Genomic DNA, 72,089 nt, shown 5'->3' with positions numbered 1-72,089 from the left:
CGATATATCGCCTGGGCCAGTATGCCCGAGGCGACCGTGCATCGTTTCGTGTTTTCCGTATCTACATGCTGCGACATATCGCCCCCTATAGCTGCGATATATCGGCACTCGCTGAATATTTAAACACGAAATTACACATTTTTAGCTAAGTTTGAATGGAGTAAACAGCCTTGACTAAGCCCTCAACGTATTCAAAGCTGCTGACTGACCCTATAACATTCAAACTTTACTCCTTATTAAATTTAATCCTCAAAAATACTTAATCCTTAATTACCATTCATAACATGTGCTTAAAATCCTATTGGTTGATATCTAAACCTTATAGTATAATAAATATAATCCTTAATATCAGTCACTTTAATCAAACCTTAGGTTATACTTAATATTCTTAAACTATAGATTAAACTTAGAAAATCTATAAGTACTACTATGAGTGTCCAAATAATTCCCGGTCTGAACCAAAAATCCATAGTAACAAAGATAATGCTATAAATACTATCGTACTATTATCTATCTTAGCTAAGTAAAGTTCTCGGACTCTACAGTAAGTATAGTTGTTGGCCTGTTATGCTTGTTATTTACAATCTACCCCCATGGTTGTGTATGAAGAGAACGTTTACGATTTTGACCCTGTTGATATCAGGACCTAAACAACCTGATAATGATATTGACGTCTATCTAGCTCCTCTTATATATGACTTGAAAACTTTGTGGGATGAAGGGGTTAAGGTTTATGATGCGTATAGGCAGGAAGAATTTAATCTTAGAGCGGTCTTATTGTGGACAATTAATGACTCCCCTGCTTATGGAAATTTATCTGGGTTTAGTGTGAAAGGATATAAAGCTTGCCCCGTTTGTCAAGAAAAAACATGTTCTGAATACTTGAAACACTCTCGGAAAATATGTTATATGGGACATAGGAAGTTCTTGCCTAATACGCATAAACTTCGGACTTGGAAGAAGGCATTCAATGGTAAACAAGAGTTTGAAGAGGCTCCTGAGCCATTGAATGGGATCCAAGTACTTGAGAAGATGTCTAAAATTGTGTTCAAGTTAGGGAAGCCCAAAGTTCGTACACCTACAAAGATGAAACGTAGTCGCAAGGTCAAGGTTGTGGAGGAGCCAAAAGGGTGTTATAAAAAGAAATATGTTTTCTTCGAACATGAATATTGGCCTTTCTTACTTATACGTCATAATTTAGATGTTATGCACATAGAGAAAAATGTATGTGATAGTTTGATTGGCACTTTGTTGAATATTCCTGGGAAAACTAGGGATAGAATTAAGGCTAGACAAGACTTGGTTGCAATGGGTATAAGGGATGAATTGACTCCAAAACCAGATAAGAGACGAACATATTTACCTCCTGTAGCTTACACTCTTACTAAAGAGGAAAGAATGGAAATTTGCAGATGTTTGTTTAATATAAAAGTTCCAGACGGATATTCCTCAAATATAAGGTCATTGGTAGACATGAAAAGTTGTATTCTGACTGGCATGAAATCTCACGATTGTCATATTCTAATGCAACATTTGCTACCAGTGGCCATTCGATCTGTGTTGCCTAGGAGAGTTCGAGATGTAATCACAAGGTTATGCTTGTTTTTCAAGTCACTATGTTGTAAGGTGATTGATCCGCTAAAGTTACCTAAGTTAAGAGATGAAATTGTATAGGTACTGTGTGAGTTGGAGAAATATTTCCCGCTGGCATTTTTTGATATAATGATCCATTTGACAGTTCACTTGGTTAGAGAACTAAGATATTGTGGTCCAGTTTATTTAAGATGGATGTATCCATTTGAGCGATATATGAAGATTCTTAAGGGGTATGTTAGGAATAGAAGTCGGCCGGAAGGATGCATCGTCGAATGTTATATTGCAGAAGAGGCAGTTGAATTTTGTTCTGCATATATGACTGGTGTACAGAAAATTGGGTTAAATGATGTTGAAAATGTTGAGATTCAGAGTCGTCGTGGTAGCGTTGTATGCACAGTAAGTCGAGATCTTCTAGATGAAGCGCATCGTCTTATGTTGCAGAATATAAATGAAATTCAACCTTATATCGAGTGAGTTATATTCATATAATACATTAAGTTTAAGTTGTGTAATTTCGTATATTCAATTGTTTAACAGCATATTTATAATTGAAGGGAACATTTTAATTGGATAAAGACCAAACTTCCATCCAAGTCAAGGAACTCAAAATGGTTACAAGACGAACATTATCGAACTTTTAGTAGTTGGATAGAACAAAAGGTAAATTGTGTTGATTATTGAAAGTTGTCATTAATTAGTACTTAATTACAAGATGACATTTTTGGTTGTTTTTGGTATGTTGATTTGATAGGTTGTGTCAGAATTACAAAACACATCAAATAAGGTTTCAGACATTGTTAAGTGGATTTCTCGAGGACCTTCAGTTAATGTCATCAAGTTTTCATCATACATGATTAACGGTACTCTATTTAACACTAGGGAGCGCGATAACAACAGAAACACACAAAACAGTGGTGTTAGCCTTGTTGCTAAAACTGTGCAAGTCTCTAGTGCAAAAGATAAAAATCCAGTTGAATGTGATATGACTTTTTATGGAGTAGTTAATGAAATTTGGGAGTTAGATTATATCACAACTCGAGTACCTGTTTTCTTTTGTGATTGGATGAAAAGTGACAGCGGCATAATATATGAAGATTTTGGTTTCACATTAGTTAATCTAAATCAAATTGGGCACAAATCTGATCGATTTATATTAGCTTCACAAGCGAAACAAGTATTTTATGTGAATGATCCTTCAGACAACCAATGGTCAATTGTTCTTCCAACGCAAACAAGAGAATGGAACATTAAAGATGGTGATTTACATGATATACCTCTCAAAGAAGAACTTGTCACATTCACCGCAATAGAAGATAATGACGAAGTTGATGATGATTGTATTTGTTTTCGTGAAAATGGTGAAGGATTGTGGGTTGATGATAATGGGTCTTGAGGTACCATTTAATAGGTTTCATATGTTTATGATATTTGAAATTCTTAGTTGCTATCACAATTTGTTTCATCTTTTGATTATGAGTGTCCAAAATTGTTATAATAATGATATTTATGTTTCACAGATGGAGACTGATCCTTTTGGTGGTAGTTCTGATGAGGGAGAGCAACGCCCTCATTCTCAGTCAGTGGAGCAAGAAAATAAATCTGTGAGAGGACGTACATGGATGTCTAGAAACACCAAAAAAAGGAGTGAAGGACATCTTACTCCTGTTGAATACAATGAGTATGGTCAACTAGTGGGTGGATCTAGAAGTAATGTTTCATCACAGCTTGGATCAGTTGTTCGAGCAACTGTGTCCATCAACATTAACAATTGGAAAGATGTTAGTGTGGTGGATAAAAATAAAATATGGGACACAATGAAGGTATATTTTTATTAAGTATATTTCATTTAATGTTTTTAAAATATATATTATTTTGATAATATGCTTCTTATTACTTTCAAACTTGCAGAAAACTTATGATTTGGACCCCAAACAAAAGCAACAGATGTTGAAGGATGCGTGAAAGTACTTCCGAAATTGGAAGACTAATCTTACAAGGGTACACGTTTACGACGCTTTGAAAAAAATACCCAAATGAGTTCCCGCCAGCTTTGCCATTTGGATTTGAGAATGTCATAACTCTGGATGAATGGTTAACGTTTGTGAACTCAAGATTAACTCCTGAGTGGCAAAGAAAGAGAGAGGAGATGCAAAATTATCGAGCACTGAATAAATACAATCACAACCTCTCTAGAGGAGGCTATGTGCGTATTGAAGAGATGTTAATGGAACAAAGTGGGAAAATTCTGACTGAACTTGATAGGGCAGACTTATGGAGCATGGGTCGTTGGAATGCAAAAGGAGAGCTCATTTAAGAGGCCTCTGAGATTCAAAAAAATATTGTAAGTGCTCATATTTAATAATATTGATATGTCAAATTATTAGCTTATATATATAACTTTCTGTGAATATTGTTTCACAGGATCATTACCGGCAACTCCAAGCTGAGGGTAAATGGGCACCTGAGGGCCCTGATGATGTGCTGACCAGGGCGTTGGGCACTCCTGAGCCTCGAGGACGTGTTAGGGCTGGAGGACACGGTGTGTCCCGCTCAGTATACTGGAATACTCCAACACCTACCTCAATGAAAAATAAATCAAAAGCCTCTTCTTCAAATGACGACATTAGAAAGGAATTTGAAGAAAGATTTCAAAAACAAGAAGAAGAGCATCGTCAACAAGCACAACGCCTAGAAGAGCGCCTTCAGCAACAAGATGAGCTCTTGAGAAAATTATTGGCCCAATAGAGCGGGTCAGGATCTAACGTTGGAGTCCCACCAGCGCCATCATCATACTATGTGCCCGACCCACCAGTGCCACCAGCGCAAGCATCCTACTATACTCCAAACCCAGTAGTGCCTCAAGCAGAACACCACATTGTTGCACTACAACCGCTTTTGCAAGAGGTAATTAAACTTTCTTGAATATTCTGAAACCAAATAAATTTCTTTACTGCTTCAACATGATTATTTGTATATAATATGTTTCTTACGTAGGGCCGAGCATGCCAATTAGCAATTGGTTCGGTTTCAAACATTGTTGCATCAGGTACAGTCATTGAAAGAGAGGCAGGCAACAACTTCCAAGTTATGATTATGAGTGTTCTTAAGCCAACCTGTCCTCTCCCTTTTACATATCTTGATTTGGACATGTACATAGTTGCTCAGGCCATTGGGACGCCAATAGCGTGGCCTAAGGATTTTGTCATTATATCTGAAGATGTAACTCATGAGGTGATGTCATGTTTTTACATAATTATCTTTACAATTCTATATTTGTTTGTAATTTTTTTAATTGTTGATATAATTGTATACAGACTCCCTCTACAAGTAGGACCAAATCACAACGACCAAGAGCTCCATCAACACAACAACCTCGAGAAAGAAGACGACAACAAACTCCTCCAACACAATTGGCCCACACTCCATTGGAACGATTACAGAATATCGTATCTCATTGGGATGATGGCGAGTGTGTCAATCTAGGCATAGAGTCTGAAGTTTTTGATCAGGATATGTCTCACTGTTATATATTTAAGGATGACATACTTCATTTTGCTCGAAAGGAGAAGCAGTACTCGTCAGCTACATGAGGTATATATCTCACAAATAAGTTTGTTCATTTAATTTTCTAATTTGATTTATTCATTCATATAATAATTTTTCATATTTTTGTATTAGGTTCATTTACAGATATGTGGTACAACAAGGTCGCCAAAATAAGTTTTTATTTGTCAATCCTAATATCGTCGCCACTCAAGGGAGTTCATTCGAAGATCGTGTTCAGAATCTGTTCAGACGTTGCAATGACGTAAAATCAAAAGTACAAGTTATGCTTGTCCCTTGGAACCATGGGTAAGTTTAAAAAGTTGTCATTTTTCCGACCCATATCAATAATTTCTTTGTTTAACATTTAAGCTATAATTTTTTTGTTTTTCTTATACAGTGAACATTGGATGTTGCTTATTTTGGCATTATATGCATATCATGTTTATTGTTGTAATTCGGTGAATTCAGAGCTAAATAACCGTGAGGAGATTGTATCAGTGATCGTCAGCGCTTTCAATCTTTTTTTCTCTATGAATCTTCCTGATGTCGAGATCCCTGATACTCTACGCATTAAGCAACCTCAGGTAAGTAACTTTAACAGAATTTTTTGAACATTTATAATAATTAAGTAGAATAATATGAATGCATTTTTTAAAAAGTTTCAATTTAATAATAAATTACTCATATTTTTAAATAATTAGTATCCACACCAACAAGACAATGTGGCATGTGGATAATACTTAATGAGGATGTTGAAGGATTTGATTGAACATGCGAGTCCCGGACATTACTTGAGAACGGTATTATTAATTAAAATTTACAAATTATTTTTGAAACTATAAATGAAATCAAATAATTAATTAATATATTTTACTTTATATTTCTTGCAGCTAACAAGCACATCATATACAGAGGCACAAATTGATGAGTTGCGACAAGAATGGACGACATATATGTTGCCGATAATCCAAAGTTACCGACCTCGTTGATAGGTTTTTTTTTTTTAATTTCTTAACTCTTTCTTCATACACAATGCAATATTTGTTCATTTTGAATATTTCTAACAAATATATTTTTTCTTTCAATTTAATTGATTATTAAATTAATTTAAATTTAGATTAAATTAATTTCAATTTAAATTAATATTATTTCAATTTAATTGATTATTAAATTAATTTAAATTTAGATTAAAATAATTTCAATTTAAATTAAAATAATTTCAATTTAAATTAATATTATTTCAATTTAATTAATTATTAAATCAAATTAAAATAATATTAATTATAAATTTATTTAATTTATTTTTTTTAAATGTGGGAGACTTTCAATGTCTCCCATTGGGAGATGTGGGAAGTGACTCACCTCTCCCAATGGGAGACGTGGGATGTCTCCTAGGGACTTCCCACATCTCCCATTGGGAGAGGTGAGTCACTTCCCACGTCTCCCAATGGGAGAGGTGGAAAGTCAACGTTTGACTTTCCACCTCTCCCAGTGGGAGACGTGGGAAGTGAGGCACGTCTCCCAATAGGAGACGTGGGATATATACCTACAATGACCCTAGCAACAACGTCTCACTAAGTGGGAGATATTGTAGACTTCCAATGTCTCACCATTAAAGTCATAAAACCTCTATTTTGTTGTAGTGACACTGTAACCCATCAAGTAGGACAATTCAATTACTTCTTCCAAAACTCCATAGTAGTTCACTCCTTCCTCACTTGGCACCATTACACCGCAATTTTGTGTTTTAAGCTTCATATCACGACCATGAGTCACAAATTTCACACCATTCACTATCATCCCTGGATATGAGTACACGGTGCCACTTGATTTGTTTGCGAGAGCATACAATTCATTATTCACTTCAGTAGGTGTTGACTCATGCAAACCGTTCACCTATCAACATTAACATTGAAAGTTAGTTTTGGATTGATTAAGTGGGGTTTCGGAAAAGAATTGACTAATATACATACTCTTTCTTTGAACAACTGAGGAAAATAAGTTTCTTGTTGAACTTCAAGATTCGAGCCCCCCCCCCCCCGTCCTCTTAATTCATCCATATGCTCACTACAAATGGACAACAATATTATGATTTTGGCCTTTACTCGGTATATAAACTAAACATCATTATTGAAAAAAGATCAGAAAACACACCTAAGGTACTCCTTAATTTCGGCACAATTGTTCAAGATATACCACTTAGCCTTTTGCTTTAGCTGCAGATTGAGGAGCATACTTGATTTCTTACCAAATGGACGACCAAGAGCCTTATAAATAGAATATTCTCGATTTGGTTGGGATTCAACGTGATCGCCATTCCTCTCAGGTCGATTGAATCGAGTCTCAACCCCCCAAAAGGTACATTGAGCAAAAGGTTAAGGCCTCGTTCACCACGTAAGCTTCTGCGATTGAACCTTCCGGACGTGCACGATTTCTTACATACTGTTTATAAACTTCCATCGAACGTTCAATGGGATACATCCACCTAAAGTGCATGGGACCGCCAAGAATTTCCTCTTTCGGAAGATGCAAAACCAAATGCACCATAATGTCGAAAAACGCTGGAGGAAATATCATTTCCAACTTGCATAAAATGGTGATAATGTTTGTCTCCATCTTCTCAAGGTCTTTCACATTCAAAGTCCGTGCACAAAGTTTTTTGAAAAAGCCGCACAACTCAATAATTGGCTTCCGAACTTCAGGAACCAAAAATGACCTAATTGCGGCGGGCAACAACTGCTAAAACAACATGTGGCAATCGTGTGATTTCAGCCCAGTTATCTTGCCATCATTGACATTGACATTCTTCGAAAGGTTTGCAGCAAAACCGTCCGGGAATTCAACTGACTTCACAAATTCACAGAAAACTAAACGCTCCGGGACACAGAGGGTGTAACTGGAGTGCGGTTTCTTCCATTTGTTTCCCTCTTTGCGGAGGTGGAGTTTTTCCCTAATTTTCATGTCTGCTAGATCAAGTCTTGCCTTGTCAGTGTCTTTAGATTTTCCCTCTAAGTTCAACAAAGTTCCCAAGACACTGTCGCAAACATTCTTCTCAATGTGCATTACGTCCAAGTTATGCCTCAACAATAACTCCTTCCAATAATCAAGCTAAAAAAATATGCTCTTTTTCGACCAATTAAGTTCAATCGGAGCCCTTTTGTGTTTCACACAACCAAATTCTTTGTGTTTCCCAGGATGTCTAATCTACAAATTCTCTAATTGCTTCAACACATCATCACCGGAGTAATCTTTCGGTGGTAGCCTGAGTTCCTTGTTACCGTCGAATAGTGCTCGTTTGCTCCTCCATTCATGATCCATACCAAGAAACCTCCTATGGCCAATGTATGCAATTTTACTTCTAATCCCTACAGAGGGAGTTTCTGCATTGCATGTGGGACACGCCTTGTACCCTTTTGTGCTCCACCCAGACATCATAGCATAAGCTGGGTAGTCGTTAATGGTCCACAAGATTGTTGCACGCATATTGAACAAGGTACTATTGTATGCATCTCGTGTCTTGACACCATTCACCCATAACTCCTTCAACTCGTCAAGCAAAGGTCTAATATAGACATCGATATCTTTTCCAGGTGAAGAAGGACTTGGAATTAGAATAGACAACATTAATGACTGTGGTTTCATGCACTTCCACGGCGGCAAGTTGTATGGGACAAGTATCACAGGCCACATGCTGTAAGAGTTGCTCATGTTCCCAAAAGGATTGAAACCATCTGTAGCCAACCCAAGCCTAACATTTCGAGGTTCGGCTGCGAAAGATGGCTACAACTCATCAAGGTGCTTCCACACCTTACAGTCAGCGGGGTGCCTCATCACACCATCTTCCCTTGGCCTTTTAGAATAGTGCCATCTCATATCCTCTGTAGTATATCTGGAACTGTACAGCCTTTTCAATCTCGACGTCAACAGAAAGTACTACATGACCTTATGGGCCACTTTCTTCCCATTCCCACGATTATCTTGCCAGCGACACTCACCACAAACCGGATAGAATTCCAAATTCGTATTCTCCTTCCAAAACAGTGCACAGTCATGCTTGCAAGCATCGATGGACTCATATCCCAATCCAATACTCCGCAACTTTGCCTTCGCCTCATAGTTAGACTTAGGTAAAAAATTTCCGTCAAGCAAAGCGTCGACTAACAATTCCAGCAAACCATCAAAGTAATGATTGCTGTACTTGTTAATAACTTTAAGATGCATCAGCTTCACCAAGAAGTTCAATGCGGAATACTTTCGGCAACCCAGGTACAGTTCACTTGACATCTCCTTAAATAAATTGTCATACTTGTTGTGATGTTGAGGATCATCTTGGGGAGGATCATTATAGTTTCCAGCGGGAACGTCATCTTCAGCGCAAACATCCTCCAGGATATCCGCTATCTCATCTCTATCATGATCTCGTACCACAGCTGGTGGTGACGGCAGCGCCTCTCCATGGTAATGCCACACTTTGTAGGACTGTACGATGCCATTGTTGAATAAATGCATCGAAATTGCATTTATAGGCTGAAACTTAACATTCCCACATTTCTTGCACGAACAACGAACCAAACCCCGATCGTTCAACTGATTTTTGGCGATATCGAAGAACTCCTTAACACCATTTCTATACTCCAGAGACCAACGATTCCTCGCACTCATCCAGCTTCTGTCGCTCACCATCTTTAAGTGAAATAATTAAGAAAATATTAATAATTGTCTTAAAATGAGGGAAATGATAGTCAAAGTATTTCATGACTGTTTGTCTCCCTAATTATCACTAACTGATAATAATATCCTATCTCTGGCAAAAATAATTATTTATATGGATATTAGCGGCTAAATTACTCAAACTTACAACTTACTAACACTTAAATGACACATGGCACAACATGATTGGTACATATTATTATTATTATTTTAGATAATTTTTCATAAAAAAAATCATTTTATATTTTTCATCTAAAAAAAAAATCCAATTTATTGTTTTTCAATTTAAAAGTAACAAAAAATAATTTTTTCTCATTTAAAAAAAAAAAATCAAATTTGTTGCTTTTAATCAATTATTTAAGATTAAGTAAAAAAAATATTTAATCTTAAATTATTGCTTGGATTTTAAACAAAATTACTAAATCTTTAATTGAAAAAAAGTAGATAAAATGATAAATAGTAAGATTTTAATAATAATAATCCTAAATTAAAAAATTTGAGGATATTAACAATAAAAAATTAAATTTAAAAAAAAATGTATTTTTCATACTTAATCTTAAATTGAAAAAAAGTTTGATTTTTTTATTAAAAAAATGCAAATTTTATTTTTTGTTAAATTGAAAATTATTTGAAGAATAATAACAATGTGGACAAATCATGTAGTGCCACGTGTCCTTTTGACCAGTCAACTTTAACATTTACTTATTTATTAATTTTATTTTAAAATTAATTTAATTATACATTAATTTCATTTTGTAATTTTTTATTAAATTCTTCAATTTGTATTCACTACAACAAAAAAGAGTATTAGAGGCGGAGGCTTCCGCCGGTAATAATAGGGCATTCCGCCGGTAATGCATATTAGGGGCGGGGGTCCGCCGGTAATACTCGGTCGGTGATTAGGGGTATTACCAGCAGACTAACACCCCGTCGGTATTCTATTAATACCGGCGGATTAATAGGGGCGGGACTTTGTCGGTGTAAAAAAATAGTCAACCGGATTCGGCTCATTTAATACCGGCGGGTCCCGCCCCTATTAATCCGCCGACAATAAATTAATAATATTAAAATATAATAATTCGTTTGATTTTATTTAATAATAAATATACATATAATACTTATTTAAAAAAAATAATAATTTAACATAAATTAAAATTAATTATTAATAACACAATTAATATTCATCAAACAAAATTACATATAAACTAATCATAAAATTAACATAATAAAAATATCAATTGTCTTAATTTAATTACATATAAACTAATAATAAAATAAATATAATAAAATATCAATTGTCTTAATTTAATTAAAAAACGTAAATTAATTATTATTGTTTGGATCAGGCCAACTAGGCGAGAAATATTCATTATCATTCATGTCAATATCTTGATCATCAATGCTAGGGCGCGGCAATGGTGGTGAAGCAAAGTGTGGTGCTGGTGGTAAATGACACTAAGCTTGTGGAGACTCTTGCTGCGAAAATGATCCAAATAATTAAAACTTTTATTAAATAAAATTATCAATTACTATATTCAAATAATTTAATGCTATTTAATATTAGATAATGTTATTTAATAAAAAAATTAAATTAAATTATTTAATTAGACTTTTATTATTTAATTAAAAGCTCAATTCCAATTCGAAGATATGTTCATTTGAACAATAGAGCCCATAAAAATAATTTTACAAACAATTTTTTTTATTTCTTTTTTTTTTCTTGAGGCAAAAATTTCAAGTTTTTTTTAAATCCAAAGTCTTTCAATACATTAAGGTACACTAAGATATTTATGAGTTATGCTAAAATTAGATTTTAAAGCAATTTAATAACAAACACAACAAAACGTTAAAATGGGCGAATCAGCTAATCAAATATCATACCAGTGGATGCACCACTTGGAACAGCAACTCTAGCCAAATAATCATTAGACAATGTCACATCGACCTGCCATAACGAAAATCCATTAATATAATCAAACATTTCAGATTACATAAAAAAAAAAACACATTTATAAAAATCTACACATAAATAGTAAAAAACGAATCAAAGAAAAAGCATGTATAAATTGTTTCTAGCAATCGGAGCAGTAAATTTCTTAAGAAGCGATTAAAAAAGAGCCGATTTTGCAATCACAATTGGATCTAGGAGTTACCAAAGTAAATTTAGAGAAACCAAATCCAAAAAATGACCTAAAACACGAAAAAGCCAAATAGAAGAGTGATAAATATTAAGATTTGAACCTCCACGGTTGGGTTGCCACGGCGAAGATCTGCCTTGCCTTGAATGGTAGCCATGAGAAGAGGTTGAGGTTGAAGATGAAGTTAGAGAGAGAGAGAGAGAGAGAGAGAGAGTGTGTCTGAGAGAGGGAGAGAAGAGAAATGAGAGTCGGACGAAAGGATGTGCAAAATTTTCAATATGTAAGATTATTAGAGGCGGGGACCCCCCGCTATTAATATAATCCCGCCGGTAATAAACTATTAATGGCGGGACCCGCCGCTATTAATATATCCCGCCGTAATAGTCTTATTACCGGCGGATATTTACCCGCCGCTATTACTATAATCCCGCCAGTAATAAACTATTAGCGGCGGGACCCGCCGCTATTAATATATCCCGCCGGTAATAGTCTTATTACCGGCGGATATTTACCCGCCGCTAATAGTATTAGAGGCGGATAGTCCGCCTCTACTAAGAGAAAATATCTGCCGCTAATAATTTTGAAACTGAACACCCTTTCGTTTCCCGGGCATTGTATTAGCGGCGGACTACCCGCCGCTAATAATTGATAAGTCCGCCGCTAATAAAAAAATTAATTTTTTTTATTAATTTCTACATTATTAGTAGCGGACCCAGTAGTCCACCGCTAATAACTCGTACATTACCGGCGGACTAAGTCCGCCTCTAATTGTTCCACCTCTAATTTCAGAAATTCTTGTAGTGATTGGATTATTTACTTAATCAATAACAATTTTATTATATTTATATTTTACTTAATTATATTTTATTAAATCATTTATATTTTTAACTTTTTCAATTATAAAACATCTAATATTAATGTTAAACTTAATTATTAATTATTATGATTGGTAATTTTATTTTATTTAAATTATAGTTAAAAATTATTTTTTTGATGAATTTTTAATTATACTTAAATTTTTATTTAATTCATTATTAAACTTTTATTAATTTTACTAACTCTAACAAAATTTGGGCAGTATTACGACAATATTTCAAACTATCCAAAAAATTGAAAAACCTACAAATTAAATACATATATACCCAGAATATTCCCAGATCATACAAAACATATATATATACATTAACAAATACACCAATTTACATATATACAAATATTTAACCACAAAAAAACATATACCAAAACTGATTTTTTTATTAATACAAAAAAAAATATTAAATACATATTTACAAAAATATCACATTTAATATAAAACAATTTAAAAATATAAACATACATTATTAATCTGGTGTTTTTAAGTTCATACTTGAACTAAAATACATATATCGCAAAATACAATATAATAAATATTAACAAGCAAAATTAAACAAATACATATAACACATTAAAATAAAATAAAAAATACATATTCAAATTTGTTTTTTTAATTTTACAAAAAAAAATAATAAATACAAAAAACATATATTATAAAAGTAACTTAAATATAGTTGTGTTTAAGAGAAACAAATACATATAAAGCATTAAAATAAAAATTAATATTAACAGCTATATTTTTTGTAATTAATGTTAATTTTCCTAAGACTAACAAAATTTGAGCAGCATAACAGCTATATTTTAAACTATCTCAAAATTTTATAAAACCTGCAAACTACACACAAAAATATACATAATATTACTAGATCAATATAGAGAATATTCCCAAAGCATGCACAACATAAACGCATATTTACTTAAAATTTCTAAAATATTTTAAAATTTGATTTTTAATTGCGAAAATTTAATCTCATAATCTTAAGATTAATCGAATACTAATTAAATTAATTTCTAATTATGAGATTATATTAGATCATCTAATGTAATGATTTTTACTATATTATCACGCACAACATAAAATTTGATTTTTTCTTGTACCTTTTTTTCTAAAATTTAAAACAGAAAACGAAAAAAAAAAAAAACAGAAAACAAAAATTAAATCATATACAAAAAGAAATAAAATAAAAAATAAGAAAATACAAAACAGAAAAAGAAACATAAATATAAATATAAACATATACATTTTAAAACATAAAATATATATAAATATATATATACCGGTTTAAATATATATATATCAGTTTAAATATATAATATATATATTAGATTATATAATGTATAATATAATATATATATCAGATTATATATAATATAATATATATATCAGTTTATATATACAATATATAATATAATATATATATATATCAGTTTATATATATAATATATAACATATATAAATATATATAGGTATATACCTATGCAGCGTGGTGGTCCGGTGGTGGCGGGGTGGTTCAATCGGCGGGGTAGTTCGGTGGTGGCGGGGTGGTCCCATCGGCGGTGTGTACAACTGAGAAAAGAAAAAAGAAATGAGAAGAAAATTTATGGGCAAAACAAACTAACAAACAAAAAACTAAAATAACTTACCCTTGAGAGAGATGGGGCCGTTAAAGAAGAGAGGGTATGGGGAAGAAATGAGAGAAATCTGAGAAAATGAAAAAAATGGAGAAGAAGACTCGGGCGGCGGCTGAGTTATAATGTTATGACTTTTGCTGGCGCGTTTCGTTGCGCTGGCAAAAGTATAAAATTGCGCCAGCAAAAGTCTATCAGAGAAACCCTAGTTCAAAACGACACCGTTTAAATAAGCATACCTTTACCGGCGTATTTTTTGACTTTTCCTGGTGCAACGAAACATGCCGGCAAAATTCTGGCCACCTACCTCCTTGAAAACGTGCACATCATTAATTTCACGCTCACTTTTGCCGGCATGTTAGGTGAATTGCGCCGGCAAAAGTCCCTTCATAATATATTATTAAACTTTTGCCAGCTCAACTTGGAATTGCGCCGGCAAAAACGTTGTTTTTTGTAGTGTTGGCTCTTGGCAATAATCATTATGCAACAATTACAAATAATATAAAAATCAAGCCAAAATATTATACATAAAAATATAATATTTTTCATATTATATAATTAAACATATTATTAAATGTAAAATCATGACAATGACATGCTTGCTTGCTTCTTATGCTCACTTTTTGGCTCTTGGCAATAATCATTATGCAACGTTCTCACCACACCTCTGAAATAAACTAAATACTTAAGCAATTGACTTGAGTTATAATGATACAACACAAGATCCAGATTTATGATACCTTACTTGAAGCATTTTATTCTTAGCACTTTTAGTAGCATAATAAGCAAACATCACAAGAAGTAAGACATAGTTTAAATAGAAAATGACAAATTATATTAATAAATAGTGCCTTAGTTAGCTCAAGTGATTAGAGAGAGAATACAACAGAGAGATGACAAGCTAATAAAATAACTCTATTATGATTAAACAACGTACAAAAATGAGTTAAATTTGGAAAGTCAAAGTACTCACTTAAGCAAGAACAAGGTGATTATAATTATGTCCTATCCAAGTTAAAATATATATTATGATTTAAAAATGTTATTCTAAAGTCATATAAATGGCCACACAAATATAGTAAGTGTAATATATTGTCAACCTCTAAAACTAGCTTAAAATGGCAGAGCAAGTCCGACCAGAGACTTTTTTTTTTCAAAAAATATTATGTATGATTTTGAGACCCACATGAGTATATGAGGTGGCTACATGACTCAAAGGTAAAAATCTTTTCCATAAAATATATTAGTAAAAAAAATCCTCGGGCTTCTTTATGTAGAAAATTTTCAAACAAAAAGCCAAAGAATCTAGAAAATATCATATAATAGACACTCAATTATTTTTCAGCACTTAAAACCACACTCACATAGAAAATAACACAAATCACCATAGCAAAGACGAGACTACGAAAGAAGTAGAAAATGAATGAGAAATCTGATTTCAAACAAGTAATATAAACATTTGCATTAAGAAACTTCAGAAAATATAATGAATCAATTTATCATGTTCGTATCAGTATTCTAAGCATAAGGACATTTCTCAACAAACTAATAAATATACGTAGGGTACTCTAGTTTATTTAACATGTTTGCTCAACAATCCATACCTTTGTCCAAGGAACCAAGAAGCAATAATACATGTTTGAATACAAGAGCCCAAACCAAAGTTACTAATTTATTCACCACATTACTACTAGTCAAGTCATCAAGGAGCAATTGTTAAATAATATTCAATATATGAAACACACAAGAAGTAAGCTAAGAAGTGTCAACAATCACCATTTAAACAAAAGCATACATACAAGTAAGTCAATATTCAACAAATACATTAAAAATTTCCATAGTCTCAATCACTATCTCATAAGTTAAAGCTTATTCAATATTCAACAAATACGTTAAAAACTAAATATTTAAAAAAAAATATTTTTCCATACTCAATAGTTTCAATGAACTAATTTGATCTCTCTAATACTTTATATCAAAGCAAAATCAATAAATTAAATTTTTTAGACTAGAACAAGACAAAGAAAATACAAAGTATCAAGGCAATACACTAAGTGCATTTTATCAAACATTTTGTGTGCAACTCAAAATGCAAATTGAAATACATAGCCATTTACCAAAATACATTTCTATAAATGACAAAATCAAAGGTAATGTGAATATAAAATGTTATTTTGCATGAAATAGGTATATTAACCTTGAATTTATAAGAACAAATTCGGACCCTAAAATTTGAGATTTTAGGGTTTTAAACTTTGAAATCTTTAAATCTATAAAGAGAAATCAAATAATAGATCAAACATACAATTAAACACATATAAAATATAGCTTTGCATACCAATATAGAAAATAAATGAGATGATATAACCTTGGGCAAAGATGGAGAGATTGAATCGGCTAGAGTACCTTGGACTTCGATCGACTGGAAGATGGAGGAGTTGCCGGCGTCGCACGGTGGCTGGAGGGGCTCTTCACTTCGACAACAGTCATGGTGGCTGGAAGATGGAGTAGTCGCGCGAGACAGAGAGAGAGAGTAAGAGAGTAGTCGCACGAAAGAAAGAGGGAAAGAAATTAAAGGCTTGTGCGTGTGGGGAAGAAAATAAAAACTATATTTTTTAAATGGAGCAATGCCGACAGCTATAAGTTGTCGCTATTGGCTCCAATAGCGACATTTTATAGCTGTTGGCGTTGCTCCAATATGTCGATTTATAAAAAAAATGTAAACATATATTAAAAAATTTATAACTAATAAATTTATATATTAAAATTATTTTACAATATATTTCCAATCAATAAAACAACTCATTTTTAACTAATACTAATTTTATAAATATGTTAAACAATAATATAGTTTAATTAAATTAAAGTATTGATACTCTTAATATCATAATTAATTTAAAGTTTGATATAAAAATTATTATAAATACAAAAGTTAATAATATGAAAAATTTAGAAAAAAAAAATCTAGTTTTAAAAGTTTTTAATAAATACATATTTACATAATTTAGTTAATTTTTATAATTTTATTATTCATTAATTATATTTTTAATTTTTTTTAATTGTGGCAATATTTTATAACTGTCGGCATTGATATTTAATTAACTGTCAACATTAGTCTTGAATTAATTGTCGGCGTTGGGGTCAATAGTGACAATTTTTAACTGTCGACATTGGTCTTGAATTAACTGTCGACGTTGGGGTTAATAGCGATAGTCAAAAGCAATGGTGAAAGTTATTAACTGTCGGTGTTGGTTTCTATGTCTACATTTTTTAACTGTCAGCGTAAAGTCTTGCTAAGCAATTACGACAGTCAACAAAGTTGAATGTCGTGGTTAGGTATCAGGAAAGCCCAATTTTGTAATAGTGTATAAAAATATGCGAGGATTTGGCCGATTTATTTATGAGTACTAATACTAGTTCCACCTGTTAATCACAATATTACTATTTAATTGCTCATCAAATTTATGAGATACACGTTTTGTCTAATTTCACAAATTTAGTTTTGCTCTTTAGATGATGGTTGAATGTGTCAAACGTCAATTTTTACTACTAAAATATATATTTATTAGTGTGTCAATTACTCTAAGACCATAGACTTTTTTAGTTGAATAGTCAAAAGAAAAATAAAATATTATTTTATTTAAAGTGGTGGGACCCACTTCATTTTTCTAAAAAAAAAATAAACTTTCATTTCTTCTTCCATTTCTCTCTCCCCGACTCCACCCCTGATTCTTTTTTTTTTTCTTTTCTTTTCTTTATTTCTATTTCTTTTTATTTCTCTCTTGGCAAGCTCACAGTGAGCTCTAGACCCAACCAACACCGAACCCCATTGCCGCCACGCGCCAGAGCTATGCTACTAGTGGCTGGCGATGACCTCACTCCTGAAGTTTAGTGGCAATTGGAGCAAGGATATATTCGTACGATCACTCCGAAGTTTCGCCGTCAAAACTTTGAGGTGACTTTCTGGTGAACTCCAACCACCTCTCGACGAGTGGTTGGTACCATTGGAATAAGCGTGGAGAGAGGAGTGAAACCCACTAAACCATTTCAGACAACTCACCATTTTTCTTCGGCAAGATTTTGGGTATCTTCGCCCCTTTGGAAGCATTTTTTGGCGACACCGGAGGTAATTTTGGCGAAGAAGCTGTACTTTCGTGATGTACTCATCGATAGGATCGTTTTGATATATTACATGGATATATTCATCGACATTTTCGGTACACAGCTCATTGCCGCCACCCACCGCTATTGTGCATTGCTTGGGTGAGGTTCCGGAACTTGAAATTTTAAATATGGTCATATTATATGTCATTGGACACGATTTTGAATAAGGAATGCAATGATGATAATCGTTTGCTCTTTTGGTGCACGTAGGAAAAATGTTATATTAAAATCGGACTAAATCCCTCTAGGATCATCGTTAAGCTTAGGAGCGTCACTTTGGGCTTGGATTGAAAATTTTAAAGAGGTAGGGACTCAACTTGACTATTAGACTTATTTTACTCGTATTGAATTACATTAAACAAATTCCAATTTTGATATTTATAAAATGTTGGAAAAATTGAAAACTTAATCTGCATGTTTTTTGTTTTGTTCTGAGGGCACTGAGTGCCAAATATATTATGCAGGTTATGGTTTTTGGATTTTATTCAAATGCAGCTGTTATGCTGCCCAATTTTCTAAAATATAAAGGGAATATGTCTCTTTCTTTTCATGTTAACCTGCATTTGGTTATACCGATGAGAGCCATAGTGATCATGATTTGTGCATGATGTTGTTTCACGACCTAGTCTCTGTGTCATCATAGGTAGATCAGGTGTCACTACAAGAAAAAATGCATTTAATAACACCGAAAATGTGTTATCAAAACCTACGATAACACTTTCTGATGTGTTAAGACCGATTATGTTATCGTAGGTCAGGTACTTTACATAACACTTTATCAATGTTATACAGATGTGTTATTGTACTGTCAACGATAACTCAATTTATATGTTATTTTAATATATAAATAAGTGTTGAATTATGTTATTTATAGTCGATTATATAACACTTTTTTTGTGTTATACTACACTTTTGTATAACACTTTTTTTGTGTTATACTACACTTTAGTATAACACATTATTTGTGTTATATAATGAAGTTTGCATAACATAATTCTTTGCATAAAAAGTGTTATTGTAATATATATTATAACTCAATTTTCGTATTATTGTTATATTTAGATATATTTAAATTCTCATTATATATTTTATTTATATAACACTAATTTATTCTATTATATTTTAATTTTTTTTATATAATTAAAATTAGCTTTCTAATATATACTAGCATCATCAAATGAACTTGATTTTCAAATAACAAAAAGTAAGAAAATTCTACATTTAATTAACAATCCATAATTTAGTCTAAAACATTCAACACTTTCATCAACAACAAAATATTCTTTAAGTATTCAAGGAGTCTAAAAGTTACTACTTTCAACTAAGAAATAAACAAAGTTACTACTTTCAAGGAGTCTTAAGTATCCTTTTATACTTCGCTTGTCATATCTGCAAAATAAACAAAGAAATATTTTATTGTTATTCTCTAGCATCACAAATTACTTCAAGAAAAATGCTATGGAAATTATATCGAAGAAAGGACACCACATACAAAATAATGGATTCACAACTACACCAAAGCAAACAAAGAAACCAAACACTAAATTATAAGACATTAGTTATTTTTTGAGTATGAAAATATACCTCTTGGAATAACTTTTTTAGAAGGCCATGCAACTGTGGAACCAACTGCTTCTTGTATTGTAAGCATCGCACATGATTAGGATGAAATAAGTAAGATTCTGGTACAATAGCAACATCAACCCATACTCGCATAAAGTCTGGTCCAAGAGGCTTTCCATGTACAGTTATCTTTGGATCACTAGAATCCTAACGACCTTCAGCAACAATTGCATCTGCCCAGTCAAGCAATTAGCAAGCATTCTTCCCTTCTGTAAAGTTATGTATTTTTTCTAGTGCAATACTCTACCAAATTTATTTTAAAGACAATATATTAGTTTCTGTAATTGTTCTTCTAAAATGAAAATTTAAAACAATAACAACATTTATAATTTACCTTAGGGGACTGAATATTGTTTGACTGCGGTACATTGCGAGACTGTCCTTCGCTTGGTGTCACTTTACCACCAACCTAAATATAAAATCAAGATAAGTTTCATTGGAAGAAAAGAAAACTAAGATTTATAAGTGCAAGATAGAAATACCACCAAGTGTTCTTTAAGTAGATTCATCATTTCAGTCATTTCGAGCTTCATATTATGTTGCTCTTCTTCTAACTTGGAGATCTTGCTATTACACATATTAACAACAGTTAGTTTTGACCTTGCTACGCCTCTTCCTTGTCCGATTAAACGACCAGATTTTGGGTTACCAAACAATTTTGTCAAGGCATCCTCATCAGCGTTGTCTGTAGTTCCAGATTTTGGGTCTTCAAGGAGAATCTCATTCAATGAACCCGGCATATAAATTAGTAGAACTAATGTATGCATTATGGAAAATAAGTAAAAATTCACAAAAATTAAATGACTAATACTCAAAAAAATATCAGATGTCGTTGGGTTTACAGGTTCACCATTCTTCTTGGTATGGGCTCTCCGAAAAGCATCGATTCTAGATATTTTACCATCCTCATTTTCTTTCTTCTACACAATACATCAATAGAGATTATAAAATAGAGACTACAATAATGGAGGAAAAAATACAAACAGTATAAAACTTAATTATTACCATATCATCAATTGTTTGAGCATATCCTCTTCGACTTAAGGTGTGTGGAACAACTTTCTTTCTTCTCTCTTGGCATTTGGCCCTTATATCCTATTTAATAAATAAGTAAAAAAGGCATAACTATATTTAATTTAACACCAACAGAGATAAAAGAGGCAGCAACATCACTTCTTACATCATATTTCTTACCAAATGTTCTTTACTAATTTTTTTGGCAACAAATGCTCTCCATTCTACATCACTTTTTATGCAATCCAGCTTTAAGGCTAGTCGTTCACTCTCATTTTTTGCATTGATAATATCCTTTACAAGTCTAGATTTCCCAGCTCTCCATAGTTCTGCCATCATTTCAAAGCACATCTTTTTTTGCCAATCATCATGTAAGTCATATTGTGCCTACAATAGAATATAGAATAACATATTATATGTTTAAATGTAGAGCTGGATATATATATATATATAAAATACACTCATAAAACTTGTAATTCTACCTGAATAGATGCCCAAAGAACATCTCTCATCATTGGTGAAACTTTTCTCCAATCTGAAATAGTGTAAGGAACAACCTCTCGCACAAGAGCGCCCACAAAAGAAGAAAATTGCACTGAGTTAGTACCAACTGGTTTCCCTTTTTCATTCTAATTTATTATCCTTAAGTCATTGTTCCTCTTGGTAAGATTTGCCAATAGAGTTTTCCCCCTTGTCTTCTTGGCTAAGTTCATTACATTCGCATCTACATCTTGAGGTATTTCTTCAATCTCAGTTTGATTTGCCTCATCAGTTATTTTTTGTAATCTAACAGATTTTCTAAGAGGTTGTTCAAGTTCTATCTCAGCCACTTCTGCACATTCTGCATCAGGCATTTCTTCACATTGTGCAACAGCCCCTTCAAATTCTACACCAACCCTTTCCTCATCAGCTATCTCTTCATGTTCCTCCCTTACTCCCTTTTCAAAAACACTATCAACTACCTTATCTTCTTCACAATTAAGAGATCGTTTAGTTTTTGAACTTCCAAGTGACATCTCCATGTCTTCCACATCATCATTTGGATCTAGCTCTGTATCATAGATCATACAACGAGTTGCTGCTCTAGTACTAAGAGCAGGTGGTGAATCAATTACAACTCTAACAGATGCAGAAAACCTACGAAGAGCACTCTTTTTCTTTAAAACAGGGATTCCAAGCAACATATCGTCACAATCAGCTTGAGTCTTCAATGATGCTTTTCACTTTTTGGCCACAAGATTGCATAAAGCACCTGGACGAAGGTGTTTTTTCGGAGATCTTCGTAATGTACTCATTTTTCAAGTTGAAATTGCTGCAATATAAAAAGAAAGATAACATAGTATATAAATCAGAAATGCGGATCACCAAAGAGTAATAAACATACACCAAAACCATAAAACCAGAATTATTTCATTCAAATTAAAATAAAATCATAAAGTTCACCGTAGAGAGTAATAAAACCACATTTGTTTCATTCAACAAAAGAGTAATAATAAACCAAAATTACATACAAAATGTGTAAGCAGATTTGTTTCATTCAAAGTACATAAGAGACAACAGGAAACTCAATTTTCTTCATTGGATTCAAGTCCAAAACACCCTCTATTTGAATCTTTTAAAGCTATATACCAATTACTCGACTCATTCACCCTTGCATAAAGAGCTTTTTTCACTTGTGAAGCTAATACAAATGGATCCCTAATGGATTGAGCTTGTCCTAAATTAAAATTTACAAGCGTATAGAACTCTGACTTCTTAACACCCATTCGAATATTCGCCTAATCGCACCAAAACAATGGCACCTTAAAAGTACGATAATCAAGCATAATTATATCCTTGATAACACCAAAATACTCTTCTTTATCATTCAATTGCCCACTGTCATGTGCTTCCAAGTATACACCGTTGTTTTGAGTTGTTTTTTCAGTTTTTTTTTATGGAATCGAATTCCATTAATCATGTACCCTTTGTAGGAAGTGACACCGTGACTTGGACCTTCAACCAATTAAGCTAACATGTCATCTACTTTGTTCATGTTAGAAATCTGAAAATAAAAATATACTTGTAAGAAATTTGTATACTAAAACAAAACTTAAACTTTTATCTTGGCAATAGAATACAACATTTTCATAAAACCATAACGAGAACCCTTCAGAATGTCGATTCCACAACAAAGTGTGATTGTTATTCAGATTTGAGTGTCTTTCTTTCAGCTCATCCATATGGACATTGAGAAATGGTTCTACAATATCTGAGTTAAACAACACATACCGATGCGCTACTGCCAAGTTCAATTGGTCAAGCTCAAAGCACTCTGCTGCTGATAGTGGATTTTCTTCTAGTAATGTACTATCTTGATTATCATTTTGCTTTTAAAAATGTTTCACAAAAGCGTACACATTCAACAGCAAGATAGCGATTTGCAATACATCCTTCTGGCCATGCATAGTTTGCTACAAATCCTTTCAATACTTTCATATATCTCTCAAAATGGTACATCCATCGAAATTGCACCGGACCATAAAGTCTAACTTCTCGTGCTAAATGAACAACCAAGTGAATCATTGGATCAAAGAAAGGAGGGAAATATTCTTCTAGTTGACAAAGAATTTCAAAGGCTTCTAGTTCCAATTTTATAATTTCCTCCTTATCATCCACACGTTGACACAATCCATGGAAAAACTTAGAGAGCCGAAGAATTGTCTCTCTACAACCTTCTTCCATTAAACCCCTTATAGCAATAGGCAATAGTTGTTGCATAATCACATGACAATCATGAGACTTAAGTCTTGTCAGCTTCTATTTCTCCACATCTACACAGTTTCTAATGTTAGAGCTATATCCATAAGGAAATTTCAAGTCAAATAGCCTCTCACAAAGAAACTTCTTATCAGATTTTGATAGAGTATAAGCTGCAGCAGGAAGACGAGTAACACCATTTTCTTCATACGGATGGAGATGAGGCATAATGCCCATCTCTGTCAAATCTAATCTCGAGTTGTAGTTGTTATCCCCAATAATTGGAGATCGATGACGTGGCAAGGAATGGTTGGGGTGATCTGGCTTAGGAGTGGCCCAGTACATCAATGAAGAGTTTTGACTGCTTGAGAGGTGTCATGACCGACCGGGTAAGTTGCATCCGATCAGGAGTGACTTTGCTGTCCAGCACTGGCATGTCCGAGCCAAGTGCACCCGAGGAGCCCGATGCGTGTCCGGTCGGACACCATACGTCCGAGAAGCAATCCAAGTGTCCGGTCGGACACTCTATGCTCGAGGAGAGGCATCCGAGGAGAAGGAGGAGGGTGCATGCCTTGTGTCCGCGAAGAGGCGTGGGTCGGCCCGAACGGACCATGACTGGCATGGTACCAAGTTGAGCGTGTCCAGTCGGACACCTTAGGCCCGAGGAGATGCATGGCCAGCCGCATGCATCCAAGTAGGCGTGTACTTGGGCTAGGGGTGTGTCCGATTAGACACCAGGCGTCCGAGGAGAGACAGAGGCCTGGTCCGTATGCATATGTCCAGCATGCATGTGTCCGACTAGCACTTGCATGTCCTACCACTTGCATATGTCCAACATGCATGTGTCCGACCAGCACTTGCATATCCTACCACTTGAATATGTCCAGCATGCATGTGTCCGACCAGCACTAGCATGTCCTACCAGCAAGTGCATGATTGTCCAAGTAAAGACATGGCATACTAGACCAGAGTGCCATGTTAGATGAGAGACATGGCATGCTAGACCAGAGTGTATGTCTGACCAGCATGTGCATGTCCTACCAGCAAGTGCATGTCCTACCAGCAAGTGCATATCCTACCAGCGAAGTGCGTGACTATCCAGTAGAGGTGTGCTCGACCAGCTTGAAAGAGATATGGGTCGACCAGATAGAGGAGGACTAAGTCAAGATTCTCATAAACGGCTTCAACAAGAACCAGTCTTGGCACATGCGGGAATCTCTCATTCTTCCCACAAATTTGGTGTTCTGTTACATTTTGAATATTTTTGTAATTTAAATATAATAAGAATAATAAAATATCCCGATTCTAGGGGATATCAGATGTATGATCCTAAGCCTATAAATATATGGCTTATGGGATTAGAAAGTTCATCTTCTTTGGAGACTTTTGGGAAATTTCGGGTCTGAGTTTTCTAGAGAGAGAAAGTGCTTGTATCTGAAAAAATTCTTATATTCTTGCAATCTGTACTGAAGAAACTCAGTTGGCTCAGTTCATCTGATCTTGAGTACAGATCTATAATCACAACTCTAAGTGGATTAAGCTATCACCAACATATTGGGGCTGAACCACTATATAAATTGTGTGTATTATTTATTTTCTGTTCAAAACCGTTTGTGTCATTTTATTTCTCTTGAAGGTTTTATCGTTTTTGACGTTCTCATGTCGTTGGCCAAAAACGCGGTCAACAGTAGTGATCTTTAGATTTTCCTTTGCAATCGAGCAATGTGTTAAGTATGCTTTCACAATCATTCTTTTCAACATGCATAACATCAAGGTTATGACAAACAACTAATATTTCCCAATAAGGCAGCCTAAAAAAAATAGAATGCTTCTTCCAGATTTGTTCTGTGTCTATACCACGACTCCTCTTTTTTCCCTTTCCAAAGTCATTAGTCTCTTTGCTTAACTGCTCAGCTACTTCAACACCTGTCAATATAATTGGACATTGTGGTGCTCTTTCCCTTGCCCTAGCTGTTGTATATTTCTTCTTTCTGTAACGATGTTCTTGTGGTAGAAATTGAATATGATTGCAAAATGACATCTTTTTGCTATGCTTCAACCAAACAACATTTGAGTGCTCACCACAAATAGGACAACCATACTTTCCTTTAGTCGCACATCCAGCTAAGTTTCCATAAGCTGGAAAATCATTTATGGTCCATAGCAATATGGCCCTTAAATTAAAAAACTTCTTTGTAGAAATATCATATGTGTAAACACCATTCCATAATTCAAGTAACCCATCAATTAAGGGCTCTAAGTAAACATCTATGTCATTCCCAGGTTGTTTAGGTCCAGGAATCAACATAGATAGAAAAGTAAATTCATCCTTCATGCACAACACAGGTGGCAGTTATATACAATGAGCATTATAGGCCAACAACTATACGTAGAACTCATATTTTTGTAAGGATTGATCCCATCAGCAGCAAGTCCTAATCGAAGGTTGTTAGGTTCAAGTTGAAAATCTGGCCATCTCTCATAAACTGCATCCCAAGCCTCTGAATCTACCGGGTGCCGCATTTTCCCGTCTGTTCTTTTATTGGTTGAATGCCATTTTAAGCTTAAAGTCGTCTCTTCTTTTCTAAACATCCTTTGAAACCTTGGTATAATAAGAAAATATCTCAATGCCTTTACAGGCTACCCTTGTAGAATCTCTTTTGTCTGTTCATTTTGCTTCCATCTTGGATATTGACAAGTGGGACATACTTGGGCATCAACATTCTCTTTTGTATACAAACAACAATCGTTGACACAAGCATGGATATGCTTATAGCTCAGATCAAACATCTTTAGAAACTTTTTAACTGCATACATTGATGTCAGTAGGAGATTATCTTCCGGCAACATTTCTTTGATCATCTCCAACATCTCACTAAAGCCAACATCTGAGATTCCATGCTTTGTTTTTAGATTATACAGCCCAACGATAGACGAAATTTTTGTATACTTTGAACAACCTTCATACAATGGAGATTTAGCATCCACTAATAAACTCTAAAAAGAAGCATCATTGTTATCGTCACCAAAATCATTGGCGTTACTTGAAAATACTCCTGCTGCCCGAAATAAATCATATTCAAAACTTGTGTTTGTCGTGCTGCGTTGGACTAGATCTTCCCCATGATGAAACCATATTTTGTAAGATTGGTCCATGCCCCACAAAACTAAGTGTTCGAGAACTTCGTTTCAAAGTTGATGTCTTAGATTGTGACATTTGTTGCATGGACAAAAAATCTTGGCTGGAAATCCAAGATTCTTCATGGCTGTCTCAACAAACTCTCTAGCTTTTTGCTCATATTCCACCATTGCTCTACAATTTTAGAGCATACGTCAATAATCAAGCACTAACACTTAAACTTATATCCAAAATAAACTATATGATTTTGGTTACTAACGTGTTAAGATGGATCCAACTTTTATCCATCTCCAATGAATTTGTATTTGATGTTGTTCTCTTACTAAAATCTTGTTTTTTGTCTGGGTTTAACAACTGTTAGACAAGACAATCACATTATTTGCGGTTGTAATATCAGGGTCATGACAAGGTCATTCACACACATGCTTTTAAAAGAAAACATGCCTTGGTTGAATTTCAGTATATTTGGGTTATTGAAGTTTAAAGCTTTAATTACTGGACTTGATTCACAGTGTTAACCTTGTATTTTTTCTTTCAATGGTGCTTTTGTAAGAAATATTTTCTGTCCCTACTTAAAGATTATTTGCTGCCTAATTGAGTTTTGGTGCATCTTTCTAGGTTTATTCGGGTGGAATTGTTGAAAGAGAAATTGTTAGAAAACAACAAGGAGATTTTTTTTTTTAATCTCTTCAAATTAGATCATGCATATCAGTATATCACTACAGTTCCTTCCACTTTGAGTGAACTATCTTAAACTTGTCCATGATTATCACCCAAAAGTTTTCATCCCTCATTGGGTGGTTGGTATAATTAATTTTAAAGCTTATGCAAATGACAAATATCAACAAAGCATGCAACAAAACTTTATGCTAGATAAAACTATAAACAAAGTGTCTTACATCAAATAAATGTTAGACTATATATTACTCTGTTTATTGTGAATTAGTTTTGAGTTGAAACTCCTCTATAAATCTTAATCGAGTACATTTAACTTAGTCCTATATATAAAAATAAAAATGTGTAATATATTCAAGAAAAATTATAGCAAATAAATAATTTTTCTTGAATATATTAGTAGCTGGCTTCCATGCCATTATATGAGATTAAAATTATAATTTTTTTGGAGTTATCCTCTCTATTTTATTAGTTCTTTAAACAAGAACCACGAAAATACACCTGTTTGTTATGTGCCTTGTCTTTAATTTTTTACCAATCAATTTACAACACTTCTCAATTGCAATTGTTTCTTAATGCAATTTTCATTTGGTATGTTTATTTGGTTTCAGTCTAACTTTGAAACCTGTCCAAATAAGAGAGTTACATTTGCTATGTTTTGATTATTGATAAGGCGGCCTCTCTTGATAAATACAACCTAGAATAAAAGGAAATATATATAAGAAGGGAAAATATGCTACAAACAAAAGGTGACCTTATTTTCTAATGGCTGTTTTCTCTTAGAGTATAATAATTATGACTGAAGTCATTATTGGGTACTTCATTTCAGCCAGTGATTTTCAACAAAAGTACAAGAGCTTTCTATCAGGAAAATTTCAAGAACTACCAGATGAACTATCATTCTGAGCACAATCCAACCTCTTCTATATGAAGTGAAAGCTCCAAGCAATGGGGCTGAAATTTTGTTCTTGTACATAACATCATATGGCACAGAACGCCCCATAAGAAAAAAGAAAAAAAAATTTCTGTTTGTATATCTTTAATTGCTGAAACTGCTTCATATTTTCAGTTCAATGATAGGACCTTCCAATTTTGTTAGCTTCAGATTACAAAATATAGTCTTAATTGATGACTGAAGTGAGCGTGGATTTCATATGAAGTTTTAATGTAGTTGTGTTTTATCTATGTAATCTGAGAATGAGACTTGTGCTTAAGCAGATCCTTTTGGACTTTGTGACATGATAAGGAAGTACCGTTGCCTTTCATGCTTAATTATTAATTATTACAGTGACATTCCAACTCCACATTTTAATTTGATAATCACATTACAATTGCAGACACCATTTTTTCTTTTGCACATGTTATGGTGGGGAGGACATGAGTGACATGCAATTATGTGGAATATTTGTGTATAAACTGTTAGAGTTATTATCTTAAGGTTATTTTAGTCTTTTAGTATTTTATGTTATTTTATTATCTTTTGTCTTTTATAAGACTTTGTTGATTATTTTATGGTAAGAGAATATTTGTTTTAATGGTCATAGGATCATAAGTTCAACGTCTAGCCACCCAAATTGGAAGGGATAACTCTTCAATAGAAAGATTGAAGCTAATTAGTTTCATCTAGCTGCATTTTGAATTTGGCCAGTGAAACCAATAGATAACTCGTTTAACTGCATTTTATTTTATTTTCTTTCAGAATCCCTACACTGTGAACGTTCTTATGGCTGGTTATGACAAGGAGACAGGCCCATCTTTGTACTACATCGATTACATTGCAACACTTCATAAACTTGAGAAGGGAACAAATATTTCTCATCATTATTTATGGTTTGCAGTAGGATAGATGGGAACAGAATATCAGGAAGCATACCTGGACTTATTGGGAACTGGACCAAACTTGAAAGACTGTAAGTACTGAATTTTTATTTTATTTATCTTGTTTTGGTTTCTATGTTAGTTTGCTAATTGCAAAGATATCGTTCCTTTTTGTCGAACAGGGCTGTGACTTGGTTTTGCAGGAGTTTAGAGAGGAAAACTCTTAAGAATTTTGATTGATTATCAAAAAAGAAATATATAGCAAGCTATAGGATTTATATATATAGACATGGAAACATATTGCCAATGTAATTAATTTTTTGAGCTTGCATTTACCATCCAAAAAGCTACTCCGATTGATTAATTGAGGTATTTGATCTTCAAGTATGTATAATTTGTAAATTTAATTCTCTGTATTTTGTTTTGATCCAGCTTCACCACACTTTAATTAACCAATGTATATTCTTTAATTAATTGAGAGTTTCTTTAAATCTTAAGATATTTTTGTTGCTTTTCTTCTACATATATCAAAATATTTTAGACTTTAGAGTGCCTATATTTTCAAAAGTAGGTGTGATTTTTTCATTAAAACTTCAACACATGTAAACATTTTACTTTTTTAAAGAAAAGGGTTTTGGTATATGTATAGTTTGTCTTTTAATTTGAGCAATATTATCTCAATCAGATAATTATCACCTCTTAACAGAATTATAATGTTCTTTTACTGTCTATGGTTTGTTATGGTTGATATTCTTATTCATTGCTCACTTTGTTTTGACAGACTGTATTATGTATACTGAGAATCTGAGGCTGGAATGATTTGTGCTTAGACTGTTTATGAATCCTATTCTTCTCAAAAAACTAGCAAGACCATTAGATTTGAGTTATAAATGGCTCTGGGAAGCTAACACTTTGAAGGAAGCTCTTGAGTCAAACAATACAATTTCAGATAATGATGTAGCACAGACCATTAGGTGTGATTACAATTTAAAGTTTGTGTTCACACTTTTAAATCACATTGCTTGAATTTTATGTATTTCTATGTATTTTTCTTTCACTCGTTATCTGGAGAGAGTTTTTTTTTTTTTTTTTTTACATTGGGGGGGAGAGGGGATTCGAACTCGAGACCTCCTCTTTGTGAGGAGAAGTGTGGAGCCGCAATGGTATGCTTAGACCACATCTGGAGAGAGATAGTTGTTCGTATTGCCCACTTCTTCTAAAATATATATTTGTTATCAAATTCCAATGATATAAAGTAGAACAATTATTAAATTCATAAAGTGTTGGCCATTCAAATCATGGATGTATATATACACACAGAGATGTATATCTAAGCATGTTTGCGAAATTATAAGCCTTCATTATTTGTATCAATGAGAGTATTTTTTTTTAAATTCTTATGTATTTACACAGATAATTTCCACAACATGAAAGAAGTGATTTTAAGCATTCTATAATGTAAGAGTTTGTACTTTATAAATTAACCTAAAATAACCGAAATAAGTAATCTGGTTTAATGGATTTAGTGTTAAGCTTTAAAAAATTAATAGAGATAATTTACCAGCTATGAGTCATTGATGTATTAGTTGTAGAAGGGAATTTGGGAAGTAAGATTTCCGTGAGTTTTAGAATTGTAGAGAGGAAGTTTGAAATGTTGAGTTTTACTTTCATTGATTAGATTAGTGGATTAAGTATCAGTGAAATTCGATATGATTTGATTTATCTCTAGGTGTGTGTGTTGCAGACCATCACTCATTTATTTATGGAATGTGCATTAATTCAGTAGTTGTGGATGAATCAAACAATCACCTCGTACAATAAGAGGAGTAACAGAATTCTTAAAATAATTACACATGATAAATTATAAATTGAACTTAGCCCAATTTTTTTCTATTGCAAAATGGTGTTAATGTGTATGGTTTATTATGGTTAATATGGCTCACTTTGTTTTGACAGGCTTTATGTATACTGAGACTCTAAGAGTGGAACTATTTGTGCAAGATCATTAGAATTGAACACTTTGAAGGAAGCTTGTTGAAATCAGTTACCAAATAAAAGGTCTTGTTACTTCTGTTTTCTTAACTTACTTTTGTTAAGTGTGCATAAAAGGGTGTCACCTCTCTTAATAGTCTCTAGTTCAAGAGATTCTAGTGTTGTTTTTAATTTAAAAATCAGATTCTAAAATGGTAGCCACTAACAAATTGGGTTTGGATCAAAGACAAGATTTTAGCTTGGGTTGTGGCAATTAAATCTAATCTATACATATGGAAATAATGAAAACAATATGACTAAATGAAAAATTTAATCTATAGATATAATGAAAAATCTAATCTATACATATAAAAGCTTACCTAACCATCTATCAATACCAAGTCAAAAAATTCAAACAACACACAATAAGTTTTCTTCCTTATATCACCGCAGCACACAAACAAATTTTCCAGAACCTACTTCTCTAATACACACAAGTTTTCAACCTTCCGTTATCACCGCAGCACACAATTTTAATCTCAGAACCTACTTCTCTATGGATGAATATTTAAGATATTCAAACTCCTCTAACATTTTTAAGATATTAATAATAAGAGTTAAAAGAACAAATTCCGTACCTCTTGCAAATTACCTTTGCAATGCTCCTTGCCAATTCGATCCCCAACCTAAAGAATATAATCAATACCTAAAAGATTAATACAAAATTAAAATTTGTCAATAGATATTAAACAAGCATGTATGATAAACTAATAGAGATTACAGAAAAGACCTGTATGATACCAACAAATCAGTCTCTTACATGAAACTGGTTAGAGTAGAAGCTGAAAACGAGTTATTAGTTCAGGTCATAATAAATACAACACAAAGGGTCACCTTAGTTTGATTCCTTTAGGCGTGTATTATTTAGCTCTGAAGAGAGGAGTAGAGGCAGCTGAGGAAGAAGAAGTTAATGTCAGACTACAGATTTTTTACACTTTGAGTGTGCATGTGCGGTCCAACTTCTAAAGCAATAGAGAGTCACATATATACTAAAGCGAGAAAAATGCTGAAGTTTCTATAACAGTACATGTTTGACAAATATTATATTTAAAATAGTGGTAATATTGTGAATTCTGTGATATTTAGTAGAGTTATTTATATATATCATGCTAGCTAAAAAAATGTCATTTGGGGCATATCCTAACTTTTATGTCCAGACTGATTCTATTTTGTTCTTCTCATAATTCATTGAGAGTGAAAATAAGCCTGATATGGTCACTTGTGGTAGATTGCTTTAACATCTGGCTTGAAGATTTAACTTTAAAATGTTGGAAAATCAAGTATTCTCTTTAAAATGTAGGAATGAACAGGATTACACAGTAAAATGAAACTCAACCATTTTATTATATAGTAATGCCAGAGCCAATTAGAATCAGATAAGTTTTAATATCCAAGTAATTAACAAGTTGTGCAATATGTAATCAAGAGTCTCCTGACTTTAACACAACTAAACTGGTCTTAACCAACTGCTTTTAACTAAACTAACTATTCTCCACTGTACTATTTCCTGATATTATGATTTTTATTACACTGAAACTTGGAATTGTATCTTCAATATGCCATGAACAAAATTTATTTATTTTTTAAAATAAAATGTCAGACTTACCAAGGAGAAAAAGCATCATAAAAGAATCATATGCTGACAAAATAATTAACAATACAATGTCTGAAATAAAAAGAACATGAGAAACCAAACTGAAAAGGCCACAGAACACAATAGCTAACAAACTAAACAACATGGCAAGCAAGCTCAAACAACCAAAAATAAAAGTTGGACAAAAGTACAGAGTCGTTATTAAGATGAGGATAAGTAAATTCAAATGGAAAAAATATTCAGCTTTTGACAGCATATATCTACTAGCCTAGTTCTTTTTCTGAGGTTATGTAGTAGTTGCTGAGTAAGATATTTAATATTCATTTCCATAGTGGGTAACTTGAGATTTCATTCTCTTAATCGTAATGCTTAAGTGAGTTTATTAAAAAATAATTAAAAGTTTGGTCAAAATGTAACCCAATAATTCAGCATAGATCGGATTGTGTTGCATAAATATTTGTTGAGTTGTCATTTTCTTATCTTATGCTAAATAGTCTCATTTACTAACAATGGAAATTCTCTTTTCTTGTCCTAAATACACCATAAATCATACATAGAGTGAAATGAGAAAGTTTACTAATGATTTGGTAAACAATATATTTTTATGTATATAACATATATATATATTCCATCAGACATACGAAAATGAACTCTTCAAATATTCACAAAAGATTAAACATAGGTATAGAATAAAAGAGAGATGAAGACAAGTACCGAAGACAGGTGTTTGGCTAATGTGTCATGCTTGCGACGATCAAATCCAGGGACAAAGACAAGTTTATGCTTAGCACTATCTTGGGAGGAGGTCAGATTGCTTGATATGGCCAAGCAAGAATGCCCACAAACAATATAGCTAGTACTTCCTCAAGCAACCCTGAAAGATTTTGGCTTTAACTGAAATTGGAATAAAGCAACATAAATAAACCACATAACTAAAAAAAGTCCAGTTTATTGACCAAAGTTATTATGAAAAATTAACCAACTCTGTCAAGTTCATGTATTGAAATAATGGACCTATTTAGAAATGGGCCAGAACTGTCAAGTTCATGCACACAAAAAAGAACACAAGAAGGGTTCAAATTCAAAGTGGGAAAATATCAAAACTTAAGGTCAATTAAAGAAATTACTATTTCTATAGAATTATTATAAAAATACATGAGAGTTGAAAAGTTAAATAAAAAAAAAAGTCATTTAATGAAGACACTGCATAAATCAAAGTCTTAAACAGAATATACATAGAGAAAAATTTAAACAAAAAATATTCACAACAGGAGCAAAGATTAAGACTTCAAAGTCAATTTATACACCCTTCAAAGTCTGGTTTTGTCACTAGATTCTTTATCTGTTTACTCATATGAAAGCAATTTCACTCCTCATTTCATAACTCTAAACGAGGGTGAGGTAATGAATTTTTTTTATTTTTTTTAATATATATATATATTTGTAATATGAAGTCTTTGTTTTAATAAATTTGGGATATTAATGATTTAATTTGTTTTGTTATTTTCAGGAAGTTGTGAGCAGAATGAGAGGTTTTGCTCTGAGTCATCCAACAAAGTCATTATTGACTATTCTTTCTGCTAATGGCTCAGTATCTATGGTAGACATTTGTGCTGACTATGACGAAGTTAGAGGATTTCTGGCACGGTTCCTACTCCCTTTCTTGATTCAAGAAATCAATGAAAAAATTGCTTTTTTATATCAAAATTTGTTTTAATGTTTATTTAATCACAATAGAATTAATTTTGTTTTCTTGCAGGGTCTGTTTAAGATTCTATCTCTGTCTTGGACAGTAGTGCTTGATGAAGATCATAGTTCTGAAAATTTTGGCATAGGAACATCGTTGAATGTTTTATTGGCTCATTCAGAAACTGGCAAGGTTTTTGGTGGAGTTGCACAGATACTAGTAGCTGCTACACCTATTAAGGTGACATTTTTTCAGATGAATTTTGTTTTTGTTTTTGAAAATTAAAAAACTTGGAATTTTTCACAATACTTGTTGAACTAATAATGAAACTAAATATATATATTTATATAAATGTCTCAGATCATTGTAGGGAGTTTCGCACAAGACATTGGTACCTCATTTTTGCCAAGAGGCCCAAGGCCAAGACCAAGACCAGTACCAGACGAAAACCCAGGTCCATCCATAGGAGAAATATTGGCAGAATTAATTGACAGTGATATACCGGTAGAAGATTATGATAAGCTTCTTGGTATAAACGAGTGAAAAAGTCACTCCTTTTCTTCGTTTTCATTTTTTTTCTCTGTTTTAATCTCTATAAAAGTGTTCTTAATCACTTTCTAAAAGTACAGAATGGGAATTGAAAACAACTACATAATCTCTTGTATAAGCTTTGTGGTTAATCACTTTCTGATTGTTTTCTCATACCAATTAACACAATGAACTTTCAAGAGATGGTATGGCCATGCCATTTCATTTTGCTCCATGATAAGATTAATAGTATTTGATGACTAATTGTAAATGTCTACTTTTGAGTTTTTAACTTTGTTTTGTTTCCTTATGCCCTATTTTGAAGTCATCTCATATGTAGTATATGTCATTATTTGCTTAATAAAAAAAGGCACTAATCAATATGGTATATATATTGCCAAAAAAGAAATTTACAAACTTTTACTTAGAATTACAAAGTTTATTCCTATGGGATAGAGATTTCCAAATGCAAATCATTGTTGAAGTTAAGCTGGTTTTTGATATGTGGTGAAGATGGTGGTTCATGCACTGAAAATACACTCCCAACTTTTTGGAGATTATGTGTAGTTTGAGGGATTTATCAAGTAAGCCTAGAATTAGCCATAATTTTTTTTGGAGGGATTTTGATTGGTTTAGGGAAGGAAGCTGGAAAACTGTCCTACAATTGCTTTACGAGAAGGTTTGCACTTTGCTGTTGCTGCAGGCATAGCGGTTTTATAAGATGAATGTGATGCAATGGAAGTGGTGAAAATTTTCATTTTAGATTACTGCTCTCACCTTATGCTATTTTGTTAACTATTTTGTTCATTAGTTGAATTGAGTAATTGGTTGCTGGTTTTTCTTACAACAAGTTCTTATCATTGCAAAAACAACAATTAACAGTAGAAGTGTTTTCCTATTTTTCATAAACAAGTTCTTATCATTTTTCTCCACTTGAGTTCCTATTTTTCATAACTTTTAATAGTAATTTCTGTTCAAATTCAAATCAGAGCATTTGAAACCTCAAACAATAAAACATGTTAGTTTATAGTACCAAAACAGTTGAAAAAACTAAAGACTAATATAGCACCATTAAATTTCAACTTCCTCAAATAAATAAAAGGGAAAAAGATAAAAAGAAGAAAAAACCACCTAAAGGAAAGCAAAAAGAAGTGTTCTTGCTGGCTCAACATAATAGAATTATTGAAACACATATCTAAAACTTATCTAAAAAAAGACAAAAAAGATCAAATCACTCCAGCCCCATGCCTCCTATGAATAAATCTGGATACAATTCACAGATAAGAAAAAGAAAATACAAAATCTTACTAACACCCATGTAAATTATAACAATCAACTAACAATATCGTAACAAGTCTATCCTACAAGACTCAATTATTAATGAATCTAGAAAGAGATGTAGCCATAAGTTGAAACCAGCTAAAAAACTACCTGCCTAGTTATATTCCAAATTTTCTAATGAATCACCAAATTCCAAACCCCAAACTCTTAATAACTAAGTCATATGTTGGGGGGAAAATAAAAAGAAATCATTACTAGTTCACAGCAAACTTTTGATGTTATTAGAAATTGGTTATTCATGAAGTAATAGTACCAAACTAAATGAAATCAGAAAGTAAATGTACAACTAAAAAAACTGACTAAACAGAGCTTGGTGTAAACACGGAGGATATTAAAAAAACAAGAAACATAATTTTTATCTCTCATATACGTACTCAAAAGATAGAAAACTCTTCCATAAGCTTAATAACCTAAAAAACTAAAGCATCAAAGCTAATAAAAATTGTTTGTTGCTGAAGCACTAGTATCAAGCTACATGAAAACAGAATGTTAAAAAATACAGTAAAGGTGCCTAATTTGTGTACCTGAGAATGAGTGAAACAGCTGGTGGGTTTGAGGTATTTCTCAGAATAGAAGAGGCTCCTCCATTGATAGAGCAAAGGAGAACTTGGTACAAAGAGAGGAAGAGGCTCTAACGGTGACCTTCATTGCCAGAAGAAATGCAGATTAGAAAAAATGTATAAAATCACAGCTATCACCTACTTCTTGAATCAGAGAAACCCTTGACTGGAATATAATTTAAGCATATTACACAAATGTTCGATAAAACAGAGCAACAATCTACACAAAACCCACACTGCAATAACAAAAACAAAACAAAAAAGAACTAATCGAAGAGGGCTGACCTGCAAGAGCAAGCTACGGGAAAGACCGAGAGACCAAGAGAGAGACCGAGAGAGATGGGTCTACGGGAAAGACGGAGAGAGATAGGTCTACGAGGGAGATAGACCAAGAGAGACCAAGAAGGGAAAGATTGAAGAAATGGGTATAGGGGAAATGGGTACGGGAAAGGTAGAAAAAACTTAAGTCATTTGGAGGTACTTTATTTTAACTTGCCGCCTGAAATTTTTCACATATACACATATACAATAACTCTTTTTAAATACTATTATAATGATGTGTTATGGTAATGGGCATTTGGTGTAGTGTGTCCACTCATCTGTAGGTGTAAAGACCTTGCATCTGTATACAGGAAGTGTTCTTAGCCTCCCCATTGTGGTGGTTATCAGGTCCGGCTACCCGGTTTAGGATGTTGGTTTTTCTATGGTGGGTAACGGGAACTAGAGATCTAGTGGACGATGTAATGTGCACTTGTAGCTATGCTCTTATGATTATTTGTGGTTTCTCTCTATTTTGGTTTATACATAATGATATATGTTTTATTTTCAAAGCTAACCATGCAGGGGTTTTATTTAACTTTTTTGGTCCTATGATATTAGTTGCTTTCCTACTGGGCTTTATAAGCTTACCCCCTATATCTCTCTCATTCCAGGAGCCTAGTGACGCGGTTGTGGATAATGTGAATTATTGATGAAGTCAATGTGTTTAGTACCATAGTCCTATCTTTTGAGCATTATATATGTATTTAATTTTGAACCTAATTTTTTGTATATCTAAATTAGCTATGTAAGAGTTAGGAATGAGGAATGGTGGATGCTAAGTATTATTTTGGGTGTTTTATGACTTATTAAATTTGACTGTTTGGTGACTACATAACTGTGGGGGTATTATTGTTCTATGTATAATGATAAATGATCCTGGTTTTATCACTAATTTTTTATATATAATTATAGGAGTTATTTCATTGTTTTGACTTATAATTATAGTACTATCTAATATAAAATAAAGAATCATTTATAAAGAATATTTTCCAACAAGGGTCAAAGTTTGATATTTGACCACCCAAGTTATTGATATTACAAATTTGCCACAGCCTAGGGCACGGGTCGTGACAGAAAAATGGTATCAGAGCACCGAGTTTAAATACCTCAGAGTGTGTCACTAAATAGATTAAATTTATTTTAAAATAAAGTATTTTTATCTATAAAAGCGTATGTATATAGATAGCATCCATTCCTCACTAACTAGTTAGCTTTTGATTTACTAACTAAAGAAAATGCCTCCAAAAGGAAGGACAACAAGGAGAAGAACTGCAGATGATGTCCCTGAGGCTGAGGTTCCCTCTCCACTAGTTTCATTTCCTATGAATTCCATTCTTGAGGCTTTAAGAGGCATTCCTGCCCAACAGATGGATCCAACTGCCCGATAGAGCAATCACTTCCAGATCTTCCACTAGACTCAAATTCCTGAGTCTAAAGGTGGAAAAGATTCCATGGTGGCTGAAAGATGGTCGAGGCAGATAAAAAAGAGTTTAAACATTATGGGAACACCTAAAGAGTATCATGTTAATTTTAATGTGTCCAAGTTGGAAAAGAGCGCATCAGATTGGTAGAAAGCCTTAAGTAGAATGAGAGGAACTGAGATGGGTTTTCGAAGAACAACATTTTAACCTAGCTCATAGGAGGACTTGATTGGATCATTTGATTGCTTGAGATCAATGATAGGTTAATGAGAGCACATAATGACAAGATAATGATGGATGTGAGTGAATGAATTCTACATGAAGTTTGTAGAGTTATTTTCCTATGCTTATGTCAGTACGATCGATCAACCTCTTTTGATTGAGCAGTTCGTTCGTTGCTTAATCCCTTCAATACTGGGTCCACTTGCCCCTATGACCTTTTGAAATTTGAATGAGTGTGTGACAGTAGCCTTATGGATTAAGGCTCATCAAGAAGGAATTAAAAGAAAGAATCCGGCCCGAGAAAGAGGAAATGATAGGAAAATGAACAAGAAGAACCAAGGGCGATGGTTATCCCAAGGACAACAACTTAGTGGGGGTAGCAATAGTAGCGGATCTTCAGGAAAGACTCGAATTGGGCCGTATGGGTATTTCAGTTGTGGCCAACATGGTCATAAGAAGAAAGATTGCCCACAACAACAACAGAGGTTCCAACCATCACATGGAGGACCAATAGGGAGTTATGCTAGGTCTACTCCTTTCACAGGACAACCTAAGAGTACCTAGTCTCAGAATTCATCCTATGGTTTCACACCTGCTCCAGGGAAACAATCCCAATATCAACATCAGTTCAAGCCCCAAGGTTCAGGATTCAACCAGGGGTACTCACAGAGTTTTCAAACTCCTATTTCTACTGGGAGTCAGAGAGGAATCAATCAAGGAGGAGGTTCTTGTGCAAGCACAAACCATCCTGGTCAAGGAAAAGGGAAAGCAAAGGAAAAAGCCTCTGGTCAAGCCTATGCTCTTGGTGGTGATGATGTGCAAGGAGGAACATGCTAGGGAGTTGTGGATGGTATAGTTCCTATCTCACATATTTGGGCTCATGTATTATTTGATATTGGTTCATCAAATTCATTTATATCATGAATGTTTGCTAGCATGCTGGGTTTGATTTGGGAAACTTTTAGTCCTACATTACAGTTGAGTGTACCTATGGGAGGGCATGGTGAAGTATCAACCATTTGTAAATTAGTTTGTATTATGTTTGAAGGGCATAATTTATTAGGAAACCTGATGGTGTTACCTATTGGACAATTTGATGTGATTCTTGGCATGGATTTTTTGTCTAAGTACCAAGCCATTGTAGATTGCTCACACAGAATGGTGACTCTTTTAACTCCAAGTGGAGATTTCATTGTATATCGAGCCAACATGAATGTAATAAGGTAGAATCCTATCCTTAAGGCATGTTTTGGTGGGAAAAGAAACTTATAGTGTTATGGGAGTCTGTTTGCAATTGAGGATGAGTCTAGGCCTCTAGACAAGTTTCCTAGGATATTGGTGGTTAGTGGCATTCCAGATGTATTTCCTTAGGATTTGCCAGGACTACCACCTGATAGAGAGATCGAGTTTTGCATTGATTTGATTCCTGAGACTCAACTAGTTTCTATTACATCTTATCACATGGCACCTATAGAGTTGGCTGAATTGAAAAGGCAATTGGGTGAGAAAATTGAAAAAGGTTACATTAGGAACAATACTTCTGCATGGGGAGCTCCAGTTTTGGTTGCCAAGAAAGCTGATGGATCCTTGCGACTGTGCGTCAATTATCAAAAATTGAATCAGATGACAATTAAGAACAAGTATCCTTTGCCAAGGATAGATGAGTTGTTTGATCATCTCAGAGGTTCAAAGTGTTTTTCCAAGATTGATTTGAGGTTAGGCTATCATCAATTGAGGATTAAGGAAAAGAATATTCCTGAAACTGCTTTCAGAACACGTTATGGACACTTTGAGTTTTTAGTGATGCCATTTGGATTAATGAATGCACCTACAACATTTATGGAACTTATGAATAGAATCTTTAGACTATATTTAGATAAGTTTGTGGTTGTTTTTATTGATGACATTTTGGTGTATTCCAAGATACCTGAGGACCATGCAGAACATTTAACAATTGTGTTGCAAACTTTGAGAGACCATTAAGTATATGCTAAGAAAGAGAAGTGTGATTTCTGGATGACTGAGGTCAAATTCTTAAAGCATGTAATATCTCAAAAAGGCATTACTGTGGATTCCTGCAAAGATAGATTCTATCTTGCAGCGGGAAAAACTAGAGAACGTTACTAAGGTTTGAAGTTTTCTTGGGTTAGTAGGTTACTATCATCGCTTTGTGGAGAATTTTTCTCGAATCGCTACGCCTTTGACAAATCTAACAAGAAAGGATTTAAAGTTTGTGTGCGATGACGATTGTGAAGAAGCTTTCAGAGAACTTAAGCAAAGATTTACTGTGGCGCGTGTTCTCACTGTGCCTAATAGTGATGAACCGTATGTGGTATTCACTGATGCTTCTGGTACTGGTTTAGGAGGATTTCTCATGCAAAATGGCAAGGTTGTTGTCTATGCATCACGCCAATTGAAGCCACATGAGAATAACTACCCTACACAAGACTTGGAACTTGCAACAATGATTTTTGCCTTGAAGATTTGGAGATGTTACTTATATGGGGAAAAGTTTGAATTATATTCTAATCATAAGAATTTAAAGTATTTCTTTACTCAAAGAGACTTGAATTTGAGGCAAAGAAGATGGGTCGAGTACATGGAAGATTATGATTTCACTTTGCAAAATCATCCTGGAAAAAAAAAATGTGGTCGTTGATGTATTAAGTAGAAAACCTCATGGCACTTTGGCTTGTTTTGCTCTTGAGGATTGGAAAAGAACGATCATGGTGGGTGATTATTAATTAGAGTACTATGAAGGAAAAAATATTTCTTGTGTTTCAAACGTAGTGGTTACACCAGTGCTACTTCAGCATGTTAAGTAATGTCAGTGATAAGATGAAAAAAAATTTGACACTTATTTGGAATTGAATCCGAAACAGTGATCAGTTAGATGGATGGACAGTAAATGCCGAAGGATTCTTATACAATAAGGGAAGATTGGTCGTTACAAATATCCTTAATCTTAGAGCCTGTTATGATCGAGGCTCATAGGTCTAAATTTTTTGTACATCTTGGAAGCACAAAGATGTACCAAGACTTGAAAAGACAATACTGGTGGGAAGGTATGAAGAGAGATGTGGCTAACCTTGTAGCTAAGTGTATGGTTTGCAACCACGTTAAAGTTGAACACCAGACACCTTCAGGGTTGCTTCAACCTTTACCTATACCAGAATGGAAGTGGGACAAGATCATGATGGAATTTGTGATGGGATTACCATTAACACCATTAAAGTAGGACAATGTTTGGGTGACTGTCGATCGTTTGACCAAATCTACTCATTTCATTCCAATTAGGAAGGATTATAAGGTTTCTAGACTAGCTCGAATTTATGTGGATAATATACTTCGACTGCATGGGTTGCCTTCTAGCATTGTCTCTGATAGAGGTCCTCGATTTACATCAAGGTTTTGGTGAGCATTGAAAAAATATTTGGGAACTGAACTTAACTTGAGCACCGCTCACCACCCTCAGACAAATGGACAACCTGAGAGAATCATCCAAAATTTGGAGGACATGCTTCGTTCTTGTATTTTGGATTTTGGGGGTAGCTGGGGAGAACACTTGTCATTGGTGGAATTCACTTATAATAATAGCTACCAAACTAGTATAGGCATGGCTCCTTATGAGGCCTTATATGGGAGACCATGCAGATCACCTTTGTATTGGACAGAACCAAATTAGGATGTCACAATTGGACCTCAAATTATCGTTAGTACCACTGAGAAGATCAAAGACATCCAAGAGAGACTTAAGGTTGTTCAAATTCGTCAGAACAGTTATGTTGTCCTCCACTGATGAGAAGTTGAGTTTGAGGTTGGTGACTGTGTCTTCTTACAAGTTACTCCTATGTGTGGTGTGATAAGATTTGGAGTGAAGGGTAAGCTAGCCCCGAGGTGTTGGTCCTTTCGAGGTTATCGAGAGGGTTGGGGAGGTCGCTTATCGATTGAACATACCAGCACAGTTGAGGCATATACACAATGTGTTGCATGTATCGATGCTGAGGAAGTATACTCCAGACCCATCGCACATCATTGAGTAAGAGGATATTCCTCTTCAGGAGGACGTGACATATGAGGAACAACCTATCAGAATCCTGGCGAAAGCATTAAAGGTGCTAAGAAACAGGGAGATTCCAGTAGTCAAGGTCTTATGGCGGATCCATAGAAAAGATAAGAATACTTGGGAGTGGGAGTTGGAGTTGGAGATGGAGGTGTTTGCCTATGAGAAGTGTCCTTGCCTATTTGAATTTTTTTTGCTTGAGGATGTACTACTAAATTTCAGGACGAAATTTCTTTAAAGAGAGAAGAATGTAAGACCTTAGACTTTAGTAGTTGAAAAGTCAAAAGAAAATTAAAATGTTATTTTATTTAAAGTGGTGGGACCCACTTCATTTTTCTTAAAAAAAACAACTTTCCTTTCTTCTTCCATTTCTCTCTCCCTGACTCCACCCTCTGATTCTTTTTCTTTTCTTTTCTATATTTCTTTTTGTTTCTCTCTCGGCAAGCTCGCGGTGAGCTCTAGACCAAACCACCACCGGACCCCATTGCTGCCACGCGCCGGAGCTATGCCACTAGTGGCCGGCGATGACCTCACTCCTAAAGTTCGGTGGCAATTGGTGCAAGGACACGCCCGTACGATCACTCCAAAGTTTCGCCATCAAAACTTTGAGGAGACTTTTCGGTGAACTCCGACCACCTCTCGATGAGTGGTTGGTACCATTGGAACCAGCATGGAGAGAGGAGCAAAACCCACTAAACCATTTCGGACAACTCACTGTTTTTCTCCGGCGAGATTTTGGGTATCTTCGCCCCTTCACAAGCATTTTTTAGCGACATCGAAGGTCATTTGGGTGAAGGAGCCGTACTTTTGTGATGTAATCATCGAGAGGATCGTTTTGATATATTCCATGCATATATTCGTCGACGTTTCCAGTACACCGCTCACTGCGGCCACCAACCGCTATTGTGCACTGCATGGGTTAGGTTACGGAACATGAAATTTTAAATATGGTCATATTATATGTCATTGGACACGATTTTGAATAAGGAATGCAATGATGATAATTGTTTGCTCATTTGGTGCGCGTAGGAAAAACGGGATAGTAAAATCGAACTAAATCACTCTAGGATCATCGTTAAGCTTAGGAGCATCGCTTTGGGCTTGGATTGAAAATTCTAAGGAGGTAGGGACTCTACTTGACTATTGGACTTATTTTACTAGTATTGAATTGCATTAAACGTATTCCAATTTTTATATTTATAAAATGTTTGAAAATTTGAAAACTTAATCTGCATGTTAGCTGTTCTATTCTGAGGGCACTGAGTGCCAAATATATTTTTGTTCACTTATTTATGCAGGTTATGATTTTTAGGTTTTATTCAAATGTAATTATTATGCTACCCAATTTTCTAAAATATAAAGGGAATATGTTTCTTTCTTTTCATGTTAACCTGCATTTGGTTATAGCGATGAGAGTCATAGTGATCATGATTTATGCATGTTGTTGTTTCACGACCTAGTGTCTGTGTCATTATAGGTAGATCAGGTGTCCACTCATCTGTAGGTGTAAAGACCTAGCATCTGTATACAGGAAGTGTTCTAAGCCTCCCCCTTGTGGTGGTTATCAGGTCCGGCTACCCGGTTTAGGATGTCAGTTTTTCTATGGTGGATAACGGGAACTAGGGATCTAGTGGACGGTGTAATGTGCACTTGTAGCTATGCTCTTATGATTATTTGTGGTTTCTCTCTATTTTGGTTTATACATGATGATATATGTTTTATTTTCAAAGCTAACCATGCAGGGGTTTTATTTAACTTTTTTAGTCCTATGATATTAGTTGCTTTCCTACTGGACTTTATGAGCTCACCCCCTATATCTCTCCCATTCTAGGAACCTAATGACGCGATTGTGGATAATGTGAATTATTGATGAAGCCAATGTGTTTAGTGCCATAGTCCTATCTTTTGAGCATTATATATGTATTTAATTTTGAACCTAATGATCTGTATACCTAAATTAGCTATGTAATAGTTTTGAATGAGGAATGGTAGATGATAAGTATTGTTTTGGGTGTTCTATGACTTGGTAACTACATAACTGTTGGGAAATGATTGTTCTATGTATAATGATAAATGATCCTGGTTTTATCACTAATATTTTTTTATATATAATTGTAGGAGTTATTCCATTGTTTTGACTTATAATTATAGTACTATCTAATATAAAATATATGATCATTTATAAAGACTATTTTCCAACAATGGTCAAAGTTTGACCTTTGACAACCCAAGCTATGGATATTACAAATCTGCCACAGCCCAGGGCTCGGGTTGTGACAATTACGGTTATGAGTTTTTAGTTAGTTGATGAATTTAATGTGTTAATAATTTGGTCTGTTTCCTTATATTTATTTATATTATTATTATTATATTAAATTTTTAATCACGATATAAGAATCGAAAAGGGGGAAAGTGACATTTTATTTTCTAATAACAATTATTAGTTTTTAAGATATAATTCATCTAATTTGAAAATAGGATGTAAATTTTTTTTGACAAATAATTGATAAGGTTATTGTTATCCACGTTTTCCCCCCGGGACGCGTGGCACGACGCAATGGGTCCATGGGCTCCCTCAAAGAGATCCAGGCCCATCCTGGGGCAAATGAACAGGGGAGAAGAAAGTCTTAACGGCCCAATAGTCATTGAGCCCAACAATATTCGATGGGCGCAACCATAACAAGGGAACCGGGACCAAGATGCAGGCCCAACTCATCTTCCTGGTCCCAACCTATCTGTATCCTCCGAGATACCATTAGAGGTAGCAGGCTCACTAGTCTGGGACTCTGGAAAATGGACCAGGACATTAGTAATGGAACCCAGACCAGGCATCTAAATAGGGCAAGATTGATCCCCTCAACTAACCTGCAGAAGAGGTTACGCATGGAATGTACGCTATAATTAGGAAACAGTACTGCCACTACTCTGACAGATATTGTCCCCAGGATACCCTTAGAAGCCCACGTGGATCATTCTGAGGTTATGTACTATCGACAGCTGTAAGGGTTAGCCATGCCCAACCTAGCCCAATGGGCCGTGATTAATATGTTTTATTTAGCAACATCCTTTGTATTACGCCTCCATTAGTGATCAAAGCATGATTACATCCGTCTTGGGCCTAGATTAATCCACCCCAAGCCCATTGCACCTGATTGCCTATAAATAGGGCTAGTTATGCACTGTAGCGGGGATCCAATTTTTCTCTTGTAAACAATTACTCAGCTCAAACTTGCATAAAAATCCATTGTCAAAAGCTCTCTAAAATCTAATACAATAGACTCATGGACTAAGGCTCATTAACGCCCCAACAACGTAAAAACTCTATTTGTTTATCTTTTATCCTGTCTTTCTCATTATATTTCTAGTTTTCAAAAAACTTGGTAAACATTTTCGTGCTTTCATTGAGAGCCGAAGGAAGCTTGAGTCATTCTCAAACATTTGGAAAGATGGTGAACACTAGACATACTGTATTTGATTCTGCTTATCAGCAACATCAAGACAATGGAGAACCATTGCCTGATCAAACATTTCCTCAAGACCAACCTGAGAATATGCCTTATCAATGGCCCCTACCCGAAGACTCCCAGAACTTCAGAGATGGGGGTGACTACGAGGAAGGCTATTATGAGGAGGATGAAAGGGAATACGGGGATCACTAGGCCGAAAACCCCATTATTCCTCAAGAAATGAATATTGAGCCCGAATAGGAGGATCTAGAGGTGGTTTGCTTGAGACAACAGGTCTTGGATCAAGAAGCCAAGATAACTAAACAAAAAGAAGCCACCCGTTAGATGCAAGAGTCCCTCCTCCTCCTGACTCTTCAGGCCTTCATTGCTACCCAAGGATTGGCAACTAATCCTTCACCCGTCCCGCCTCCGGGGACACAGCCACCTGTACCATCGATCAAGAATGTCATACCTCACAACAGTAACCTTATCCCTCCTCTGGGACCACATCCCAAAGTTGGCCCGTCAAATCCTGTTCAGGAGAAAGGAAAAGCCAAAATGGCTGATCCTGGGGGAAAAGCAAATCCCCAGAAGAAAGCTCATCTCGTTCAAAAAACCGGGGCCAACCCAGGACACTTCCCTAGGAGAAAATGAATGAATCCTGTCCCAGGACGGGATAATCCGAACGATCCGCAGGGGAAGCGCTCACAAGGTATCAAGCCCTGAAATGTCCCTAGACAGGACGAACAGGAACAATGCTTTTATCCTAGCACCTCCACGAACAAAGATCACTGAGGGTACAAACATGAAGAATAACCAGAAGCCATTAGTTTGGGAGACGATACTTCCGAAGTAGACTTGTGTGATGGCCTTAATCTCCGGAAGGAATGGACCCGGAAGGAAAGGATTCGCCCCCATGGAGGCGACTTGCGGAATAACCTCAATGACAGGAGGAACGAGAGAGTCCCCCTGGATGATCGAATGGCCAAACAGTTCATGGAACAGTTGGCCACTCTTAAGAAAGTCACGAACCACTTGGTCCGAAAACAAGATGGTGGAGGTTCCGATTTCAAAGAAGAGGAAAATGAGTCGTGTGCCAAACACATCCTGGATGTGGTACTACCAAAAGGGTTCAAGATGCCGAACCTACCCGCTACAACCACCTGATGACCGTAGCTCACATTTGTGAAAATGACAAGTGTTTATGTTTATTGATCACTCTGGCTTGACCTGGAAGAGACTTAAGCCGGGATCAATCCAATCTTTGTCTGGATTGCAATCGGTGTTCCGTAAGCAATTCGTGGCGACCATGAAGATGGACATGAAAATCAGTGCGATGGAAAATGTCAAACAACATCCCATAGAGACCCTCAGGGCTTATATCCAGTGCTTCAAGAAGGAAGCCTCAAAAACTAAGGTGCACGACGAACAATGCCTGGCGGCTGTCCAGTCCGAGATTAGAGCTGGATCCCTTCTCTGGGTGGCAGCCAACAATCCAGTCGAGCACCAAGACCTTCTCCGGATATTGAATGTAATATCCCACAAATCTCTATCCGGCACCCCCGGCGGCGTCTGGATCCACTGGTACCCATGGGATGACGTTCATGACCCCGATGGTCTATGGTCCCACTTCAACGGGGTATGCTCCAACTCAGTCAGTCCCATTTTCTGGGTATGGAGTGGCACCGGTCGGGTACAATGCCACTTTAGCAGAGCCCAACCTTCTCAAGCCAGAGGAACTGAGGCAAGCGTAAGCCCTTCCTAGGGAAAGAGATCAGGCAAAGGAAAAAACCAATCTGATTCCTTAAAAAAAGGAAAAAGGGGTTATGTACTCCAATACACAGACTACACCAACCCGGTTTACACTTGGGAAAACATCTACCTGGCAGCGGGCAATGTTGTCCACTATCAGAAGCTCGCCCCCACATTCAAAGGGGGAAATAATTTGAGGGACACCAGCAAAGGGTGCGCCTACCACAAGGACGTGGGTAATACGACCAAAGAGTTTCGTCAATTGAAGGACGAGATTGAGAACCTGATCAAGCTAGGGCATCTCCACCAATGGGTAAGAATTCTAGTGGGGGTTCAAGGACTGGCAGCAATTCCTCAGCAACCTGCGACCTCAGGTGCATTAGGATCGTATTGACCTCCCAAGGAGGGTACATTCAATGTTCGGGAGCACAGGCCCCTCAGAGGGCCCCAATACTGTAGGCACCTGGACCCGGAATGCCATATCCTCTTGGAACCGCGCCTCCGAGAGTAGATGGTCACGTAGCCACCATATCCGAAGGCCCGCATCTGGGAGAGCAATCCCGGAATGATCACAAATGATACCTCAACGAACTCGATCACCATCACGATGTTTGTGTCGAGGTCCAGACTCCGGCTCAACGCCCGAAATTAATGAACCTGCCCATTACGTTCACATAAGAGGATGCTCGGAATGTTCATTTCCCGCATCATGATCCCTTGGTCATCGATGCCAAAATTGCAAAAAAAAATGGCATCACGAGTGTTGTTGGATGACATTAATGTACTGTTCAAGCCGACCTTCACCGCAATTGGTTTGATCGAAGAAAATCTGGCTTCATGCCCAACGCAAATCTATACTTCAATGTGGATTCATTGCTCTCGATGGGTAAGATTAAACTACTCGTGACTTTGGGGAATGAGATTCAGGGATCGTTCAAATTTTGTACGTTCGTAATGGTGGACTGCCCCACCGCTTACAATGTTATTTTTGGTCGTCCAGCGTTGGTCGATTTCGGCGCCATCACCTCCATCCACCACCACTGCATGAAATTCCCATGTGATAATGGAGGAGTGGGAACTGTACAGGGAGACCAGAAGAGTGCCCGAAAGTGTTATCACATCTCTGCCTGACCAATCTACATGCTTCGTGAAGAGCCTCTCGAAGAGGAAAACGCTGATCCAATTCCACCACCACAGCCAGCACAGAGGGTGATCTGGGAGGAGGATGAATTGGACCCCCAGATAGGAGTGGATATGGTATTAGTACCCATGGGGGAGGTGGAAGAGGTGTGCATTAGCGACCGTAACCCGACCAGAGTAATCCGAGTCGGGAAGCACCTAAACTAGGAGGATAGGGTTGATGTAATTGCTCGAGTAAAACAGAACCATGATGTCCTAGCTTGGTCTCACTTGGATATGACTGGAATCGACCGCAACGTCATATGTCACGCCTTGAACAATGACGTAAATGCAACTCCCGTCTGGCAGAAGCGGAGACCTCTAGGGGCGGAGAGGGCAGAGGCCCTCAAATTAGAAGTTGAAAAGTTATCCTCGATCAACTTCATTCGGAAGGCCTTGTATTCTGTCTGGCTGGCCAATCCGGTGTTGGTACCAAAGCCGAATAGGACATGGAGAACTTGCATCAACTTCACTTACCTTAACAAGGCCTGCCCGAAAGATTGCTTCCCTCTGCCCTGGATTGACCAGATGGTAGATGCTACATCAAGGTATGAGGTATTGAGTTTCATGGATGCCTACTCCGGCTACAACCAGATCTCAATGCACGTAGCAGAACATAAACACACCAGCTTCCAGACAGAAAAAGGTGTGTACTGTTACATCATCATGCCCTTCAGGCTTTAAAACGTCGGGGCCACCTATTAGAGGCTGGTCAACAGGATGTTTCAGAACCAATTGGGAAGAAACATGGAGGTCTACATAGACGACATGTTGGTCAAATCCAAGACCTTAGAAAGACATGCGGATGATCTAGCATAAGAATTTTCCATCATTCAGAAGTATGGGATGACGCTAAACCCCAAAAAATGCACCTTTGGCGTGGCGTCTGGGAAGTTCATGGGCTTCATAGTAAGCTCGAGTGGAATAGAAGACCCCGAAACAAGATCCAAGCACTGATCGAGATGCCCTCACCACGGAAGCATAGAGATGTTCAAAGCTTAATGGAAGGAATAGCGGCTTTAAGCCGCTTTGTCTCAAAATCCACAAACAAGTGCATCCCTTTCTTCAATATACTTCGCAAAAGCTAGAGGTTCGAATAGATGGTTGAGTGTGTAGAGGACTTCTAGAAATAGAAGGAGCATCTAGCCTAAATACCAACCTTGTTGAAACTAGTGGATGGGGAGCCCTTATACCTATATTTGGCCATGCCGGAACACACCATCAGTGTCGCTTCAATGCGAGAAGAGGGAAAGGTCCAACTCCCGGTCTATTACATGAGCAACAGGTTTCTGGGTGCAGAGTCTAGATACCCATTAATCGAAAAGCTGACATTTTTCTTACTGGCCGCCTCCAGGAAGTTGAGACCTTACTTTCAGGCCAACGCCATTAAGGTACTAACAAACCATCCCCTACGACAAGTATTATAGACACCTGAATCATCAGAAAGACTCTTGAAGTGGGCCATGGAGCTTAGCCAGTTTGACATAGTGTATGTCCCCAGGATTTCTATCAAAGGACAGGCCCTGGCCGACTTCATCTTAGAATGCACCAGGATTACCGAAGAAGAATAACTCGTCTACCCCATAATGCCTCTATGGAAATTCTTTGTAGATGGAGCCTCGAATGAAAATGGGGTCGGGGCCGAGATCATCTTAATATCCTCCCAAGGTCATTAGTTGCGAAGCGCCCTACACCTCCAGTTTGAAGCGTTAAACAATGAAGGTGAACACGAGACCTTGATAACCGGATTACGCTTGGCCAAGGTGGTACGAGCAACAAATATAGAAGTCCACAACGACTCCCAACTGGTGGTCAGGAAGATTTTGGGGGAATACCAAACAAAGGGGGAAAAGATGGCCGCCTACGTGATGCGAACCTAAGAGTTACTCCAATCTTTCAAGAAATACTTCATCTGACAGATCCCTAAGGAACAGAATGTCTTTATTGACACATTGGAAAAATAGGCCATGGATGTTGAAGCAGAACTCTCAGGGGTCGTCCCGATCAACCATGTTCCCGCTCCCAGTATTCAAGCCCCCGCAATCATCAATGCCATAGACTACTCCACGTCCTGGATGGGCCCTCTCATCCAGTACCTAACCACGGGGGGATTGCACGCGGATAGGGCTGCTGCTAGGAAACTTTAGTACCAGGCTCCTAGATATGTCATGATGGATGGCAAACTCTATCGCAGGGGGTTGTCCATGCCATATCTTCGATGCATATCTAGGGAAAAAATGAGTGCAATCATGCATGAAGTGCACGAAGGTTTATGCAGAGATCACACGGCCGGACTCAGCTTGTCTAAGAAAATCCTATGGCAAGGATACTTTTGGCCAAAAATGAAGAAGGATTGTGTTGATTACGTTCGCAAATGTGAACAGTGCCAAAGGTATGCGAAGATCTCGCGAGACCCTACAACAGAAATAAACCTAATGACCAGTCCCGAGCTTTTTTGCAGTATGGGGAATCGATATAGTAGTTACACTCCTGACTAGGAAGGGTGGACTAAAATATGCCATTGTGGCTGTTGACTATTACACAAGGTGGGTCGAAGTGGAACCAATGAGCACTATCACCTCGAAAAAAGCCCTGGACTTTGTCATCAATAAAATTATTTGCCAATATGGCCTCCTTCACAAAATTGTGTCCGACAACGGGAAGCAATTTGACAGCGTCCACTTCACTGAATTCTGTGAAAGACATGGAATCATCAAAAGCTTCTCCGCAGTCGCAAGGCCTCAAGCAAACGGGTAAATAGAGGCGAAAAATATTTTGAAGGGGACATCAAAGAAAAAGCTACAAGCCTGAAAGAGTAAGTGGTCGGAAGAACTATTCTGTGTCTTACGGGCATATCAGACCACAGAAAGAACGTCAACCGGACATACTCCCTATTCAATGGTGTACGGATGTGAAGCAGTCAACCCAGTAGAAACAACAGTCCCTTCTCACAGACGGGACACATATGATCCTAGCCAGAACCATGCCTTATTCCAAGAATCCTTAGATCTCATTGAAGAGATCCAGGAAGAATCATAGGTGCAGTTGAAGATGTACAGGGAAAGATCGCCAGACACTCTAACTCTAAAGTTAAGAGCTGGAAATTCGAAATCGGCGATCAAGTCCTTAGAAGAGTCTTCCCTGCAACCCAAGATCCAGGAGTGGGGGTTCTAGGACCAAACTGGGAAGGACCCTATGTAATTCAAAATGAAGTATGTCTGAAAATGTATCGCTTAAGACGACTAGAGGGAACGGAGGTCCTAAGGGCATGGAACGAAGAACACCTCCGCCAGTACTATCAGTAGTCGGGAAGATCTGATTCTGTTGTTTTTCCTTCCTAATTTTTCTTCCTGTTAACAATTTACGCCCTAGGGCGATTTCTTATTTAATAACAATGGTGTATACAAAACATCATAAAGAAATGTTGCAAGGAAAGAAAAATTCACGTCCGTCTTAATTCTTTACACCAACAAGTAACCTAAGACTACACTCTTCGATCGCTTGGGGGGGCAGGGTATGACCTTCTATACAAGTATAAGTCTAGGAATAAAGACATAACAGGATGCGAAACTCAAAGCTTAGTTTTGATCCGGACTCGTATAGATTGGGGGTGCAAAACCCAATTCCCAACAAAATATGATGAAAGGCTCAAAGCCCAGTCCTAACCCGGAAATACATGGTCTGGGGGGTTCCAAACCCAATAGGGCACAAGGCTCAAAGCCAAGTCCGAACCTGGACATACGTGGTTCGGGAGGTTCAAAACCCAAGGGTGTAAGGCTCAAAGCCTAGTCCTAACCCGAACATACATGATCCGGGGGGTTCAAAGCTCAATAGGACACAAGGCTCAAAGCCCAGTCCTAACCCGAACATACATGGTCTGGGGGATTCAAAACCCAATAAGACACAAGGCTCAAAGCCCAGTCCTAACCTGAACATACATGGTCCGGGGGGGTTCAAAACCCAATAGGGCACAAGGCTCAAAGCCTAGTCCGAACCCAGACATACATGGTCCGGTGGTTTCAAAACCCAAGGGAGCAAGGCTCAAAGCCAGTCCTAACCCGAACATACATGATTCGGGAGGCTCAAAACCCAATAGGACACAAGGCTCAAAGCCCAATCCTAACCCAGACATTCATGGTTCGGGGGGTGCAAAACCAGACATAAAATAAGTGCTATACTCGCTAAACGAGTCATTTGGCCATAATCTTGCAACTAAATGTGACTAACGGTTTAGGGTTAAAAATTTTGGTCAAGGATACAAAAGTTTCACCAAAACATTTACTGTAGACATTGGGATCCTAAAATATATTTAAAAGGTTAATTACAATAAAATATTTACAACTAGCCGACATAAGCGACAAAATAGGGTTTAACCCTAGTTCCTCTTTAAACCTCAGCCGTGGTGGTCGAGCAGCCGCATATTTACACATCGTCACATATGCTCTCCAACTCAAGGATGGTCTAACTTTATTTTACCTTTACCTGCACCACATAGCACCCATGAGTCGAGGCTCAATAAGAAAACTCAAACATTCTCATAAGCAGTTAATAACATCTCACCAAATCATGATAAGCATGCCTAGCAGTAATAACCCTATTCATGCATGCAGGAAAGTACAAAAAAAATGATTATGGGGTCCTGCACCATAAATAGATGGCTGTTAAGTCATCCTGCGGTCCTGCGCCCTGAATAAATGACTAGGGTCCTGTGCCCTGATTAGATGACTGAGGTCCTGTGCCCTGAATATATGACTGGGGTTCTGTGCCCTGAATAAATGATTGGGGTTTTGTGCCCTGAATATATGACTATTAAGTCATTCTGGGGTCCTGCGCCCTTAGTAGATGACTAATAAGACATCTCGGAGTCCTGTGCCCTAAGCCATGTGACCATCAAGTCACCTGAGCCTTTTAGCCTTGGCTCTGAGTAACTAGCCAAAAACTAGCCAAGTGCTTTAGTTTTCTTCGACCAATAGGTCGGTCGCACATATAATGCTCCTATTGATTAGATCTAATCGTATCGACCAGCATTCAATGCACTATTTCCACTCTTGACTCATAAGTCAATTCCATACGACTAGCGCTCAGTATTATTGTCGATCATGACTGATAAGTTAGAGCTTCACGACCAGCACTAAACACCATTGTCATTTCTCACTAATAATTCAGTGCGTTACTCAGATAAAGAATGTATTCCAGCATTCATAATGCAACATATACCCAAATATAGAGTACTCGACATGCTCCATCAATAATCACAAGCATAATTACGATCATGCATATTTATAGAGACTCAAGTTCTGATCAATTCAATATTCAACATTCATGTCATAACATAATTACATGTATCACATGCCTCACATACTGAGTGCATTTTTCATACCTTTGGTCCAAGCACAGGATACCAATAAATGACCCTTGAGTACGATCCTGATTCTGAACCCTTAGCAATCACCTAGTCACAACCATAATGTAGGATCTCATAAAAAATGGGTAAATAATGACTTTCGGAGCGAGTCCTAGCCTCTGGAACGTTAAATCCTACCAAATCATGTAGTAGGATCGATCCCGAGCCCTTAAAGTTAAGTTCCCACGACTAAAAACCAAATCTGGCCAAATATCCACAGGTGGGCCGCGACTTGGTCCTGGGGGTCGCGGCGTGCCTCCCAGACAGACAGCCCTCTGCATGGGCTCAGGGCGCGGGCCGCGATTCGACCCTCTAGAGTTGCGGCGCCCCCCCCCCCCCCAGGCAAAACCCTCTTGGTTCCGGGTTCACATAGGTTGTGACTTCCTTGAACAAGGTTGCGACCCAACCTCGAACCCAGCTAACATTTTTTCCTATTTAAAATCCTCCGAAAACCTATCCAAACATATTCAAATTTGAAAACAAAGTTTCCAAACATCCCAATGGCCCAAAGCCATCAAAACCTAAGCTTTAAACAACTCAAAAACACATCCAAGCAAAACATCCAATCAAAGCTTAAAAACTTGAAAAATCAAAACTTCAAACTTGGATTAACAGTGATTGAGTCGTTTCCCAATTAAATCATGCGGCTAATAAGCTTCCAATCTTCCCTAGAATCGTTATGACTCTAACCTTGCTTGAATTTGAGTCCTAAAACTCAAATTTCCTTCGAAAATGTGAATGGTGTCAAAAAGAGAACAGGAGAGAGAGAGAATGTATTGAACGCTCTCTTATGTTTCTGACAGGTTACTTAGAGCTTAAGTAACCTCAAGCAAATCCTAATGCTCATGGTCCCAAAAACGCCCCCAGGGTAAAATAGTCAAAATTCCCATAATTCCATCCTGATCTTACTAACTCGCAATATATCATCAAATAATCATTCACATTACCCAATATCCCGGTAATGTGCTAAATACCCAATATACTCCTTGAATCACGCTGAGTCAAGTATGGGTCCTGTTGTGACTTTCCCATTAGCTTATTTCCTAGGATCATCTCGTGCTGAGTAACCCAAACATATCCATATAGTAACATACCACATATATGCCAAATATACCCATGACGGGCCAAATTACGAAAATCACCCAATTAATCATAAATGAGCCCACATGCATATTTAATACACCAAAATATGCATATCAAGTCATATTATAATTTAACTCACATAATGATATTAATGATGCACATATATATATCACATAATCACATAATTCAATAATTTTCCATCCTAGCCCCCTAATTATGGCCTTAAGTCTTGTTAGGAAATTTGGGACGTTACATATTTTTTTCTTCTTCTTAAGGTTGGATATTTTAAACATGATATTAGTTGTTTCTGTTCATTCTATATTTATTTTTCCTATTATGTTGATGATTGCCTATTAACATTGTTAATCATCGTTTCCTTTTCAGATATTTCCATGGATGATCTAGGAGGTTTTGATGATGATTGTCCACTTCCTGGACTTGATGGTGATTGTCTTCTTCCTGGACATGATGATGTTGGTCAGGAGGAGAAGGATGATGATGGTATAGAGGAGGTGGGAACTGGTAGAGGACTATGTACCATGCCCGACATAGCCAAGATGCGAAGTGAAGGTGTTAAGGTACATATCAAGTTCAACGAATATGGACAAGCGATCGGTACAACCATATAAAAAGTAGGATCAATGATTAGATCAACTATAAAGAGGTGTGCTTCAATCACACAAGCGGGTTGGTATAAAGTCCCAGAATCATACAAAGAAAATTTTTAGGATATCGTTAAGGTGTTTTCTCTTATCACTATAATATATGTTGTTTGTATTTTTAATATAGACTAATGATATGTATTGTTTTCAATTGTAGGCTACATTTTACATAGACTATAAAGCAAAAAGAAAAATTATGTCAAGGGCGAAAAAACAATGGAGAGCATTCAAATCCTATCTAACTAAAGTATACATCCAAGATAAGATAGATGCAAATCCGACCATCAAGACGTTTAAAATGCCAAGTGGTTACTCATAGTTGATCACTAAAATAGAATGGGATGAGTTATGTGTTTCCTGTATGATCGATGATTGGAAGAAAAAAAGAAAAACACATCAAGATCGTCGAAATAAAAGAAACATGACAACCATATGTCACGAGATGGGTATTTGTTGGCAGCGAAAAGCTTGCAACAACAAAATTTATGACTCGAGATGTCTGAAATCGATAGGTCACAATTGTGGTTGGTTGGACATTCTAACAAAAAGGGTGATCTGACTGGTACTGAGGCAACACACGTAGCTCACCCTTCGTTAGAATGTCTCAAGGCAACAAATGTAGCTCACCCTATGTTGCGAGGTAGCACTTTTCAAAAGGTAGCTAACACTTTCATTGTTTTATTGACTAATGTCATATTTCAATGAGAAAACAAAACTAAAAACAAACAATTTTTTTTCGATTAAAAATATATTATTCAATACTATTCAAAGACAAAAAGAGAATAAAATATGAAGAATCATCCTATAATATATCATTAAAATCAAACCAATTGAATAAAAAGATAACTCATAATATAACCATAGATTTTAATTAGTTGAAAAAAAGACAAAGAAATATCCTCAATCAATTACTATCTAATATAACTATAGATTGTAATATCCATAAAGATTTAAAGAATTTGAAACAAAGAAACCTATCTAATATACATAATTACTCTAATTTTCAGATTTTTAGTTAAAGACACTCAACATACCTGTCATGGAGCAACTTAGGATATCCTAATCAATCGATCCAGAACAGGTGGCCATCTTCCTCAAGGATGGCTTTACTTCTTCTCCTCTGATGTCACTATTGTTGGGATTATGGCTTAACACACAATTTGAATATTGTAATTCAAAGAAATCAAACTCAAGAGAACAATATACACAGTGGAAGAATAACACAAATACGATTAAAAGATAGAGAAGACATTTTAAAGAGAAAACCCTAGTTACATTGAATTATAAAGATTATGATTTCATGTGAAACAATGAAGATGACAAAAGGCTTTACACAAATTGAATTTGTTGTCCAAAATCCTTTATCCCTAGCCTCCCCTTAGAGATTGCTTGAAGCTACAAAAAGTTGGAATGAGAATGAGATTTACAAACCTTGATCTTCAAAACAAGTCAAGCTTTCTTGTTGAAGTTCTGGAGAAAACTAGTAGTCTTGTGAGTTTGAGAGAAAGTGGCTTTTAGAGAGAAAGAGTGGTGAGTGATCAGTTCCCAAAAATCTCAGATGAACCCCTTAAATAGTGTAGAAACTGTCATTAGTATTAACCAATGAAGTTAAAGCATTTTAAACTAAGTTTTAGAACTGAAATCACGTAATTATACGACCCCGTATGGACCACCTAGAAGATGCATCGCCTAAACATAGGCAATGCATTGGCTGGCAGGAGATGCGTTACCTACATGTAGGTGATGCATCACCTGCCATGGGTTTTTCAAACCGAGCAATGCGTCACCTCCAACAGGCGACACAATGTTGATCTCTTTGTAATGTCACCCCGTACATCACCCCAAAATGTCTCCAAGTGCCTCCAAATTTTTTGGGTACTCCTACATACTTCAAAGAAACACTTTGTACCAATTTTTTTTTTTTTAAATGCCAACACTATAAGTCAACCCGATCATGTTGACTTTAGTGAAATCATTATGGTTTTTCATCTCTTTGTGCTTAACAAATTTCACTATATATTTAACCAACCCTAACAATCCCCCACTTGATTAAATAAATTATCTTTCTCTAGCCCGAATGATAATAATGCATAAAATAAAGTACCTTTCAGTTTGAAATTTTATCTTAGTGGCTTGACACTTACCCTTCCCACAGACAGCACCAAACTGTTGACGGTAAGAACTCGTCAACTAAGTTAGATCAAGAACTTTGTGAGTTATAAAAGAAGTAGATTCAAATCAAATGAACTTCAAGCAAACTTTCTTATGATTTCATAAATACAAAATGTAAATGCTAAAATTTTAGAATGAAAAATAAATAGAATGTAGAGTGTCTTTTTCCATTAGCAATGAGTGGTTACAAAATTCTCTCAAAAATTTTACTCCCCTTTCTCTGATGATGGGAGGTCATATTTATAGTAGAATACTAATGACTCTTAGTACATTATGGTCCTTGGGGACATGACCTTGCATATGCAGTTTACAGGTGGTAGTGGTGTCAGGAGTATGGTGGTCGATTTTAGTACAAGCCCAGGGTTTGTTGGAGCACCTTAACTTCAGTACTTCGATGTACCTCCACCACTTGTTTAGTATGAGTGTCAAAGATTGGCTGATGAAGACCACACCAGGTACCTTACTCATATGACCATTACTTGTCTAGCGTGGACATTTGGTTCGTACTTTGTGCTCTTCTAGACCCGTACGTACCTTGCCAAACGTACTCCGTGCTTCGGCATTCCCCCCTCCCTGCCCCTTCTTTTACTTTGGGTCAGTTTGGCCTTGTCTTTGTATCTCCTAACACTTGACAAGGTAGGTGTGTAACTTCCTTCTTAGGAGCTAGTCTTAAGCAAGTTATCTTTCTCTAGCAAGTGGGCAAAGGTGCCTTAATTGAATGATAGGCGAAGGATGTCTCATTGGTGGAGTGATTCTCAGGTAACGCGCCATGCGAGATGCCATGGGGTGAGAGGTTATGGTGAGTGTGCAAGGCATCGTGAGACCATGGTGCTCAGCATGGACTGCCTCGTGAGATGCTGGTGCGCGGCATGGGCTGCCTCGCGAGACACTGGTGCACAGTGTGGGGTGCCTTGCAAGACATTGGTGTGCAGTGGGGGGTGCCTTGTGAGATGCTGGTGCACAATGTGGGCTGCCTTGCCAAATGCTGGGGCGCAACCTGGGCTGCCTCGCAAGATGCTAGTGCACAACGTGGGCTCCTTTGCTAGATGGATACAGGGGCCACGAGTGTGTGCCGCGCGAGGTGTGGCATGAGACGCGGGCTTGTGAGGCGGAGGCATGGGCCACATTGGGCATCCTACAGAGGTACCTGAGCGAGACCTCTAAGTGAAGCGTGAGGCGAGCATCTCGCAAAGTTACCCAAGCGAGAACGCATCTCCATGCGCGAGATAAGTGTCTCGCGATGCTACATAGGCAAGATCACTGTGGTGGCGCGAGGCGAGCACCTCGCGAGACCACTTGTATGAAACGACTGTGTTAGGCACAACGCAAGGCCAAAACAGTGGTAATGCTGAGACCACATTTGATGCCTTTTTTTGCTAAGTCAGTGCTACAAGAGACCAACAAGGTGTTGATCATGGTTGCTTTGGACGTTTAAGGGACCATAAACACGAGATGTGGGTCTTTCACCAGTGTGGAATTTTTAGCATCCACACTTGCCTCCCAGTCTATGAGAGGGTCTTCAAACTCTCTGGTAGACTTCAAGGTGCGATGTTTTTGGGATGCCTGCGAGGTATTAACTTGCTTCTTCATTTTGACATTATAGAAAAACACACTTTGGAGTTTAAGACTATTATAAGATTTTCGGAGTGAATGTGAGCCTATCATTGTGCTCCATGGATCCCAAGGAGAGTGCCAAGCCCCCTTATTGACCATTGATCAAGCATTGGATCCAACTTCCAAGATGAGTTTGTGGTTCTTATAAATAGACCTTCATCTCAAGCATAATATGTACATTTTCTCTTCTTAGCTTGGTGGTATTGGTGTCTTCACTTCCTCCAAGAGGTAAGGGGTTCAATTCATCACAAAGTCATTTTGGGCTTTCTTTCAACTTTATTATTTAAATTCCTTTATGTTATGCAAACGTCTATATAGGCACTTGGAGACTAAAATACCTTTCTCCTTTATTTTCGCAGACGCATACTTTCGACCCTTTACATTCATTCGATCGTGATGGATCTTTTGACCCTTGGCCTTCTTTCGACTATGACGGTGCTTTTGACCCTTGGCCTTCTTTCGACTATGACAGTGTTTTTGACCCTTTGCATTCCTTCGACCACGACGATGCTCGATTTTACTTACTCAAGGTATACTTCCTTTTTTTCTTATTTTCAATGGGTCTAAATTAGCACTACTTGGGATGGGTTTCCTTGGTCGGATCTCCTTGTGAGCTAGTCCACACACATGCCTTTGCTTGTACCCCGTGGTTGGTCATTTCGAGCACTTCTGTCTAGAGGTTTTGAGCCTATTCCTTTGTGTTTCTGTAATACTTCTCATAAGGGATGGTTCGTAAGTACCTTGATGGCATGGGCCTAAAAGTAAGGTCTTAACTTCCTGGAGGCGTTCAATAAGAAAAATGCCAATTTCTCAATTAAAGTGTATCTGGACTCCGCCAACAGCAACCATTTGCTTACATAATAGACCAGGAGTTGGACCCTTTCCTTTTCTCACACTTATGCGATGTTGATGGCGTGTTATGTCACTACAAAATATAGGTACACTGGTTCTCCATCTACTGGTTTCGACAAGATTGGTGCATGGGCCAGATGCTCCTTCAACTTTTGGAAAGCCTTTTTGCATTCGGCTGTCCACTCGAACCTCTGGTTTCTGCGAAGTATGTTGAAGAATGGGATGTACTTGTCCATGGACTTCAACACGCGGCTTAAAGTTGCTATTCATCTCGTCAAGCTTTGAACATCTTTGTGTTTTGATGGCAACAACACGTAGATCACTACTCTAATCTTGTCTGGGTTGGCTTTTATCCCTCTTGAGCATACTATGAAGCCCAGAAACTTCCTGGAGGCCACGCCAAAAGTGCACTTCTTGGGATTTAGCACCATCCCATACTTGCTGATAATGGCAAATGTTTCTGCCAGGTTGTCCGCATGTTGGGTCGATGTCTTAGAATTGACCAACATGTCATCTATTAGACCTCTATGTTCATCCCCAGCTATTCTGGAACATTCTGTTGACTAGTCTCTGATAGGTGTCCTTAGCATTCTTCAGCCCGAAGGGCATGACAATGTAGCAGTATACACCCTCATCTGTCTGGAAGCTGGTGTGTTCCTGGTCCGCTACATGCATCGAGATCTGGTTGTAGCCGGAATGCATCCATGAAGATTAAAAACTCATACTGAGATGTAGCATCCACCATCTGGTCAATTCAGGGCAGATGGAAGAAATCCTTTGGGCATGCCTTGTTGAGGTTCATGAAGTCGATGTAAGTCCTCCACGTTTCGTTTGGCTTTGGCACCAACACCGAATTTTCCAACCAAACAGGATACAAGGCCTCCCGGGTGAAATTATTCAAGGACAACTTCTCAAATTCCAAGTTGAGGGCCTCTGCCATTTCCTTACCCAGGGGCCTTCGCTTTTTCCGGACTGGAGTTGCATTCCCGTTGTTGTTCAGGGCATGGCATATGACGTTGCAGTCAATCTTGGTCATATCCGAGTAGGACCAGGCCAGGACGTCTTGGTTTTCATTTACCCGGGCAATTATGGCAGCCCTGACCTCCAGGTTCTAGTTCTTCCATACTCGGATCACTTTGGTCAGGTCGGTGTCACTGATGCACACCTCCTTATCGTCCTCCATGGGCTTTAATGCCCTATCCGCCTCTATTCGCAGATCTAATTCGTCATCCTCCTGGACCACCCTCCGTGCTGGCTATGGTGGTGGGATTAGAATAGCGTTTTCCCCTTTGAGAGGCTCTACGCAGACCATGAAGATCATTCGGGCAGAGACGTGATAATATTTCTGAGCGCTTTTCTGCTCTCTCGGTACAGTTCCTACTCCGTCGTTATCACATGGGAACTTCATGCATAGAAGGCGGATGGAGGAGATTGCGCTGAAGTCACCTAGAGCAGGGTGCCTAAAGATTACGTTGTACGCAGTGGGGCAATCCATCACCATGAAGGTGCAGTACTTGAAAGAGCTCTGAACCTCGTTCCCCAGCGTCACGGGGAGTTGAATCTTGTCCATCAGAAGTAATTAATCCCCATTGAAGTCGTAGATTTTCATAGGGCAGGAGGCTAGGTCTGCCTCTGTTAGCCCAATCCTCATGAAGGCTGGCTTGATTAGGACATTGACTGAGCTTCTGTCCTCCACCAACACTCAGGATACTCATTTGTTGACGATTTGGGCATCAATGACCAAGGGTTCGTGATGTGGGAAATGAACATTCCGGTCATCTTCCTTCGTGAACGTTATGGGAAGGCTCATAAGTTTTGGGCATTAGGCTGGAGTATGGACCAATGCGCACACCTCATGGTCGTGATCGAGCTCGCTGAGGTATCTCTTCTGATCATTTTGGAACGGTCCTCCTAAATGTGGGCCTCCCGATATGGTGGCCATGTGGCCATCTACTCGAGGAGGCGAGTATCTAGGAGGATATGGCATTCCATTCCCTAGGGGACCTGTGCTCCCAAATCTGGAGCATCCTCTCCCTGATGAGTTCAGTATGGTACCTGTGCACCATGGGCCAAAGATTGTCCGGGAGCTGCTGGGAGTACTGGAACTTCTGTTGGCATTCTGACCCACTGGTAGAGATGTCCCAATTTAATCAAATTCTCAATCTCTTCCTTCAGCTGACTACATTCTTTGGTTGTGTGGCCAACGTCCTTGTTGTAGGCACACCTTTTGCTAGTGTCCATAAAATTCTTTCCCCCTTAAACATGGGGCTTGGTTTCCAGTAATGGACTATGTTGCCTGTTGCAAGGTAGATGTTTTCTAGAGTGTCCACCAATTTTGTATACTCCGTGTACTAGGGCTCGTACACCTCTTTTCCTTCTTCGTGGGCTCAGACTTGCTCTGAGTTTTGCCAGATCTTTTTCCCCGAGAAGGGTTGATTCTTGCCTCAACCGTTCTTGTCTGGATGGTTGGGAGTCTCCGGGAGCGAATCTATACCCGGTTGATGCTACTCTGTACATAGAGAGAGGGGTTGACGTAGCTGGAGCGTATCCTAATGAAGTGGGTCTGTAGATAGTCAGATCCATGAACGACATCCTGAGGGATCCAATGGATCCGGACACTACTGGAGGCACCAGATAATGGTGTGTTGGTTACTGCGCTCCATCAAAGAAGAATTTGTGCTATCAACTAAGGTATTTGCTACCCTCTGAAGGCTTGGATTCGAGCCTCTTCCCAGTTGATGAAGCCTTGTGCCCTCCTTATAAATTCTTAAAGGGTGGCCGCCTTGCTGCGTTGAATGTCATCCGAGAGAGGGGATCCTACTTTGATTCTGGATTGGAGAGCTACTAGGAATCGTCCATCATCCACCTTAGTCTTTGAGGCTTCCTCCGTGAAGCATTGAATATAAGCCTTAAGAGTGTCAATAGTATGTTGTTTGATGTTGTCCAGCGTACTAACTTCCATGACCAGTTTTTGGGTGGCAACAAATTATTTACGGAAAGCTAACTGCAATCCGGACCAAGACTAGATTGATCACTTCTTGTGCCTTTTCCACCACTCTTTAGCGGGTCCGACTAAAGTGATCGAGAAGCACAGGCATTTGACGTTGTCGCAGACATGGGCTGCAGTCATCAAGAATTGTAGTGGGATAAATGATCTTTGGGGTCAGTATTTCCAGTATAGTCAGGTATGTCTGGCATCTTGAACCCTTTGGGTAAAATGACGTCCATGATGTTCTTGGTGCATGAATCCTTTTCCTCATCTTTAGAATATGAACCCTTGCCTTCTTGTTTCCGAACCAAGCGGCCCGTGACCTTTTTTAGAGCAGCCAACTGTTCCATGAATTGCCTGGCCATTCCATCGTCCAAGGGAACTCTTTCATTCCTCCTGTCGTTGAGGTTGTTCCTCAAGTCGCCTCCTCGAGGGTGAATTTTTTATTTTCGGGCCAGCTCCTTCCAAGGGTTGAGCATGTCTCACAAATCCACACGGGATGTGTCGTCTCCCGAACTGATCATTTCTGGCTCTTCTCCACGCCTGCACCCTCCGTGGTCCTTGTTCAGAGAAGCGCTGGGATAGAAACGTCTTCTCTGATCATCCTATCAGGGGACGTTTCAGGACTTAGAACCTTCCAGGCACTTCCCCTGCAGATTGTTCAGATGATTCTGTCCTGGGACAGGAATCATTCGTTCTTTCAAAGGGATTGCCTGGGCCAGCGCTGATTTTTGGAGCAGGAGAAGCTTTCTTGTGGGGGTTTACATTTTGTATGGGATCGACCACTTTGGCTATCCCTTTTTCTTGAACTGGATTTGATGGACAGACTCCAAGAATCGGGGAACATCCCAGAGGAGGAATAGGAGTTACATTGTTTGGCATGCCAGTCTCTGTAGGAAGGACAAACGGTTGTGTTCCTGGGGGAGGAATGGTTGAGGGATTTGCTGTAAATCCCTGTGCAACAATAAATGCTTGAAGAGCTATGAGGGAGTCTTGCATTTTGCAAGTGGTCTCCTGCTATTCTTCCATCCTTGCTCCTTGGTCCAGGACCTGTTGACTCAAATGGATGACTTCTGGATCTTCTTGCTCAGGTTCCACATAATTCTAGAATCTCATTCAGAAGGTTTGACACTTTTATCATCTTTACTTTATGTTTTGTCTGTATTTGATATCCCTCAAATATTTGAACTTCTTTTGCAGGTTAAGATATGTTTGTCTTTGTTCACACCCAACAAAGGTCAACTTAAACCAAGACTAGCCCTACTTTTCGAGCGGCCAAGAGGGTCAGGGTTGAACCTTAGTCGATAACGGAGGTTCCTCCTGAAGTGCCTCCTCCGACTCCTTTGGCGTCTAATCCTGTCGCAGAGGTAGAGCCATCCTTACCTACGTCATCTCCTCCCAATATCACTGATGTAGGTGCCTCTTCCTCTGTGCCTACTCCCGTATCTGAGCCACACCAGTCTGCCATACACAATTTAGGTGCCATCATTGACCAAGCATCCCATCTAGAGTAGACGACAACGACCTTTAATGCGATTAAGAATGAGGACTTGAGCACTATCCTCACAAAGTCACTCCTTTACATTCAGAGTGTAAGTCCTCTACAGTTTTCTTTTTGTCTGGTTAGCTTTTGTGCTGATGTTAACTAACACTTGTATGTTTTTCCCAACCATTTATGTTCCCATGTCCATGGTAAGTCTGTAGAGTATAACCCTATGCTTTCCAACCTTCGTTATGAGCTTGAAGCTATTCGCCATGAGGTGCTAGACCTTAGGCACGTTTTGGCTCTAGGGATGTGGACATTACTTTGAAAGATGAATAGATCAGCACCCTCCACAGTACCGTGGAGCTCAAACAACAGGAAGTGACCGAGTTGACTCTCAAGATAACCCAGATGTAGGGAAAATTGCCGATCAGCTCAAACAGTCTAAAGCTGAGAAAGAGAAGCTGATTGCTGACATGGACCAACTGCGGAAGGATGCTCTTGTTAAGAAGGAGCAAGAGGTCAAGGCTTCCAGGGACAAGGCTTGAGAGGAGTATTCAGAGACAACTTTCTCTTGCTTAAACTTGATTTGGAAGTCCAACAAAGATCTGAACTTAGATAATGTCAGCACACAATCTAATTAGACAAAAAGAAAACTGTAAAGGACTTACACTCTGAATATCAAGGAGTGACTTCATGAGGATGGTGCTTAAGTTATCATTCTTAATCCCATTAAAGGTCGATGTCGTCTTCTCTAGATGGGACGCTTGGTCCATGATGTCACCTAAATTCCATATGGCAGACTGGTTTGGCTCAGATAAGGGAGCAGCCGTAGAGGAGGAGGCACTCACATCAGTGATAATGGGATAAATCGATGTAGGGAAGGATTGTTCTACCTCTACGACAGGACTAGATGCCAAAGAAGTCGAAGGAGGCACCTCGGGAGGAACCTCCGCTATCGACTCAGGCTCAACCCTGGTCCTCCTGGCTGCTTGGACAGTAAGGCTAGTCTCAGTTGGAGTCGACCTTTGTTGGGTGTGAACAAAGATGAACATATCTAAACCTACAAAACAAGATCAAATATTAGCAGGATATCGAATACAGACGAAACATAAAGTAAAGATGATAAAAGTGTCAAACATTCTGAATGAGAGTCAGGTTCGAACGTGGCTTCATCAAAATCATCTGAAGAAAGCAGTGAGTGCGCGGATGCACCCACCTCATCACCCTCCTGTCCAGCAAGCACGGGTGAAGAGGGTACCTTCTCGATATGAATAGGTCTCGGGGAGTCTATTGTGTTCACAGGTATGAATAGGTCTCAATATGCCAGCTGAGAGGGACTAATACCAAAATAATCTACCACGCTCCAAAAGTATGGATGAAGAGGAAGTATGGCGCCATACTTGATGGCAGAGCGTGTCCATGCGTACATACCCAAAGGGGGGGTCCTAAACTCTGTCATCTAGACCACGAATATTAATATAAATGCCAGAAAGATCGAAGGTCTTCCTAAAGTTCTTTACCTTCTCTTCAGTCATGTTAGAGGCAGCCTCATAAAACCAAACCACATCGTAATCAGTAGGGCAAGGCTTCTCAACCAGTTTCCATATGATCTCATTAGCAAAGATGGCCCCAGAATCTGATGAATGGAACTCTTTTTGTCATCTCTTCTTCTGTTGTGCAACTGGAGAGACTGTATTTCTCTTAGAAGAGGGGAAAACCACCTTAGGCTGGAGCCTGTGAAAAGAACGCTCTCGAGGATGAGTAGTTTGGTGATGAGAGCCCTTGGTATGTTCTCGCTGTGAAAAAGAGTGATGGGGAACTCGACTGGTATCTCAGTGCCAAGGGCGTTGCATGGAGTCTCAATGACCAGAGAGGCTTTGCTGAGAAGAATGTCTTGGTTAAGATGCGCCCTGAGAGCAATAGGGAGTACTATGCTGAGAAGAGTTTTGAGTAGAGTTAGACGAAGAGCCTTGAGTGATGCGTTTGGCAATGTGAGGGTTATCTTCCGAAGGTTTCCGAGTTTTCCAGTTTTACTCTCGCCATCAGGCTATACCTTCTCAAGAAATCTTCCTCACTAAATAAATATAAACTAGAGCGAGGGAGAATCCTTTTCAAACGAAGATGAGTCAGACATCTTAAACAAAGAAAAAATAAAGAATAAAGTTAGTACATCAACGTAATGAACCCAATAGCTGGGGGCATATCCATTACTAAGGAGCAAAAATGAAGAAATAAAAAGAAAAGAAATTTTTTTTGAGGGCCACAGGTGGTCAACCAATGATTGGGTCGACCACCCTAGAAATCACCCAAGCCTGGGAACCCTAGAAATCGCCCAGGCTAAAGAAGCCTTAAGGTTCTCAACCCATAATGGAAGCCCTAGGGTGTTCGGCTCATGATGAAATTCACAAGCCTGGAAATCTCCCAGGCTAGGGAAACCCTAGGGTTGGTTGGCCAATGATGGTGGCAGGCCTAGAAATCACCCAAAGGGTGTGGTGGTCAACCTATGCTAGGGTTAGGACCGACCTCCGGGGTTATGGAACCCTGGAAATCACCAAAGGCATAGGGAATGCGGCCTAGGTTTGTATTTGAAACCTTGTAAATTGCCTATACTTGGATTCAGAGCCTTGGAAATCTCCTATGCTTGGATTTGAATCCCTAGAATTCGCCTATGCCTAGATGTGAAGCGCTGAAAATCGCCCAGGCTAGTGAATCTCAAGGGTGGGCGACCTGGGTTAGGGTTTTACAAGCATGGAAATCACCCAGGATGGTGAATCTGAAGGTGGTCGGCCTATTGACCTCTAAACCGTAAAGCATCATGCAAAAAGAGGCAAGGATCAAGCCAATTTTTGATATAAAAAAAAAAACAAGTTTTTGGTTCAAACAAGTTAGTTGTTTTAAATCAAAGCAAGAGATTCAGGCATATTTATCAAAGATTCAAAGTATTTCAACTAAATGATGAGGATAAAATACTTACCCAAGTGAAGATATGCAGAGTTGAGGAAGAATTGGATAATCACACACATAATACCCTACAGTAGGCCTAGCACCCAGAAGGTCATCATGCCTCGCACCTAGAAGATCAGTAGGCCTAGCACCCATAGGGTCATCAGGCCTAGCACCCAAGCTCTAAAGAATCATCAGGCCTAGCACCTAAGTCTCATAGACTAACAAAGACTTTGCATTTTCCTGAAGGTTTCAATCGTGCATCGTCAACCACGATCTAGAGAAACAACGAGAAGACCCACGATCTCATAATCATGGGGAGGTGGACACATATCTCCACTCACAATGATCGTCTACCAAACCATGATCCCCAATCTTGCTGATCATGTAATAGCCTATGGGTATTATAAATAAAGGACCCAGAGCTTCATTTAAGGGTTGGGTTTTGATCAATTTTTAGACAGATATTTTCTGGGGAGAAACTCTGGGAAAATTGGGGATGTGTGAACTCTTCAGTTCATCTGTGTAATTGTCTATGGAGTGATTCAATGCTAAAGACTAAGTGGATTGGGTTATTATTATTCAATAGAACAGGGCTGAACCACTATGAATTTTTGTGTGTTTGTTTAGATATTTGTACTCTATCGTATATTATATTTATTTCGTTCAAAAGGTGTCGTATACTATACACAGGCCCAGAGGTTCCTAAGTCTTGGTTCGTTTACCAGGACCCGGGTTCATTTAGCAAGGCGAACATCTTGATTGCGGTGACTTCTTCTGGATCCCTTTTGATGGGATCTATCTCCTGGAATGGATCTCCCACCATCATATTTACATCCTAGAGGATATAGACTGAATACGAGCAGAAAGGTGATTCAGGAATGCACCTTAGTTCTGGCCCCTTCGCTATGCTCACGCTATTTGCCAGTAACCGAATCCATATTGTCCGAGCCGATGGGGTTTACTTGGTCATTATTCTTTGGGCCCAGGTTGGGCACGGGCCTCTTCAATGGGCCCATGGACCAATTTTGTCGTGCCACGTGTCATAGGTGGAAAATATGAATAACACTACTAAGTTAAGAAATTCAAAGAATACCAAAAAAAATCCTAGAATTTAATTAGGTTTAAAAATCATGGAATTAAACCAGGTCCAAGGCCTAAACCCTAATAGTTATACACAACTAGTTGATCAAACTCCTAGAAATAACCAGGTCATCAACCAGAAATTAACAAGGCGAGCCATTAGACAAGATACCTCGATAAAAAATTACCCATATAATTATTTGGATGTATAAGGACTTCGAAGGTTCATAAACATAAATACTTGATTGAAAAAGAGAGTGAACAAAAAAGATTAGATATATCAAGTTGAAACATATATACAAATATGAAAATTATATTTTGGATAAAAATAACCTTAAGGTAAAGCCCAAAGGAAATTGTCTAGGCCAAAAATTCCCAAATATAAAGGGCTCGAAACACCCAAACAAAGAAAATAAATAAAAAGAAACACAAAAGAGGGCCCCTATCATCCCTAAGCTCTGGTAACTTGCTCTTGAGATGACACCTCTTCCTTCTGAGGTCTCCACTGTCTCCACAAGATCTTTTGATAATCGATCCTGGAACTTGGCGAGGTAGCACCCCTAAAGTTTCACATCCAGGAACGATAAATCTCATTCTTGGTTATACGCCAAGCACCGATAGAACATTTCTTCCATAGAGCTCTATGCTTTGGCAGCGACCTCCTTAGCTTTGGCCTCGACTTCTGAAAGCTTATGGTTGAGACTATCAACCTTCGCAAGCTTCTGATTAAGATCGTCGACCTCGAGCTAAAGCTGATCCTGCTACTTAACTACCTCTGAAACTTGCACTCTACCAATTCGCTCATTCCCCTGAGAGGTCTGCAGGGCATTTTTGGCCTCGTCCAGGGAGGCCTTCGTGGCATTGGCCTCCTCCAAGTCGACCTTCGCCTCCCCGAATGAGGTCCTACCATGTCAATTTGAGAAATACCACGAACCTGAGCCATGCAGTACTACAACCAATGATTAAAGAAGGGTGAGTTTGTGAAAACATGGAACTGAAAAGGAAGGATAAGGGTATGACTTACGGTTAGAGTCATCCCCAACGCAAAGTCAAGGACGGTCGCCAAGGGTCTCCCCTCTAGGGCTTGCAGCTCTTTGGTGCTAACTAAGTTTGCATTCTTCATAAGATGGTTCACAATATCCTCAAACAAACCAAGCAAAGGTTCTGGATGTTTCCACATGTCGATGGTAGGAATTGGGATAATGGTAGTTGGGGTTGCGGGTTGGACGACCTACGGGACATACGAAGAGTCGCGAGGCGATGGTGGAGGAGATTTTAAGGTCGTGACTATAGTTACCTGGGGCTGATGCTGCTTCCGGACGGAGCCGACATCCTTGTCTTTAGTAGGAGACCCGGTGGCAGCTCCAGCTCTGAGAGTGGCTTTCTTCAAAATCCTCTGCCTCTTTACGACAGGTCTGGTTTTGAAAATCTCTTTAAACTCAAGTCTTCGTCTGCAAAAGAGCGAGCATAAGAGTTACATACAAGAAGTGTTAGTCAAAACATTACAAATTAAAAGGTAACAAAACAAGATCCATACTCTCCGAACTAGAGGAGGAAGCTACTACAATCAGTTGCGGATTATGGACCCGGCTAGATACAACCTCTAACTCTTCGATTATTGGGGGTGGGAGAGATTCTAATATTACTACTTCATGGGACATACTAGGTTCAAGCTCCTCTTCTGGAAAAGACTCATACTCGGCCTGCCTAATACCCGGGGTAAAGGAAGGCCATGATAAGTGTTTTGAAACATACTTTTCAAAAATGGTGGACCTAAAATGTAAAGTGTTATCTACTACTCCAGTATATTTAGGGTAGGAAAAACCATGGCGAACAACCAATTCGTCGACGCATTGATTGAAAGTCACATTCAGATTTGGGTCTTGAAGATGTCGGCTCACAAGCTGCCTCAGATTGAATTGGACTAGTCTAAAACTGGCAGCAGCTTGGTTTATTTCCAAATCTTGATTACCTTGGCCAGAGGTGTCAGAT

At 37.5% G+C, this 72,089-nt stretch overlaps 1 protein-coding gene across 12 annotated transcripts; it reads right to left on the bottom strand.

The window, feature by feature from the left end:
- Positions 1–19,861: 19,861 nt before the first annotated feature.
- On the bottom strand, positions 19,862–37,854 carry LOC133798352 (uncharacterized). 12 transcript variants are annotated; one of them, XM_062236605.1, is made up of 13 exons: positions 37,691–37,853; positions 37,370–37,487; positions 34,004–34,183; positions 32,530–32,587; positions 32,274–32,341; positions 21,776–22,605; positions 21,474–21,680; positions 21,285–21,374; positions 21,122–21,199; positions 20,762–20,998; positions 20,614–20,688; positions 20,241–20,522; positions 19,862–20,045 (listed from the first exon to the last, which is right to left on the bottom strand). In XM_062236605.1, the coding sequence occupies exons 6-12, from the start codon at positions 21,806–21,808 to the stop codon at positions 20,469–20,471; spliced, it is 774 nt and encodes a 257-aa protein (XP_062092589.1). In that variant the 5' UTR covers positions 21,809–22,605; positions 32,274–32,341; positions 32,530–32,587; positions 34,004–34,183; positions 37,370–37,487; positions 37,691–37,853; the 3' UTR covers positions 19,862–20,045; positions 20,241–20,468. The 12 variants fall into 12 exon arrangements, with proteins under 12 accessions (XP_062092589.1, XP_062092584.1, XP_062092578.1 ...); XM_062236600.1 differs by having other exon boundaries at positions 20,762–21,199; positions 32,288–32,321; positions 37,691–37,854; XM_062236594.1 differs by having other exon boundaries at positions 20,762–21,199.
- Between the last annotated feature and the right edge of the window lie 34,235 nt (positions 37,855–72,089).

This window comes from Humulus lupulus, chromosome 8 (assembly GCF_963169125.1).
Source record: "Humulus lupulus chromosome 8, drHumLupu1.1, whole genome shotgun sequence".
Taxonomy (NCBI): Eukaryota; Viridiplantae; Streptophyta; class Magnoliopsida; order Rosales; family Cannabaceae; genus Humulus; species Humulus lupulus.
Note: the sequence above shows the minus strand (reverse complement) of the source record. Positions and strands in the feature narration are given on the sequence as shown.

Bases quoted from the DNA above. Each gene is read 5' to 3' on its own strand.
- LOC133798352 (XM_062236600.1), bottom strand. From the start codon at position 21,808: ATGATGAGAGATGTTCTTTGGGCATCTATTCAG. The intron at 21,375-21,473 runs GTAAGAAATATG...TTTATTAAATAG, and splicing joins AAATTAGTAAAGAACATTTG to GATATAAGGGCCAAATGCCA. The intron at 20,523-20,613 runs GTAAATTATAAA...TAAATTTGGTAG, and splicing joins ACAATATTCAGTCCCCTAAG to AGTATTGCACTAGAAAAAAT.